The 72,089-nt window shown below is 31.6% G+C and overlaps 1 protein-coding gene across 3 annotated transcripts; it reads left to right on the forward strand.

Annotated features, from left to right (window-relative positions):
- Window positions 1–1,232: 1,232 nt before the first annotated feature.
- Window positions 1,233–41,016, forward strand: LOC139491241 (sex peptide receptor-like). Of its 3 annotated transcripts, none has more exons than XM_071278784.1 (2): window positions 1,233–1,353; window positions 37,207–41,016. In XM_071278784.1, exon 2 carries the CDS (start codon window positions 37,250–37,252, stop codon window positions 38,492–38,494), a length of 1,245 nt encoding a protein of 414 aa, XP_071134885.1. In that variant the 5' UTR covers window positions 1,233–1,353; window positions 37,207–37,249; the 3' UTR covers window positions 38,495–41,016. The 3 variants fall into 3 exon arrangements, with proteins under 3 accessions (XP_071134885.1, XP_071134868.1, XP_071134877.1); XM_071278767.1 differs by lacking the exon at window positions 1,233–1,353 and adding an exon at window positions 20,412–20,548; XM_071278776.1 differs by lacking the exon at window positions 1,233–1,353 and adding an exon at window positions 30,288–30,411.
- The last annotated feature ends 31,073 nt before the right edge of the window (window positions 41,017–72,089 follow it).

Raw genomic sequence — 72,089 nt, forward strand, 5'->3', positions numbered from 1 at the left:
TGTGGACACTTTTGCTCAAGATTAATGGACACATTCATCATGCTTTTTGAAAGTTTCATTGGCTTATAGACCATTGTACTAGGGAAAATATAAATAATAAAAAATAAAAATAAATTTTCAATTTATACAAATAATTTAACTCTGAAATCCTTATGTGTGAATATTCTATGCATATGTATTTTGACAATAAATAATTTTTTCCTCTAAAACTAAGGTCATTGTCTTTTCTCAGTGAACTGTTATCAGATGTGAAACCACAACCTCAACTGTTTGGCAATTAAATCTGTCACAAGTTGATAAAATACTGTAGCTGTTACAGATCATACAAATTCAGTCCGGACTGAAGATTTTCGGGGTTTAACAATACCAAGCACGAACTGAATGTTCAACAATTTCAAAGAGTATCTTTATCTAGTATGAAATAAGAAACGTATCATGACCCTTGGTGAAACGCAAAAAAGGTCAATGAATTTTAAAATAAAAAAAGAGAAAAACAATAGAAATAAATTAAAGAAGGATAGTGATGTGATGATCTGCTGTCATGCATGTTCATTCAATGGCAATTCATATCATGTCAATGAATACCATTTGTTTTTATAAACCCAGATTAAAGAAATGCTTTTTAACTGTTAACGGTTTTAATATATAGAATTATATCATGGATTGATCCATAGTATACAAGCAATCAAAATAGATCAGTGCAATACCATCTAAATTATTTGTTTAATTAAGAAACTAAAAATAAAAGTTGATTTCAAATTTAGAAACACATCAACTTTTCTCAATTATACAATCTCTTAATAAATCAGCATCCCTACGTTAAGTTATTAAGAATACATCAATTTTGGTAGGAAAATATGTAATTTTCATTACTTGATAATAAAGGAAGATTGTGATATGATGATACCTTAATTATGATGTTAAGATATGTGAAACCCTTTAAATTTCTTCGTATCCTCCAAACTATTCAGTATTTGAATGAAAAATAACACAAGTTTATTGTTTCATAATCTTCTATCCAGCCCATCTAATTGTCTAATCTTGTAAGTTATTGGCAATGTAATTGCATCATTCTTCCATCAATTTATCATCAGCCACAAACAAGTAAGTCAACGCGAGAAACAAAATCAGCAATTGAAAGAACTCTTAGCCATCAATTAATCAGCTGTTTTGAAAACATTTCAAATCTGCAACTATGATTGATAGTAAACAGCTCCACTTTAACTTATCTACAGAGTGTTGGTAGACTGGCAGGCGAAAGGCAGTGATAACACGACAAATCTGTTTCTTGAAAATACAAGAAATACACAGCTTTTAGAGGTTATTAAAAAGGTACAACATACATTACGTAATGTAAGTAAAATTCTTATTATTTATTCTGTGGTAAAATATATTCATTTTTCTTTTAAGCATGCTTTGCTAGGGCAATAATGACAGGCAGTGACACCTTTTTTTCTATTGAAAAATTGAGTAAACCACCGTTATTCAAGATACTATTTCAAAATATTGACATAGTAGATTTCATTCAACAGGTTAGAAATCGATCATGTTGAATGGTCAACAGTTTTATGCACAGATTAAGACCACAATTAAGAAAATAAATTGATAATTTTTATGGAAAACTTTTTACAAGAGTCTTTCCTTTTATGCTGTTTCATAACCTCTTAAGACATCTGGTCTCGTTTACTTACATCGATATCTCATTAAATGAAAATGGAAAACATTCATCATGCTTTAATATAATATAATTTTTATGATCAAATCGCTGAAAGATAGATCCATCCATCCGGGTTAATGCCTTCAAGTTTTATCTAATACGTATACCTCTCATTGTCCTGAATTGTACATGTGTTACTGACCAGTCATCAGAATAGTGAAATTAATATCCAAAGTAAACCATAGCAATACCGGTGACCATATGGTTATTTTATATCATTAAAACGGAAATTTATGTAATAACAACATATATGTATAGAGTAGAAATAAGGATTTGGTGACTTTTAGAAGGAGTTTCGCCGGTTTTATGTACTTTCTACAAAAATGTTCACCTATTTTGAAAGAATTCTATCAGTAAAATTACAGATGATAAAAGAGATAAATGCATTATTTTTTCGATTTTCTAATATAGCTCAACGAGCAAATTGTAAGCAAATTTGTAGCAATATCTGTGACATAGCTCATTTACTGTTTTTTTTACCTTCCAATAAAGTTGTAAAGTATCAACATTTTAGAACTTGATCTTTGACACCATATAATTGTCAATTGACACTGTGTCCGGACAGCACCGATACAAATCCAAATCTATAAATAAAGACAAATACACATTGCGTATACACATTTTCTACCTTTGAAAATGCCTTTTAATTACCAAGTCAGAAATATGACAGTCGTTGTCCTTTCGTTTGATGTGTTTATCATTTGATTTTGCCATTTGAATTTTCCTCGGAGTTGAGTATTTTTGTGATTTTACTGTGTACTTTATCTATGTGTCTATGCTATACTGGTCAGCTTTGTACTTTCGTTTAATTTCAATGTTTTCTGGAAAAGTCGATATCATCCCAAATTTGTACCACTTCAGTAACTGTTTATCCCGATACAAATGATTAAATGTGAAATTTTTAAAATACGTTTGAGCGGATATATAGAATACTCCAATATATTATTAAACGACTGTAGAGACATGTTTGGTACTGAAATATATATTTATTTGACAATGAACAGGGGAGGATGATAACATTGTGACCAAATTGCTCCCTGGGAACTTATTTTTGCCATTGAACTTCATATCCATTGATGATCTGATACTAATTTTATTAATGCATTATGTACTTTGTTGTAGTTAATAATCAATTAATTCCAGATTTAGGTTATTTTTGGTTTGTCGTCTAATAAATTCCAGATTTAGGTTATTTTTGGTTTGTCGTCTAATTAATTCCAGATTTAGGTTATTTTTGGTTTGTCGTCTAATTATTTATGCCTTTTTCGGTGAATCAGATGATCAACCCAATTTACAAAGTCCTAATTAAACTTATTTCATATCAAAATAGATCATTATATATATAAGTCACAGTTATTAGTATGATTTATATTTAAAATCACCTGCTCCCAGTTAGAATCAGATGTAAAGGAAGAATATTCCAGGGAGAAAAAAAGACAAATGATGTCGCTTCCTTGTTTATAGATTTAGTTTTATCAAATAATTGTTATCGATTCTTTATACAAGAATGGAAAACAACAAACTGTAGACGAAGAAGACTTCTGTATGCAGTTCTTATTATCAATTTATTTTTCATTAAATTTGACACCAAAATATTCATGACTGTAATTGTTTCGTGCTTCAGAAAATTCTGGATGTCAAACCAACATTTATAAATAAATATCATGATTGTATTGATATTTGAAAGAACTTTTTGATCATACTATAAGGTATGTTTGTTATCCATTATATATCAACATTAACAGTGTTATCTTTTATATATCCGACTGATTAACTCCGTCAACAATGCAGAAATATTCATGACTTTTTCATCTATAGTCGAGTTTTGCAGTAAATGTGCAATGATCTCTGAAAGATGTCGACTAAACAAGGAATCACTGAACTCCAAACAATGCCGTGTGATGATCATTAGTTGTTAACATAATGTTTACAAAAGTATGTTTATAAGTAAAGACAAATCGTGCTATCTTAAAAACTTCTGCATCTTACGTTTTACAACTGACATCCTCATGATGCTTAAATGTTTATTTATGGCACCCTCAACGGAGTTTGGGTGACATATTGTTATTCTACGTTTCTTTTTTTTCTTATTATTATTTTTCTTCCACACATTTTTGTCCGCGCGAGTTCTTGGAATCCAATGGACCTATGTTGATGGTACTCTACTACAATGAGGACCCATATATAAAGTTGTGCACCTTAGTAAAAAAAAATGGCCGCCGTTTTCATGGAAACTATAGAAATATGAAAAAATAAGTTTTTGGTTTTGGTGAATTATTACGATATGCTTCAACTTAGAATCATTATATTTTAATACAATGTAGGTGCCCACTATAAACTGGTTTTGGTATGATTTTGGCAATCATTGAAACTACTATGTTGCAATGGAAACGACACCAAAAATTTCAAAAATTATCAAAGTGCTTCAAATTTAATGAAACTCCATAGTAACGATGAGCAACTCTTGTAGATGTGAAATTTGGCGTTGGAATTTAGAAAATTTCTGCCGTTACCATGGAAACAATGCAAAAATTCTACAAAAAACTTAAAGGTTTGATGCATTTTCTTTAGAGTATTTCACCAAAGTCAATTAAACTGTATTGATATATAACATGACATGTGGTAATGAGATGTCTGCTTTTAGAATTTTTGAATTATCTACTGTAACCATGGAAGTTACAATGGAACAATGCAAAAAGGTCAAAATTCTACAAAAACTTAAAGGTTTGGTGCATTTTCTTTAAGAGTATTTCACCAAAGTCAATGAAACTGTATTGATATATAACATGACATGTGGCAATGAGATGTCTGCTTTTAGAATTTTTGAATTATCTACTGTAACCATGGAAACAGCAAAAATGTGCAAAATTTCGAAATAATCAAAATGCTGCACACTGGATAAAACTTTACAGAAATGGTAACTGACATGGGCAAAGTTGCATTTTGAAGTTGGAATTTTCAAAATGGCCGCCGTAACCATGGAAACAGCAAAAATGTCCAAAATTTCAAAATGCTCCAAACTTAATGAAAATGATGATTCGCATGTGTAGAAGCATTCTTTGACTTCGAAATTTTCTAAAAAGCTGCCGGTCGCCTGGCAATGGGGCAAGGGTGCCATCCGCTATTGCTTGCAATGGCAAATCTAGTTTCTATTATTATCGAATTTTATGCGATGCGGAGTTTTATCCACAGACAGTCGGAATGTATAAGGGAATCAATTGTGCTCGTCTACCATCCAGCCTGGTCTCTTATTCATTCCCATTAAAAATATTCTGATGAAGTTGTTAAATAGCATTGCAATTATTGTATACTGTAATACTGTCACATAGTGTTGTCATTTTACCAATATTTTTTTATACATTTTCATATAAGCAGGAGGTTTTGCTAGTCATACAACCAGGTTCAAACCCATTTTTTTTTAATGTTTATCATTTAGACCGGAATATTGCAGTTGATATCAAATAGTTCGTTTCTATGCGTTTGTTTTTGTTGCACTTCAGTGTTTCTGTTGTTCCTTTGTTTTCCTCTTATAGTAGATGTGTCTCATTTGGTTTTAGTTTGTAACCCGGATTTGTTTTCTCTCAATCGATTTATGTTTAAATACCGGTATACTACTGTTGCATTTTATTTATACCATTATTAGATTCCAGAAATTGTGAAGATAGGTTGAGAACTTTACAACAAAAAATTATGGTTTTTGATTTCTCAATGTGAGGACTCAACTCTTATGTTATCAATGAACCGAGCGTAAGCGAGGTGTAAAATGCTGACAAAATAAATGCCTATCCATGATGAATTGAGCATTTGAGATCATTACATGATAGAACTATTACATAGGAAAATTAAACTTGTTTTCTTCAAGGTGTACATATAAATGGTAAATGATTTGGAAATCATCTTTTATACATATTTACGTACACCAATGCAATTTTGTAAACTGTTATGGCAATTCTGTAATATATTGCCAAGTTGTCGTAGCAATATTCACATCCTTAAAAGAAATACAAAATGAGACTGGTTACAGATTTTTTTTCCGGATCTCGATCTCGACTATTTTCAGGTTTCTTGTGTACAAGAATAATGTCGATTGAGAATAACATGCTTCTCTGATATGTTGGGGAATACTTTAAAATAATTAAAATGGGTCAAAAGAAATTAGACAAATATGTAAATGCAAGCAACTTGTGTATATAGTTGAATCACCTAAGTACAATTAAACTTGAAAGATTATAAAATAATGGGGTTTATTAACGTGACAAATAATACTTTCTATACGCCTTCTAAACGCGCCAGTAGGGTCTAAAAGCATTTTGTAATAAATAATTTATTTTGAGACAAATTGCATATTGCAATTAAGTTATCGGTAGGGAAAACAGTAGTTCATCTAAGTTAACGTACGAAAAAAAAAACATATTAAGTGTACCGAGACTTGATTTTACTGTTTGACCTAGTTCTTAGTCGTAGTTTTATTGTTTTGTTTTCGAGCGACAGTTTACAAATATTTACTCATACCCGTACTAACAATATTCCATTCTGTTGAGCTTTATATGCCTTTTTTATGTGAAAGGTTTAGGTAGCTATAAAACCAGGTTTAGTCCACCATTTTTTACATAAGGAAATGTTATACCAAGTCCGACTTATTAGATATGTTTGCCATTCGTTGATGTGTTTGGAGCTTTTTATTTTGTCACTTAATAAATTGCTTTCCTTTTTGAATATTCTTTGAAGTTCGGTATTTTCGCTATGTATATAGTGTGTAGTATGTTGTCAAAGTATCTATAATGGCAACACTGTACTTTTTGTAGATACATTCTTATATACTTCGGACTGTCTAATGGCAATTATTGCCTTCATCTTCAGAACGAAAACAAACAATACAACACATTATAAATATGTAATTAGAAGTGTAACTTAACATGGTTAAAAAAGAGATTGTGTTAATTTTGACTTCTGTGACTTGTAAGTTACATACGTACCCTCACTGTCTATATAACCATGTCTGAATTATCTCAGTCAGCCTTTGGATATACTTTATATATGCAAAATAAACATAAGAATATACAAACGATTCGCAGGATATTGAGGATAGTTAGTAACTATTACTCTCGTTACTTTTGTATCTGACTGACCAGGTGAATAATATTTAAATCCTCATCATACTAAAAATTATTTGCTTTTCCGATAAAGTAAGAAAAAAACATATTCTATACAAAGTTTAACATAGTTCCCCATGGGATTCATACCACATATATATTATTTTCATATCTGAAGAAAGTTTGATTCAGCACGTCGATTTAGTTTTATTCAGCATACGTTTAGGAATGGCACATCGCGTGCTTGAATCACTCTTTTAATGCAAATGTGTTATTCTGGACAATTAGTACACTACCATTGGGATTTTAGGCTTCAATAACATGTAGAAAACGTCATTGCTTTTAATAAATTAAGGACGATTGACGCACTTTGAGATATAAAGTTTTCACGCACAATACTTTTCTTACACTTCGATAATGATATATCTTGTCATTTGTATCGTTAAATATTATTTTTACTGCATAAATATTTCACAGTCAGAAAAAAATCATGTCTCTAAGGGCGAAGAAGTGTTGCATAATTTGTGTATAATCGCTAAGGGTAGGAGGTCCATTTGGAAAAATACTTAACAGACCAAAAATAACCACAGCCTGATCGTTAAAGATCATTAATTAGTCTACGATTCTATGTTTCCTTGAAGTTTCTATAAGCTATCTGTCAGTGTAACCTAGAACTTAATATGATTTAGCTTTTAATAATCTTACAATAACTTAACGATATGAAGGACCATATCATATTTATCGTCTTATAAATCGCATGACAAAAATCATTTAGATGATTTAGATCATACCAGTATTAGAATAATTATCGGTTATATTTTTACAGGAAATTTCCTTCAATTTTTGTACAGGTTAAGGTATATAGTTTTTAAAAGTATTATTCAAAATGAAAATTGAATATAAAACTAAAGAGTAAACATGATACTTCTTGGGGAAATATTCCAGATTAAAAAGATGAAAGTTTTATGAAAGTTTTATACAAAGAATTATAATACATGACTTATGTCTAGATATGGTTAACCTGCACATCTGAAAATTTGATAAATAAAGTGATTACGGTTTAAACATGGGTTGTCTAAAAAAGAAAATTTATATACTATTACATTAAACATTGGTAATCCATTCTGAAAAAAAAGCGCCACTGAAGTGTGTGACTTGCAGTATCTAAAACTGTTAAATATTCAACGAGCATTGGATCACAATTAAAAAAAAACTCTCATCCAAACTTTTTTTAGTTAAAAAATGTACACTATACTTTAAAAAGCTGCATATGTGTTCTATGTTAAAACTCATTATATAAACAGAATAAACAAATCAGAAGCTTTGATAAATTATATAAAGATCACTGAGTAACATAGTATTGTTAAGTAATACAAACTAAGGCAACATGTGATTCAGACATTTCATAGTGTTGAAAACCACAATGACTTATTCCCTTGGTTTTTACTAGTCATAACCACAATGGCTTGTTTCCTTGGTTTTAACAGTCATTAACGCCTGCAAACGATATATTGTGAAGTTTTTGGCACTACTGTATCAATATAAACAATTTGTACAAAACATGAGTGAATCTTCTTTTGAAATAACTAAAGATCAATAAAACATTTCACAAGTTTTATAGAATGAAATTCAAAACAGTGTGGCTGTGACCATTGATTGACACATTAAATTCATCCATTGACTGGGACAATTTACATGAACGTTTGTCTGTAACGACCACTGTTCACGACGTACCTACGATAGACATTTAAACTGTGGGGTCACCAAAGGTTTCTTAACGCCTTTAATTATAAAATAATTCGAAAAATTAATCAGGACTAACCTTTACGTTTTGATTTATATAATTGATATAAATCAAAACATCGTGTTATTTCTGATTAAGTTTTCGAATTACTTTATTAAGGTGTTGAGAACCTTTAGTGACCCCATAGTTTAAGTGTCTTTAAAAAGTACATAGTGAGCAGTGGTCGTTACATACAAACGTTCACCTAAATTGTCCCAGTCAATGGATGAATTTAATGTGTCAATCAATGGCCACAGCCACACTGTTTGGAATTTCATTATAAATTATAGTTCTATATTTTATTTTTTCATTAAAATTTCAATTTTGTCTTAATTATATTAAATGCAATATATATGGCACACATATTTTAAAATTTATCTGTGACAACAGGTAATTATATTCTGCTAAACAAAGTGTGGTTATTTGGTGATCGGAATGCCCGTCCTGACCAATTTACTCTATGTCAAAGAATTGATTTAAATATAACTTTCACATAATATTGTGTACATCTCATATTTTAATTTTTTTTGTCAAAATTTCTATGGTTACTTTCCCATATGCTAACACATACTTAACGACTTCATATAATAGGGAGTGAAACATTCCCTATCCAAAACTCATCCTAAACCCGTGAATAAATTTCAATCAAACTTTCATGACATAATGCTATTGTGCACCACTTATTTTACTTTTTGATTAGAATGATTTCTGGGAGTTCCCATATGACAACATTAAATTTGCACTTCTCTCCTACTAAACCTGTTGTAAAATTTCGATCCAAATTCCAGTGATTCACCCCATGAGACAATACCAAAGTGCCTATCCTATTTAATTTTGCCATTGCTGTATTTAAGGGGTTATTGTCATATAAAAGGGTAAAATAAGAAAAAAATACCGAACTCTGAGGAAAATTTAAAATGGAAAGACCATAATCAAGTGGCAAAATCAAAAGCCTAAACACAACAAACGAATGGATAACAACTGTCATATTCCTGACTTGGTTCAGGCATTTTCTAATGAATAAATTGGTAGATCAAACCTGGTTTTATAGCTATCTAAACACATTATCACACTCATGCTGATATGATATTTTGCACTACTTTTATTGTGTTTGATCCAACTCTTTAAAACCCTAATATAATTTCTTGATTTTCTTTTTCACCGTTGTAACCATGAAATTCAATAGTGTATCTGTTTTGTTTGTATCTCAATTAATTTTGGGGTTTTCCTTACCAAAGCAAATACTTGGCAAGGAGCGAGTATTGGCAAGGAACCGGATAAACTTACTCACTATGTTCTCTCACTGAATAATTCAAATTTGGTGACTGTGTTGATCGCATCTATTCCATTGAACTTGAGATAAAGGACACAGCAGACCCAGATAAATCTGCCTCTTATCGTGACTTACATCTAGCACTCAACAATGAAGGTCGGTTGAAAACAAAATTTTATGACAAAAGTGATGATTTCAGCTACCCAATTTTGAACTTTCCATTTCTATGTAGCAACATTCAAGCAGCGCCCGGATATTGAGTATATATCTCCCAGTTGATATGATATTATTGGGCTTGTATTTCCTATCAAGATTTTCTTGATAGAGAGTTGCTGCTCACAAGGAAGATATTCTGGCATTGATTGTTTGTTAACTGAAAACGGAAAATTACATAAATAAATCAGAGCCGTTAGCTTATAAACCTATAGATGTATAAGTATTTGATGTACATCCATGATATTATCTTTTATCTTTAAATAGTTTGAAAGTTTAGTTATTTGGTTAAAAAAATGAATTCGATTTGGCAACAAGCCAAGTCTATGTAAGCTCTCTACACCATAATGATTTAAAAGGGGATCTCTGAAGATTTTAACCGTATCATTTTATTTTTAGATAAATCGTTATTTGCAAAAATAACATAATGGTGTGTATCAAAACTTTATCTATCTTAAAATTTTTTTAATACCCCCGTAGTAGCGGAGGGGCATGAAGTTTTACCCTTGTCCGTATGCAAGTACGTCCATACGTTCAAAAACTGGTTTCCATTCTTTGACTTTTAACATGCCTCAACTAAATTTTATGGAACTTATATATACCACAAGACTTATAACAATTAAACACAGATCAAGTTTGACTTTTGGTTGCGTCAATTTTATCGTTCTACAGTTATGCTCCTTTTACAAAATTGAAAAATTGCTGAATTGTTCGTTTCCGTTCTCTAACTTTTGTTTACCTCAACCAACATGATATGAAACTTATACATAATGATTATAACCACAAAAAACAGATCCTGTTTGTATCATGGTGGCGTCACTTATACCATTGTAGAGTTATGCCCCTTTTCAGTTGGAAAAATGTCTGAATTTTAAGTTTATGCATGCCCAATTACTTTAGTTCGTCTCGACCAAATGATATGGAACTTATACACAATGCTTAGTACCACAAAGCACACATTTCAAATTTTGGTGGCGTCACTGTTCCATTTAAGAGTTATTCCCCTTTACAAATGGAAAAAAATGCTGAATTTTTCGTTTCAGTTCTCTTAACTTGCACCAACCAAATGTTAAACAATTTATAAACGATGCTTATTACCACCAAATTCAAATCAAGTACAATTTTGAGTAACTTCGCTGTTACAGTTCTTGAGATATGTCCCTTTATAATGTTTTATGAAAGCGTGGGCATCATTTGTGTCAAATGGACAAATTCTCCATTTACATTAATTTTTGTTTAAATTTCTTCTTCAGTTTTGTTTTACAGGTTTCTAAGTGGCTTTTTCTTTGTTTTGGAGTAGTGCTTCGGTAATTAATTGTTACACTTTTGATCCTACACATGTTTCCACTTGAGGAACTATATGTCAGCGTAAACTTATAAACAATAATAGTTATGTGATGTTAATTACTCAGTATATTATTACTGCTTGACTTTGCCACGAAATATGTTAGTTTAACACATTCTCTTAACTATAATGACATACACATTTGTCTCCAATTGCTTTTTAACTACATACATTGTAGTATATATAATATATATATACAGCCCTTCATGGGAAATATACATTAAACAGTTATGTCATTTGAATTAATTTCATAAACCGACTTTTGTTCAAAGATGTTGAAAAGCATTAATGTTGCTTTGACTTTAAGGCTGTGCAAATCTGGGGACCTTTATGTGGATGTCTAAAGTTGTAGCTTAGTGTTCTATGCTATGGTGTTTCTGTCAGTTCTTTGATAGCATTTATTACAATTCATTCATAAGCTCTTGGCATGGTATATGCACTTATCTTGATATTGCTTATTAAGACCATAAACTCTAGATGCATGGTTCTCTTTCTTTAAATAGTTGTTCGATTTTTATTTCTTTGACATATACCCTACATCTAATCTTGTCTTTAAACGACATTTAATTCTATTTCCTATAAAAGACAACATCATCCCATGAAAAAAATCCGAAACTGTTTGCAATATGCACGTCTGGATATAAATACATTGGCGTAGTGTTACAAAGTGAATGTTTTGTTCTCCCGTCGATTAATCACCATGTTAAAAGGTCACGCAAAGTTTAATTCGCTTCAGATAATCAGGCGAACTTTTGTACATGCTGACTTTTATTGTTCCGTTAACAACGATTTATTTACATCAAACACAAATATAAAGACGATATGAGTTTGCAACAGAATTGTCTGACTATACATATCCCAATTTTAATCTTAATGCACGGCACTAGAGTTATTTCACTTTGATATCATGTTAGATAATGCACAGGCAATTTCATTCGAATGCATTAAATTCTCAACAATAATTAAAAAAAAACAACCTCTCAGACGTAACAGAACTACTTTTAAAAGTGCATTAACCAAGTACTGTACTTGTGTCTCCGACTAATGTAGAGCGAAAGAATTGCTGGTCATTTGTATATTTCAGATGACTGATATTCGCTTTTTCCTTAAAAATGATAATTTTATATATGCTGAAAATGAGGACTTCGTTTATTTGAATGAATACTCGTTAATGTTATGCTATCTTTTTATATACTAAAGTACTTATATTCTAGAGGTATGCCCTTTACATATGGAAAAAAAGGCACGAGTTTCCGTTTACGTTCTCTAACTTTAGGTTGCCTCAACCAAAGTGTATAAAACTTATACACCATGCTTATTACAACAAAAACACAGATCTAATGTGAATTTTGTTGGCGTTACTTGTATCGTTCTAGATTTATGCCCCATTACAAATGGGGAAAATTGCTAAAATTTTCGTTTCTGTTTTCTAACTTAATTTTGTCTGAATCAAATGTTATGAAACTTATGCACAATGCTTATTACCACATCACACAGTTTCAGTTTGAATTTTGGTGAGGTCACATTATATCCTTAATTTTTGTTTGTTTGTTTAAAACTTAATCGACACATGCATCACGTTTGTCCGCGACCCTGCACGTTAGACTGGTAACGTATATTTTTGGAGTGATATCGGAGACCTGCCAGACCCTTCAACAGTCACAAAATTTAATATCCTTATTCTTCCTTCTTTTTTAATTAAATTCCAACTTATTATTAAAAGTTCCGGGTGTCATCCGCTACGTACGGTATGAAGCTTAATGTCAAGACGATAATATATGTTTTGCAATAATAAGTTACCCGATCGTTTTAGATATATTTTTTCTTATTTGAAGGCTATTCGTTGCATGCTTGAATGTCAACCCTCAATAAAAGAGGTATCCTAAATTTCAGAATTCAAAGTTCAATAAATGTAGGTAAACTTGATCTGGGATTCTAAGTCAGTTTGCACCTAAAGAAAATAGGGATCGGATTACCTCAATTTGTTTTTGCCGACACATAATTTTCGTGACATTTTGATAAATCACGCGCATTATGACAGCCCTTCAATTGTAACAAATAAGACTGATGAATCAAAGACCGATTACAGATTTAAGTTTCTTAATTGGTATCAACAGAATAAGGATATGTGTCATCAAGGAGAGTGACGTTCACTCGCACATGCTCAGCACATAACCCTTTTATGAGGGACATGTATGCATGTCGGGCATATTTTGCTATATACCCTTTTAGGAAATCAAACGAAAACAGGTTATATAAGAAAAGAATATATATATATAACAATGATATTTCAAACTATTGTCTTAGACCATAGATGTAATTGCATCTAGTATACTTAGACTAAAAGCCTCAGTTAATATAAAAGAGCAGTACTCTTGCAAAATCACTTCAAATGAACTGGATAGATGCTATTATAGACAATTGACTGCTATATTTCTACGGATTTAAAAACAGGTACATTCAAACTTTCTTGTGAGACAGATTGGCAGAAAAAGTTACAATAAAATATCGTGCTTTGTCTTGTATATCTGTACACTCGATCCACATCATTTGTAATTACTACTATTAATCATATATCAGATGCTAATAAGTTTTTAAATTTCTTATCCTGACTTTTTGTAGTCTCCGTGTTACTCAACATCTTTCCGGAAAGAACCTTTATTTAACAAACCGAATTATTGTCAATTAAGCTTATGATAGTTAATTGGTTCATTTACCTGGCTAAGTAAACTTGGACCACGCGTTGTGTGTACGTCTATTTTCTGGGAGGATTCCGGTATTTATGGTCGGTGGGTTCTGTAACTGCTGACTGTCAAATGATTTTGGGATATCTTGTTAGACACCCTTTTTCTAAATCATGGATATGGTCGTTTTGTAACATTATAAAGAATTTCATGCTTCATTATATTGTGCATGCATGAAGGAGCTAATTAACGAATAAGATTTTTTTGTATTAAATATATATTATATACTTAGAAGTAAAGTCAATAAATGTTATGTGTAATGCAATCAACGACAATCGTTCTGTATCAGCCATCAGCGATACTATCGATTTCATCCAGTCACGATTGCACCGGATTTATCAAACTCTGCAGGAAACAAAAACATATGCTCTGTTTCAATATCACACACCGTATCAAATCTCAACCAATATAATAATCACTCGAACATAGCTCTTGTGATTATATATCGGCGTTTCTGGTCATTACGAGTGTGTTATTCATAAATTTAACTTGTATTCTATGATAACATTGAGTTATAATCCTCCCTTATTTGTTATTATTCACAGATCAAATTTGATTAGGGGTCCACGGTGGCCAAGTGGTCTAAGTATTTACTACTGTCATCACTAGCCAGTCAACACTGAGGTTGTGAGTTCGAACCCCGCTCGTGCGGGCGCACTCGATTCCAATCTTAATTATCAGTTTTCCTATCAAAGGTCGATGGTTTTCTACGGGCATTCTGGCTTCCTCCAACAACAAAACCTAGCCGCCACGAAATAGCCAAAAAGTGGCGATAAAACACAGAAAATCAAATCAACCAAAATTGATTAAGCAGTCATCAACAAGGACATATTTTTCAGAATCTTAAAATAGGTCATTGTTTTCATAAAGTAAAGACAAACGACGAATCCACGAAAAATAACATGATAAACTTAAACTTATAATTTGGACAAAATAACCCCCATCTAATACCGAGGTGTACTCCTGTTTCAGTAGTGTTTACGTAGACAATCATTTGCAGGACATTAAGTACATGTATATTGTTTATAGAAAACAGAATATTTATGACGATTTTACTGACATTTTGTATTATAGAAATAGTCGTGTATTGATGGTTGAATGTTGCCTTCCAGACGTCTTTTGTTAGTTATGTCGTTTGATTGCTGTCTAATTGACGTATGTATGTATCCAGCATCTCTTTTTATTGTTATTCATTCATCTAAGAATAATTCAATTTCTGTGTTATGGAATGTTTTTGACATGCAAGATGGTCCTTTCTCTGCTACAACAAGGGAAATTATTTAATCACACAATTGAGAATTTGTTTTATAACATATCTACATTAGGAGTCAATATATTCTACTGTTCTCGTGACATTCATTGACTGGTTCTTGATAACGTTAAATCAAAAACTAATGCAATTGAACTCGAAGTTGCTTAGTAAGACGTCAATAGGTGCCACTTCTAGCTATTTGCATCGAAGTACAAGACAGAGGCATCAACAAATATAACTGCTTCAGAAGGTATACATGTAAGTTTTCAGTGATATAACCCGAATAATTCAGTTCTTCTCCTTAAATGACTCTCGCAGTCATCGTTCAGCAGCAGAAAATATCGACAGATCTATTCAGGATTAAGAGTGATATACATTTTTTTAAATAGACATGGCGTCAATGTGGTGAACGCACACAAAGAAAATACGTATTTACTGTACAGCTTGAAATCTTAAATAAATATTTTGAAGATGTAATATATTTTCTATGAAAATAAATACAAAGCCAAAAACATACTGGCCAAATATAACATTATTTGTGATGTTTTGTGCAAACAATCTTCAGTCTATTTTTACATTGAATGTTAGTTTTGCAAATATCGAGATTAGATCGTGCACATGTTGTACTATAATCTACAGAAAACATATTAATCTCCTGTAACTGATAACAAGTGTTTTTTATAAAACATTTATATAGAAAAAACATTCACGAAACTCGATTGAAATCATTAAAAATGAATTTAAGGAATACATATGGTCAGGCTTTCTACAAAATCGCCAATTTTGTTTAAATTAAATTAACTGAAAATAAAGTTTTGACTCTTCGTTCGGTACATTCATCTCTTACAACTTCATAAGATTTTAATAATCATATTGAAAATCACGTATTTTGATCTGAAGCAATACTAGTAATACAATGTACCACAAATGTATATGTACAATAACGCTCAGACGGAAACAGTTCGATCTTTAGTTCGAGATAATAAAAAGCAAATTTTACTAGTTTTTATTGTTAAAAGATGCGCCGAAATTTTAGTATAATTCAAAATTGGTATTTTATATTTGACATTAAGAGTAAACTTTTAGCGATAAAAAAGAAAGTAAATGGAATTGGACAATTATGAATGCCAAGACCACATCTTTTACAAGATAGGAAATCAAAGTTTATTATATTTTAAACATATGTGCCTTATGTCTATGGTTGGATTAACTACTATTTCGATATAATAGATTGTTGTGTAAAATTCTCCCAGGTTTATATTTAAAAAAGATGTACATTTTTAAAGAACAAGTTTTGTAATATTAAAAGGGCAAATAGAGACATATGTATATTAACCGACAATTATGACATAGGAAATTCTACACAGCCGCTTAAATGTAGTCTTAATGTTTTGTTTCATTATAAATCGGTCATATAGATTGTGTTGAGTCAGTAAATCGTACAGTGCAACATATTTATATTTTTCTATTTTATAATAATAAAATTGAAAGTCAATAGACGAGTGTGGTTATATTGTTAGAAAGGTGTGGCTATCTGTCACTTATATCCAAACCCAGATCCAACCATATTTTTTTATTTTCCAATTCGTGATTTTGTTGTTGTAGATGGCTGTAGAAATAACACATTTGTTTAACAAAAGATATTTCAATATTGCTATTATAAAAAAGCTGTGTCTGAGAATTTTCTATTTGTAGCAGCTAAGAGGCAATAGAATGCTTACACAACAATCATTGATATAAATAAACAGTAAATTGAAAATTGTATTAAATTTACAATTTTAATGATAACATTATTATTTCTACCGCTTCCAGCAGTCATATTTGATGAGGTTATTATCATCAACTACTTTAAAATAGTGATAACAAATAAAATTTCCTTTGAAATTGTATTGCAATTGTTCTTACTACAAAAACATTTGGTTATATTTGCTGTTTTAATAGAACATTTAAAAAAGTTAACATTAGAGGGAATACTAATACAGTCAAATTGAATTCGCCGTGGTATGATGCTTTTCCTGGTATATGCAAAGATGGCATAAATTGCGCAAAAATACGGAATTCCTGTGTGCAAATTGCTGGCATTCACATTAAGCAAAGACAATGTATTGTACATTTCAGTTGTTAGTTTTATACCCTGAAAAAGCAATTGCAACCAAAGGATTCCACCTCTTGTTTTAAAGTAACTTTTAAAATAATAAAAGGACTCTACAGGTATGTAGTTTAAAGATTAAAATAAAATTTCAAAATAGATTGATAAGAAAATACGTGAAATATCCTTAATATTTGTTGAAATAAGATAATTTGGCCAGTGAAAAAAATCTTAATAGAGTACATGAAAACAGATATCGTTAAGCTGTATGGATGATGATAATAAATTAGGCGTACTATATGATCTTTGACACTTCAGCAATTTTTAGAAAATTGACACGACGAAAAAATGTAATGCCGATTAGAAGTATTAAGTTTCAAAGTGCATTTTCTCATACAAGAAGTACAAGCATTTTATATTTTTAAATTTGCGTCTTTGAGTTAACAAGCCATAAGGTTTTGCAGGCACCCAACCCTCATCCCTTAACCTGGAACAGTCGTATAACAGCACAACATAAGAACATACTATACAAATCAATTGAAAAGAGCTTCGTCCGTTAACACACACTGAGCTTCCAAAAAGCTGTGACTGTTTTGGATCATGTATCGTCATGTGTAGTTGATTTTTCACTACTGTCATTTTAATCTGACAATAATTTATAGTTATGAGACTTTTTTTTAAAGTTTTATTTTTTTAGAAATGTAAAATACTAGTATAATAGTCATTACATAATGGCTTTCATGTTTGGTTGAACCATTTTTATGTGTTTGACCATTATGTGTCGTGATTCTGATATTTACTATTTTGCGAAAGTTATGGGACTTTGACAATAATAATTATAATAAATTTGTTTAACACAACGACATATTTTGTACAACTTCTATGAAAATATGAGCACAAAAAGCTTCCTATATTGGAAGGATTGTTTGTCAACATGCAATTCTTGTGGTATAGTTTTAAAACCATTTGGAATTTTTATCACAATAATATTGATTTCAACTTCCCGATTGTCAACTTTCCATTTCTATGTAGCAACATTTCGGCATCGCCTGCATACGGAGTATACAGTTGATCCGACATTCGAGAAAGTTATTATTCAGAGGGAAGCTATATTAGAACAGGTGGGGAAGTTGGAATAATTCCTTCGAAAATCAAACGAACGCCATCACGAGTTTGAACATTATGGAAAATCTTTTTCACAGAAGAGTACGTATATACATATTACAATCGTCGATATAAAAATCCCATCCTTCTTTTCCCCAATTTTGACCTACCGAATTAGACTTACCACCAGGTTTCTACACACTTACCAACAACACGACGTGTGTCATAGGTAGAAGAGTATCTGCACATGAGATAACTCCAGATTGTTTGTGAGGATCTTGTTGGTCAATCTTTATTTGTCTATGTTGCGTTTTGTATACTCTAGTTAGTTTTTATGTCTTTTTCTTTATTTTTGCCATGACTTTGTCAGTTTATTTTCGTCTTTTGAGGTTGAATGTCACCCTGGTATCTTTTGCCTCTCTTTTTGATTTGACAATTTCTGCTTGAGTTATATACTTATACCTGGTTTTTTGTAGCAGGCTCACACCTTTTGACTATTATATGCAAATCGGCGGAGGACAATTCACAACAGAACAATATTGTTTCTTTGTTTCGTTTTTATTTGTCTAACAACCTATCTAGATGGGGTCCATAAATAACTTTAGGGGTACTAGTATGCTTGCCCTTCCTGGGTAACTGAGATCGCCCCTGGTATTTGGTACGGTTCGTGTTGCTCAGTCTTTGATTTTCTTTATAGTGTTTTTCGTCGTTTTTCGTTTTATATCATGGCGTTGTCAGGATGTTTTTAACGTCTGAATGTGTATATAACTTTGGTACATTTTGCTTCTCTTTCACATATCCTTTGATAACCTTTTCTTTTGTTGAATTTTGCATGTTGTTGTGTTGCTGTGTATACCCCTTGCCGGATTGTAATCATTTGAAGTGTCTCGGGAATACGGATTTTTTGATAAATGTAATTGTCTGTTTTCCTTATCAATTTAGACAAAATGTACATTTTGGTCCAGTCAAGGTATTTTGTTTTCATTTGTTAGAGCAGTGGTTTTCAATTATATTAGAAAGCGTTTGGTCGATTTCTAATTTCCTGTATCAATATGAAAAACTGCATCTTGGACACAATACGGTATTTTTTTTTATTAATCATGCGATGTGTGTCTCGCTATAACTTAACTTTTAAAATTGCAAAAACATTTAGTTTAGTGACAGGAAATGAATGCGCATTTTGGGAGTTTTAAAGAATGATTCAAAGATCCAAATTAATTGTTAAGTTAAGATCATAAATGACACTGACACTGAATGAAATGAAGTTTGATAGAAAATTATCTCCTGATGTCAAATTGCTATAACTGTACTGTACCCTCGCCAAAATCGATTTAATAATTTTTATCACAGGAAGTATAAACTATAATTAGATTTATAATTTTGAAAAAAGGAAGCGTTTTTTTGTCTGTTTTGTAACAGAAGCCGATAGATTTACGCTTCCATCTATTAGCCTTAAAGACGTTAAAAGCTAAGGGATGTTACGGAACCTGTTCGTGTAAATTCGACATGTTCTTTTAATTTGAGATAACATTGGTTTCACAGCGTACTTTTAAAGTGTAGACGTTTATAAATACAAGTTCCATGTAAATCTATGTGATTAACACTCTGCACACACAGAGTGCAACACCTGCATGCTATATGTATATCTACTTTTTAACTTGATAACGAATTATGCACTTCATTTCACGTAGTAAAGGAGTCGAGTTTAAATCTAAACTTAGTTACGGAAATACAATACTTTAATTCACCAAAGGATGGTAATAGACAGATGCGGATCAAATGAATGATGGATAGCATACGAATGTTTTACTATGAGTTTTAGATGAAACATTGTACAATTATTTTATTTGAACACGCAAAAGGACAAAACTGATTATATATTTGACATTTCAATTTGGACTTATACAGATTAGGTTTTACCAGCCATTGTCAAGCGTAAGTACATATTCTAAACAGATTTATTTTTCAATTTTAATTATCTAAATATTTGACACTGTTGTTTTTTCTATAGTGCTGGCTTTGCTTTATGCCCACGTGGTTATGGTAGTATTAAGGAAAGTAACATAACAATTTGTTTGCCTACACGGACAGAGAATTTATTTACTAGTAAGAGTTAAAGGATCTGCGTTGAAAAATAGTAGCTAGGAAGACAACCATCTTCGTAAACTTTGATGAAATTAAATAAGTCCAGTAAAACAGGGGAGAATCCCTCAAAAATTTTCATTATAGAATAATGCGCAGCCAAAATATATTCGCAATCTTTAAGGGAGATTATGAATCTTTATTGAAATCTGCAGCATGATTTGTTTATATGGAAAAACATTTCTAACCCTATCCCTCAGCCCTATCCAACGGAAACCACCATTCATCCGCCCGACTGACATTGCCATACGGCTTACGTACATAAAATTGAGAATGGAAATGGGGAATGTGTCAAAGAGACAACAACCCGACCAAATAAAAAACAACAGCAGAGGGTCACCAACAGGTCTTCAATGTAGCGAGAGAAATTCCCGCACCCGGAGGCGTCCTTCAGCTGGCCCCTAAACAAATATATACTAGTCCAGTGATAATGAACGCCATACTAATTTCCAAATTGTACACAAGAAACTTAAAATAATACAAGATTAACAAAGGCCAGAGGCTCCTGACTTGGGACAGGCGCAAAAATGCGGCGGGGTTAAACATGTTTGTGAGATCTCAACCCTCCCCCTATACCTCTAACCAATGTAGAAAAGTAAATATACATATACAAACTAAGATATATTAGTTGTGTACGTAACAACATGATAAAGGTTCAATTTACGAAAGCACCGGGTTGTAAAAAAATAAATTTGGAGTTCACTGTGTATATGCCCCAGTTTAAATATTGGGTAAAACAGTATACACTTCCCGTAAATATAATTGGGAAGTTCCTAGATCATTTCATTAGATTCGTTTCAAAAGGGAATTGAGAATTTATAAAAATAAACAGGAAAAGCGAAATTGTGACATTCTAACAAGTGGTATAGTTTCTATGGTAATAAAATTCTTAAAACAGAGAACTCACAACCACCAATCTCCTACGCCTTATTTTATTTGATACAGCTATATATTATTTATCTCAGTAGGTATAATTTGCACAAGTATAAAAAACAAATATTAACAGTAAAATCAAAAGAAATTTTTAGGTTTCCATAATTGAATTAAGTTCGTGTAAATACAATGTATGCGAGGATTGCGACTAAGATGCACAAGATAAAATTGTATGAGTGACGTTAAAAAATAAATAAAAGTCGACAGAATTACAAGTTGTTTTGTTCAAGTCAATGACACACATCTTAACATAGGGCGAAAGATACCAGAGGGACATTCAAACTCATAGATAGAAAATAAGCTGACAAGGCGATGGCTTACATTTTTAAAAACGAAAAATTACAAACAGACAAATAAAAGTACACAAAACACAACACAGAAAACTTAAAAACTAAGCAACACGACCCCCGCCAAAAACTGGACGTGTTCTCATTAAATACATAAGTACCCTTCAGATGATATGATATGTTTGATTGTTAGTCGTTTGACGTCCAGTGGCAGATAGTTCAGGGATGTTCATGACGACGATATGATTTGAACGGAGATCACATAGGAACCATACCGTGAACATTTACCAAACGACATCTAGAGGCCAACATGCGGTCTTCGTGTAATTATTGAGGCGTAAACGCGGAGACCAATTAAAAATTAGTGTGGATAAGATGTCTTTTGGTTCTTATATATTTACTAACATGCAACAATCAGGTATTTACCAGTTCATTCAACTAATTTCGTTCTGTTTTGTTTTGAATATTTTGACGTTTTTTTTTTATTATTGTATCGGTGTCACGTCCAGTCATGCACCCTGCGCTCACTGGGACTTAAAAATAACTATTAAACACAATGTATTTTTTGGCCCAAAAAAGGGAATCTTTAAGAACCGATTTAAATTCAAGAATTACAGCTGTGTGATTGTTTTAAATGACTTAATGAGTAAACCCAATGGATAATGAGTAAACCCAATGGATAACCAGATTGTAAATGAAAAAAAGCAATACGCGGATGAGTCTCGAGCTATTATAGTTATATGTTTTGAATTAAAGAAGATTGTTCACTACTGTTCTTATTGCAAAACTTATCAAACTAATAGATAAGACCGGGATAAGACCTGGTGTACAGAATGATTTCCGTAAGGGATACTGTCCAAGATAGTATGATGGTCATGTGAATGCGTTACTAGCTCTACAATGAATATTCTAATGCAACAACGTTTGTAACGTTCATTTTGATTGGATAACGTCACTTTCTTACATGGCATCAATTGACAATTGATGCTATGGGACGTACGCGCAAGCGCAGACGGCATTTGACAGATTTTAAATACATGTTTTATCGTTGTTTTCTGTCAGTTTCTTTAGAATGGAGATAACAATATTGTATTTTAAGCTCCGACGGCATCAATTTGGGATTTGATGGTCGCAAATACCCGTTTACTGTCTCCGCTAACGCGTCGCCAGTAAACTTAATTTGCGACCATCAAATCCCCAATTGATGCCGTCGGAGCTTGAAATACAATACAGTTATCTCCTAATTAGAGTCCAGGAACATATTTGTTTTGCGGTTTTGAACGCTTTGTCTCTCTTTGGAGGGTGGAACTACGACGAATATGATATAGATAGAATAACTTTATACCGCCGTTTTTGATTGTAAAATAGCAGTGCAGTATCGGTCTAGGTCTTTGCTTAAATCTGAAATACAATGAATATTAATTGATTTATTGTATTATTTATACTGTTTTAACTAAAATTAAAACATCACTGTTTGACAAGGTATAAGATATTTCTCATATGAGGGGATCCACCTTAAATATACCCTTGGAAAGTTGGTCATAATTATAAATCATCAGTTTACAAAACTTTTTTGAAATGATAAGTCTTTTCTACCTCAGGAATAGATAACCTTAATAGTTGTATTTGGCAAAAAAATTTAAAGGAATTTTTGGACCTCAATTGTCAATATTGGAAACGTAACAAAAACAAAGATTGTAATTTTTTCAGAGAAAAATACTTTCTTCCTCCCTTATTTATATGTGATTTTGAGCATAGAAATAACATTCAAAATTAAAGTTCTGTTAAATCGTTATGGGCCGATCTTATACTTCAAATTTTATGCGAAATGTGGGATCTGAAAAAATATTTTTTCAAGATTTGTGGCATAAGTGAGTGGTTAGCTGCAAAGAATAACACGAAAATATATGAGGTTATCATGGCAATTGAAGTGCCATAATTCTTATCTATACAATGGATTTATTTTAAAACTGCAATGACTATAGCTTATGTGAAATATGTATATGATATTCAAATAACTGGATACATAATAAAAATCCACTGTTACGTACTGTGTATAATTATATATTTTGCAGATTATGCTGCTGTTATGCATTTGTCAGCTGCTGATCTCTTCCTTAAAAACTATGAAACTGTAAAGTGAATCTAAATTATAATTAAGTTTCTTCTTAAGTTTTCTAAAGATAGCAACAGGAATTTAAAAAATCGCATTTTACTCAAATTGTTAAGAAAGGCAATCTAGTACATGTTTTCAATGTCAAAATATTTAACAGTAAAAAAATATGAAAATAGAAATCAAAATACACGCCTTAATATATTTGAATTAATAAAACTGGAGGAACCCCCCTCTCACTTCTCGTCAGAAAGTGGTGTTCGACATATCTAAAAGGTTGTATGAAGCCGAATACAGGTCAATATCTTATTGTAAAAAGGGGTGTTCATTTAATTTCCATATTTCCCTTTTTGTTATTTTTCCGTACGTTGCTTCCTCTCTTCCCCAGATCCCACCTTCGAACACCCAATGTCGAACATTCTCACTTTTGCTACCCGCTATATCCAACATTACCAATTTATCACAAATTCCCACATTTGCTACCCGCTATATCCAACATTACCAATTTATCCCAAATTCCCACTTTTTTACCCCGTATATCCCTCATTCCCATCTTTTTTTTTATCTAGAATATATTGGTTGACAATGACAATCATAGCATATATTGTTCCTTTATGGGAATTTCTTGAATCATCCAAAACAAATTGAATTCTATTTGAAGGAAACGATCACTTTCCAATGGTAATCATCTGTAAAAAAGCAATTTAGTTATACTAAATGTCAATAAAAATTATTAGATAAAAAGGATTTGAACCGTATTATATAGTGTATTAATAACCTACCACGTTTGTTGACTCTAACGGTTTTATTGTGGGAATGATAAAAAGGAAGACTATCTTCAAATTTTCCTGATTTTTATTAAAGCACTTTTTCAATTCTAGAAAAATCAGCAATTGAACAATTTAATCACATTCAGTAGGAAAAACGGTGAAAAAAACGAATAAGCAGGATGACTTCCAGTAAAAGTTAAGATAAAATGTATATGTGAAATAATATGATAATGGCTTGCTGAGAACAAAAAGATTCATATGATTGAGACAACTACCCACCATACAGAGACCCAAAGACGAAGATATTGCCAACTATTGGTCACCACACGGCCTTGAACAATGAGCAAAATCCTTACCCCATAGCAATCTACAAAAGACCCCGTCACAACAAAAAAGTAAAACAATTCAAATAAAAAATCAATGGCCTGATTTGTGTACAAAACAACAAACAAAAAACATATATGATAAACAGTAACCACCGACAACCAACAACAGGCTTTTGACTATGGAAAAACGTTGAATTTCTACCGTTACTTTGACCTTAGTCCCCGCAAAACCTTGAAAGGGACAGCATATGACTTTAATCATGTCTTTAGTACAAAGTTTTCCATGACGAAGTTGTTGATCGAAAATTTTGATAGTGACAACAGTGCTTTATCTGAGAAAACTGTATGTTCATGTAAATTGAGAAACATGTTTTTTAATCATGTAGAGATGCTATCTTAAAATTTCACAAATATATATTAACGTTTGCACATTAAATGATAATTTGAACAAAAACGCCCAAGTGAAAATTATATTCATCATACATTTACATTACAAAATAATTTTTGTATTCTCTTTTAGAATTTATATTGTTATGGTTTTGATTAAAAAAATATGTAAAAGAGGAAGTTTGTTTTCTCATGTATCATAAATAAGAAAAACATGAACATTTAAAAAAAAATCTGTTTCCATACATATAGCAATATATACTTTAAATCATACACTCAACCGTCTATATAAAAAAGAAGATGTGGTATGATTGCCAATAAGACAACTGTCCACAAGAGACCAAAATGACACAGACATTAACAACTATAGGTCACCGTACGGCCTTCAACAATGAGCAAAGCTCATAACGCATAGTCAGCTATAAAAGGCCCCGATATGACAATGTAAAACAATTCAAACGAGAAAACTAACGGCCTTATTTGTATAAAAAAAATGAACGAAAAACAAATATGTAACACATAAACAAACGACAACCACTGAATTACAGGCTCCTGACTTCGGATAGGCACATACATAAATAATGTGGCGGGGTTAAACATGTTAGAGGAATCCCAACCCTCCCCCTAACCTGGGACAGTGGTATAACAGTACAGTATGTCTTTTTCTTGGCATGCAGTTTTGAAAAGTGCTGAGCTTACGTAAAGTTCAGGCGTAAGAATTTGAATTACTATGAGAAAAGTAAATTATTATAGTTTGTTTATTTCGGTATGTACTGATTAAAAGTTATTTTGACACCACAATTATATACATTATTCGTTTATGTTATCTGTTTGAAATATACCGACAGAAACACATTGTATATCATAAGTTATTAATGGAAATTCTGAAAATCAAAAGACGGTTTGTAAGTATTCCTTAGAAAACGAAAACAGACACCCAATTTATAGGAGTGACCTTACAGATGTTTACATGTACATCCACATCATTTGGACTATAGTAATGACTCATTGTCAAACCTAGACAATTACCCCCCCACCCCCACCCCCCAAAAAAATCCCACCTTATTATACTTATTTCAATATTACTATACAACGTACTTGGGCGGTCAGAACATGAAGTATGAACTTTGTCTGTAACTTAGATAGTCCTTACCTCACTGATAATTTAGTATTCTCATAAAAAGAATTAGTATAAGTCAGTCTTTTTTGAAATTTGATGTCAGTTACACCAGAAGTCAGTTAGAAATAAATCTTCTTCACCTAACAACTTCTTGAACTGAGGGGGTCAGACCCATGTCAGACAAGCTCGTGATTGTGTTTTATACATAAATTTATAATTGAACTTTTAAAATATGTTCTATTATATTGTATTGTTTCTCTAATTCTTCGTGAATTTATCCCTTTCTGCACTCATTGTATAAAAAAAATTTAATCAACGTGTGGTTCGTTTGATCTCAGTTCATCATTGGTCAAAATCCGATTTCCTCTGAATTTCCTATTGTGTCGGCATGAAAAAAGGCGACCATGTCTGATGACGTCACATATAAAGAACATATCTTTTTGCAGATCGTTCGTAAAGAAGGAATAAGTTTGCCTGCATATTGTTTGAAAATCATTAGAGAAACAGATTCCACCAACAAATCTCGTGTAATACGATATTTATCCACTCTCGACAGTTATATTTTAAATATTTAAAACGCTCGGCGAGCCTCGCGTTTTAAATTTGAAAATTTAACTGTCTCGAGTGGATAAATATCGTATCACACTCGATGCAGTGGTAAAATCTCTATATATCATTTTATTGCATTGTATTTAAAATGAATATTTGTTTGTTTGTATTGCTTGACCTTTATGGGTGTAATTTTGCAATAAAGATTATTATTATAAAGTTTAGATATAATCCCTTTTACCATGGAATTACAGGGAACCTAAACATTGGGCAAGACGAGTGGTAATAAACTTACTGAAAAAAATTACCAACAAAAAATAATTGGAAAACGGGAAGCTTGGCCATTAAAGATCCTCTTGTATTCCATTATTAAAACTTGGGGTTAACTGGGAAAAATTGATAAAAAAATCACTCCAAACTGTAGATACATGTATAGGCATATCTCATTTCGAACATCGCCCCACATAGAAGTAAGGCAATGCGATCAAACATGAAAGTTCTTAATAATGAAATCATATATTCTTCGTCATTCGTCTGAAGACCTTTCCCTGAAAATTCAAGTGTACCATTTTGTGAGCATAACGAAATCAGGTCCCTGTTATGTATTGGCTTACTTAACTATACAAAAATAGTCAAAACATCTTTTCATCTCTTTTTGGTATGTATTCTACAACTAATCTGTCTATCATTTTAAACAGTGTCTTGACAACAACTATTTAAAAGAACTTATTATGTTAACATGTTCATTAAAACATATTGTTTTCGTATTCGAAGTATTTTGTTTTTTCCTTTTCCTTATTTAGTCTGGTTATTTAAATAAATAGTAAAACAATCACATATAGTGAATAATACAATAATGTGTATTTACAAGTATAAAATCCAAATAAACGGAGAGTTACCAAATAACACAAATAAACAACAAACAATACAAATATGTAACATTTACAAAAAAAAAATCCAAAATCTGACACGCTTCGTTTAAGTGTCTAAGTAACTATTTTTAATTTATACTAATATAAATTATTTAGACTTCCTTCCTTTTTGTTTCCACAAGTTTTTCAATTGCATACATATACACCAAAATAAATATATGTTTCCGGCCTTCCTTATTTACAAATTCCAAGTATCCCCACTACCTACATTTTGTATAACCGAGGAAGGAAGAACTCAAACTTTTAAGCAATTATTTTATATCGTGTAACTATTTTAGTCACACTATAGTTAAATTTTTGATAATGAATTTCCTATACTTTTGTTTAAATGATAACAGATAAGGATTCTATATTATTAGCTTGCAGAGCTAATACGGAAATTATGAAGGATTTGGTCATTTGTCCAACAAGAGACTTTCACAATAGACATGACTCCAATATATCTATTGTATTTGTTGTAGAAACTTGTTTTTATACGACCGCAAAAATTGAAATTTTTTGGTCGTATTTTGGTATGACATTGGCGTCATCGTCGTCGTCGTCCGAAGACATTTGGTTTTCGCACTATAACTTTAGTATAAGTTAATAGAAATCTATAAAATTTAAACACAAGGTTTATGACCATAAAAGGAAGGTTGGGATTGATTTTGGGAGTTTTGGTCTCAACAGTTTAGGAATTAAGGCCAAAAAAAGGTCCCAAATAAGCATTTTACTTTGTTTTTGCACAATAACTTTATAATAAGTACATTAAATAGAAATCTATGAAATTTAAACACAAGGTTTATGACCACAAAAGGAAGATTGGGATTGATTTTGGGAGTTTTGGTCCCAACAGTGTAGGAATTAGGGGCCAAAAGGGTCCAAATTAAACTTTGTTTGATTTCATCAAAAAATGAATTATTGGGGTTCTTTGATATGCCAAATCTAACCGTGTATTTAGATTCTTATGTTTTAGTCCTGTTTTCAAATTGGTCTACATTAAGGTCCAAAGGGTCCAAAATTAAACTTAGTTTGATTTTAGCAAAAATTGAATTCTGGGGGTTCTTTGATATGCTGAATCTAAACATGTACTTAGATTTTTGATTATGGGCCCGGTTATCAAATTGGTCCACATTGAGGTCTAAAGGGTCTAAAATTGAACATTATTTGATTCATCAAAAATTGAACTCTTGGGGTTCTATGATATGCTGAATCTAACCATGTATTTAGATTTTGGATATTGGACCATAATGGGTGAATTTCCAATTTAAATTTTTAAGTGTTTAAGTTTAAGCTCTTAGACCACATCCATTCTGTGTCAGAAACCTATGTTGTGTCAACTATTTAATCACAAAATTCAAATTCAGAGCTGTATCAAGCTTAAATGTTGTGTCCATACTTGCCCCAACTGTTCAGGGTTCAACCTGCGGAGCATCTGGTTCTTTTCGTTGTTTTGGGGGCTGTTGTAGGTGACATGCTTCTATTGAGTCTGTTCTCCTTTCCACAATTAATAATATATATGGTTGTCTACTCTTTTCCCTGTATGTGTAAATATTGTAGCCAGATAAAAACTTTTCCTCCAATAATGTTTCAAGTCCTAGCCCAGAAAAAAACATATTTTTAAATGGGAAAAACATGGGAAGAACAAAAATGTTTTAATACAGTATTCCATGTCTTCAATAACATTACACAGTTGATTGTTTACTATCTTAGATAGTATCAGATAAGTTACATGTTTGGTATAGTGTTGTTTTTCAATTAGTTTGAATGTCTTAAATATAAAGCTAATGACGTAACACTCCAAATCAGTTTTAAAATTGTATGTTTTGGATTTTTGTTGAATAACAAATACAGGAGTAAAAACAATTATGAGAATTATTGATAAAATTATCTAATACCATCCACGTAATACAATTTTTTTAAATGCATTAACATTCCTGTTAGTTTTTTGAATGCATTTTGCAGATTGCAAACATCCATGCTACAGAAATTGAATTCTTATCTTTCGTTCTTATAGAAAGATATTTTTGGGTACTTTTGTGTTGTATGTTACTACAATAGGTCAAATGATAACTTTTAAAGTGATAAAGATTTTTTGTACATCTCTGAATTCGCCTACTCATTTTCAAAGACTACGGTAAATTGGCAAAACAATCATTCGTATTTCTCTAACCACAGAATAAAGACATTCATTCGTGTTTCTCTATCCACGGAATAAAGACATTAGTTTGGATTTGCAACGTTTAAAACTTTAAGCAAGGTAAGGTGCACACAAAGGATTTTCTTCATCTCATTTAACCTCAAAATTACATGGTGTGTGGATATAGTTAAATTGTTTGAAAGGGGAGCCAATTATTGAAACTCAATACACTATTTAACAATTTCATTCTCTTTACACATGTTTTTATCATTTATCTAGAATGGAGGGATGATTTACACAGTCACAATAATATTAGTCATTTGTGAATTAAAAGTAACGAAATAAATAGAATACACATGAATAGTAACAACTTCTTATGCCCAAATAGCAAACAACATATTATTATTATCAAATTATTGTGTCGGTTATGACTTTTTGGAAAAAATAAACCGAAATTGTAAATTTTGTTTTTTTAGTAGATTATTGCACACGATAGATGAAATATAGTTTTTTTTTGTCCAAATAAGTTGTAATTTATTTTAACATGTTTAACGTGAATCAGGATAAAGTTTAAACCAATTAAGAAAATAAGATATCAGATTAAACAAAAGTATCCACATGCGGTATTTTTTCTTCCAAAGTTTACTATGAAACGTCGTGTATTACCGTTTGCTCAAGGTCCGGTCAATTAATTTTCTTTACCGATTTTTTAGGCTGTAAAGTTTTATTTTCATACTTCATATAGAGATAGAACACCTTACGATGTCAATATTATTGTGATCATTGCTGTCAACTGAGTCGTATTGAACCATTGGTCCAGTACACTGTAAAGCTATGATAGTTAAATTTTCTCGAAATACACTCTTAATACAAAGTTTGGGATACATGATATATAATTCTTGAACATTTGTTACATTTATGTTTCTTTTCTCAGCATCAGACACTGTGAGGTTTGTTAGAACTCTAAAGCTCACAATCCTGAAGCATCGCCCCTTGGTACCTGTTGCAGCATCTTTTGCTATGTGTGTATGCCTCCCTGGACCTAATTTGGAAAATAAAATATCTTCAAATCTTGTAAGCGCACCCCAATCCTGCTTATACCACCAATGTATAATTACAATTTTGAATAGAAACAGAACTGTCAAAGACTTAATATAAATATTATTTTTTATCAGAACTTAATATGAATTTTTATATAAGTATTAAAACTTACGATCCTACAACCTGTCGACACTTATATATTGCAATATGTCATATTTTTTCTTCGACTGTATATATGACATCTTGACACTAAATTCATTGGATGTACATGTACTTTTTTGATAGTTTGCCTTATTGTATCCATTGTCATCGTTATTATGCATAAAAACAAGACAATTTAGAAAACTTTTCGAATTGTTCTCAAAAAATATTTCTGTGTGTTTCAAGATTTATATTGTAAAAATATACACACTGCAACTTAGTTGAGTGAAAACACAACGCCCGATCATTTAAAAAACTGGTCAAGAACATTTTGTTTTGCTCTCTAGAATTATATTTAATCATGCTCGTAGTGCTCACAGTCGCATAACAGGATTCAGAATAAACGTATGCTTACAATCATCTGGGAGAGCGGAATTTACAAATGATTTGTATTACAAACTTCACTATATTTGACCTAAAAACCCATTCCATTAGTTTATAGAATTGTTCTTGACACTTCATTACTATTCCACTGTACCTTTCAGCTTGCATTGCGTCTCACTATTTAAATAACCATACACTGTTCGTGACCAAACGACATCTGTTACTAATAAATTCAAGGTCTTCGACCTGTCTCCTATATTCATTGTGTTACAAAGACAGCGTACATGCATGAGTTGCGTATATATTTAGTGAATAGTGTTGTGGGATATACATTGTGTCTTCTTTTTTTTATTATTATCTGAACAACAGTTAAATGGAGAGTTAAAATTATCAGCAATTTGTCACTTGAAGTCGACACTTTGTAATTAAGATCTTATTTATTTGTCTCACATTAGAGCTTTGGACAATCAAATGCTCTTTATTATTTATTAGGAGAAATTCAGCTTCCGTATATTATAGCATTGTACCTAGGATATGCCTTGTAGGAAGGAGATTGATAAAATGAAAAACCATCAGTAAAGTTATTGTCCTGTTAACAGATAGATCGAACAGGGCTACCACTTTATCAGTTATATGTGTACTACAATGTGTTGACTACATATACTATTACAGTAAATTGATTTCTATAAAGGTTAGATACCATCAAATGTTTGTTCGCGTAATGTCATTTGTATTTGATTATGTAATGACATTTCATAGTAATTGACCGATCCCGTTGATTGCATTCGAGTACAAGTACATGTATTGATAACATGCATGTTAAATATATATATCAAATATGGCCTTTGTATTGATGAAAACCCTCCATATTCTTTGAAATAGAAAAAATATAAATTTTTAATCATAAAGATTTTAAGGTGTAATTGCATCAAACTAATTTTGAAACGTGAAATTGTTGCAAGTTTTGTTAATCCAAAATGGATTTTTACATATATCCATATTGGTCAATCAATTTTTCCGAAATTAAGTTCAAGGGGGTGGGGGAGGGTCAGTGTTTAAAAACTATGTGAATTTAATTTTTTATCCTACATTGAACATTTGATGTCGTCCCTAAAAACTGTCCAAATTTTAAAGATACGACCGCTTCTGTCAGAAACTGTTCTAAAAGGTGTCAGGAGAACTGTTCTACGAATTGTTCGTTAACAGAAATCTTGACAGCTAGTTTCTAACTGATTTAAAACTGATCCCAACGGTAAATCTGTTTATGTTTCCAAAGTCTGCTCCTCTGTATTTTACTGTAAGTTTGTTTGTGTTTCCAAAGTCTATTCCTTTGTATTTTATTGCAAGTCTGTTTAAGTTTCCAAAGTCTACTCCAGATGTATTTTTCGAACCAATATAATCGTTACGGCATCAGGTGTTCCAGTCAGACTGCCAATCCTAACAGTATAATATAAGAAATTATGATTTATAATTCTGTGAGAAATAAAATTTGATTGACTGCATATGAGACAATAGCTCAATAATGCATGATGGTTTGATAAAGACGGCATTCAAATTATATTGTAAGTAAATATAATTAACTAAGCATACAAATCAAAGAGTTGTCTATGAATCATTCTTTTTTGAAAAAGGTTATTGACGACGTTAGTATATAATATATAAAAAAAAACTAGTACATGTACTAAAAAGTATAGTGCCAGATTATTTAGGTATATGAACACAAAATTCTATTTTTTAGGAGATGTACTGTATCTTATTTCGAATACTTTCTATAATTAACCGAGAGCTCTCTGAGTAACCAAACTATACCATTTCACTAGTCTGTTATTACTAGGTTGTGAGCTTGAATCCGATACGTGGTTCGACGACTCAAATCTTCCGACTACCTCCCTCTTTTAAAACGTACTGAATGTGACGTTAAACACCAATTAATCAATAAAAGTTAGTATTAATGGCTTATGGACTTTGTGTGATTGAGAGAACGGCAAATGGACACTCCATGCAGTGATCGTTTTTTCACCAATATATATCTAAGTTTGTTGAAATTGTTTGAAATATTGTAATGAAAATCTCGTTTAATTTTAAAGAAAAAAAATAATAGTTATTATTAGCTGTTGTTTTTCTCTTCCGAGTTTATGCATTCCGAAACGAAACAAAAAAGGCAGAAGTATATAGTACCCAGTTTGATGGTCTATTCGACCTCACCTTATAAAGGAGTAGGTCCGGTAAGGACCGATTTTGGCCTCAAATTTCAGGTTCATCTGACGAAAGATTTTGACCACTTTTTAAACACTTAAGTGTCTATTTTATTTGAATTAATTAGTTTATGTGAAAGATTTTAACAGATTTAGTCATTAAAAACGATCCGATTCAAGCTCAAATATGAAAAATCTACGTAATATGCCGAAAAATGTCACTTTTCAGATGGTTTTTGGTAAAAATGAAAGTGGCCGCATCCGTGTTCATCCTCAACCTTTATATATGTTATGTTATATTATAAAATACAACTTACATTTCAATATTAAGGATGAACACGAATGCGGCCACTTTCGTTTTACACGAAAACCGTCTAAAATTTAACTAAAATGCTAGAATTATGAGGATTTCAGTAATTTAGCATGACTTAATGGTGCTAGTACCGGATATATGTGCATTGTATTGTCAAAAACAGCCCATATTTATGTAGCAGAAGCATTCTACTGTCCAATAAATAACTAAAGGTTTACATTTTAACTATTTTGTAAAACTGCTATATTTTGGGGCCAAAAAGGGGTCTTACTGAACCTACTCCTTTGTAATTTTATTTTTTACATTATTTTTCATTCAACTAAGATCTTACTCATCATATGTAAAAAACAATAATAATATTACTTTGCATCCTTAATACTTCTTCTATAAATGCATAACAAAATTTATTTTCAGTGTTATGGAAATAACCATTTAAGATCCACTTGTCTATTAATATATATATGGCATCCTTAATACTCCCTACTATAAATGCATGACAAAATTTATTTTCAGTGTTATGGAAATAACCATTTAAGAGCCACTTGTCTATTAATATATATATATTGCATCCTTAATACTCCCTACTATAAATGCATGACAAAATTTATTTTCAGTGTTATGGAAATAACCATTTAAGAGCCACTTGTCTATTAATATATATATATTGCATCCTTAATACTCCCTACTATAAATGCATGACAAAATTTATTTTCAGTGTTATGGAAATAACCATTTAGGAGCCACTTGTCTATTAATATATATATATTGCGTCCTTAATACTTCCTACTATAAATGCATGTCAAAATTTATTTTCAGTGTTATGGAAATAACCATTTAAGAGCCACTTGTCTATTAATATATATATATATATATATATATTAATACTGACTTTTATATAACGATGACATTGGTCTGATTTAAGTCCGAATTTAAACAAAAAGTTGTAGAGCTACAATTCAAATTGTCTTAGATATGTATATCATTGAAATTATAGCAGTTCAAAAAACGAAACGATTTACTGGTTAATTTAGGCTACTTTGGAAGGGTTCACTTCTTAGAAACACCTCATACAGTATATATATATAATGAAAAGTTCGTGATATCCTATATGTACCAAAACACGACACAATCTAACACTGATTAGGTAAATATTTAAAATCTATATTTATCCTTTTTTGTAGGACGTATTGAATAAGAAAAATACTACATGTAGTAAAATCATAGGTTGGTCACCTTTACAATTGTTGTTTGCAGCAAAACCGCTTACTGATAAAAGGGGTTGCTGATTTATTATTTCAAATTGCTTTATAGATTAACTTTTAAAAATCTGATAATATTATACCAATCTAACCGTAGCTGGTGTAGCCTTCTTTTGGGTTAATCTTTGTTAACAATGTGCAAAACCTTTAATGAAGAAAGCTAAAGTGGTGTATATAAATAAGCAGCTATATAACCAAAATAGGACAAACAAATAATTATGTATCTTCGCATCGTGTCTCCGAATTACCTACTGAAGCACTAGTTGTTGACTGTTCCTGGATAACAATACAACGTAGGGTTTCTCGTCTACTGATTGTAACATAATGTCCAATCTAAACAATTTGTTAACGTGTTGAAATTTCGGTATAATTGTATTTTCAAATGATGGTGATTGTAATTTTCAAGATGTGTCATAAAAGTCATAGATGATTAATTGATTGATGACGGCTTGACATTAATCTAGCAGAAAACATGCATCTCACTTAAGACTATCAAAGTTTAGCATTTAAGAAAAACAATGGAAAATATTCCTGTCGAAATAGCTTTCTTTTGAGATAGAGTGAATGATATAGATGATATGTCTATCCAAAACTCTTTCGTAAAAAAACCGACTCAGGCTAATAGAACGAAATTTTTATTTATGTATACATGCAGCCACGTCTTGTCAGAACTTGGACGTAAAATGTTGTGCTCTTTGTATGTTAAGGCCCTTGCATAAACTGTTTCAGAAGAACAATTGTGATTCATTAGAAAATATATGCCCCTGCCACACATATTCATTTTATCTGTTAATCAAAATTTAATCGATCAACTAATCCACAATTATGACCATGGACTGATATAATAGGTTAATATTATTAATTCGTATATTTTAACAAATTTGATTCGTTTAGGGATAGTCACATGTTAAACTATATTTTCGAAGGTAGAGAGAAAACGGCGGATAGCAAAACGCATATTGACCTGCAAAGAGCATATTGCACGGTTATTTTTAATTTATCTAAAAACCAATATACTTTTTGACGTCATGTAATGAATTTCAGGATATTGTTTAACGTTTGGAACACATGATATCTGTGATCGATTATTTGACGAAAAAAATCTTCAAATACATACGATGTCTAAAAAAAAAAAGTAAATGAAATAACAACTAATATGTTGTTATTGTCAAGGAGACAATGTAATATCTATAAAATTCCAACAAACCTAAATGACGATTTTTATACAAATATGGTCAGAAATTAATAATATAACAAATATAGCCTTTGTATGAGGTCAATACAGGATATATCGACCCAAAAAGTATATCGACCTCGGACTTCGTCCTCAGTCAATATACTTCTTTGAGGTCAATATATCCTTGTATCGACCTCATACAAAGGCTATATTTGTATAATGTAGCTTTTTGAACCTGTATTTCTGGCAGCATAGTTATTGATATTCAACTGAGGGTGAAAACGTTAAAATATGTATGACTTTTGAAATTGTAGAATTTTTCAGTAAAGTTATAATTTATATATACTATACTAAATAATATTTCCTATGACTGATCTTAAAATGAGATTTTTTTTGATATTTCAGACTGGTCATTAAAGAATGAATTAAAGACTGGAACCTGAAAACAATGAATTTCAGCGAAGATTACGGATTTATCAATGCGACTCCCTATAATCCATGCTATGTCATCATTAACTCCACCCATGTCTACGATATATGTGGAGAGCAACCGATACGTCCGTGTACACTCGGGAATGAATCGAAGATATACAGCAACTCAACATTACCGGAATACAATAACAGTGTAGTAATCCGGACATTATTTCTCGTAATACTGGTCCCTGCTATTTTGGGTATCATCTTAACCATTATTGTGCTAAGCCGGAAACACATGTGCACATCTACAAATTGTTATCTCATATCACTATCAGTGGCAGATTTGGGCTTTCTTATTTTACTGTCTACAAAATGGCTAGAAACGGAAGTTTCGGACTATTTAACTTTCGATATTTATTATAGATATGCGCAAATTTTTATCGATACATTCCTAATGGCTTCCATTTGGATTACTGTGATGCTTGCAATAGAACGATACATAGCTATATGCCACTCACTTAGAGCTAATGTTATATGTACAGTAAGACGAGCCGTAATAATCAATGCAGCTGTCTTCTTTATTTCATTTGCATGCAGAATTCCGAATTTCTTCGAATACAGTATAAAAACGGGCTGGTCTGAATATGAATGCATAGACAAAAAGTATATTGATTGGACTCGACTTGGCAAAAACACTAACTACAAAATAGTATATGCTTGGGTGTTTGACTGCATCTTGTGTGCTACAGTTCCATTTTTGGCACTGGTGTATTTGAATATGAGACTGATTCTGGAAATTAGAAAATCTACTCATTACCTTATGGATACATTAGGAAACGACTGTAACCTTTCTAATGTACTAGGAAGAGAACAAAGGCGTGTAACTCTCATGTTGATCAGTATAGTCATAGTGTTCTTTATTTGTCAAGCACCATACGTCAGTATTTCAGCTTACCAGAGTATCAAACGTTACAGCATGGCAGGTTTAACCTTCCATGCCATCAACACGGGCCGTGATATAACTATATTTTTGTTAGCATTCAAATCTGCGCTTAACTTTATTCTTTATTGTTGGTTCAGTGAGAAGTTTTGGGATACGTTCAAGAAAGAACTGTGCAGGAAAGTGTGTATCTTTTTTAAACGGAATCGAGATATGTTCAGCAGCAGGACTAACTCTGATACTCATCATAACTCAACTCACAACAAATCGTTACGTAAAAGTTCGGCTCCTGCAGTTAAAGAGGTATCTGTGCAAATGAGAGATGTTCACTCTTAGATTTGGTTAATGTAGCATCTATAGGACTCGTGAACACTTTTAAAATAGTTTTAGATGCATTTGGTACGGATTTAAAGATAAAATATGCATTCATTGTCATATGTAAAATTCGACGCAGTCTTCGCCAATTGAAGTTATGTTCAAATTTTATTGGTTGTTTTTAATAACAAACATTTTTTTCCCTATATTCACCTTAACGTAAACACTCGTCAAAGAAAGTGGTTCATTTCTATTACGATTAATTTTACAATAATTTCACTTTTATATGATTTGTCTTACTCATCAAGCGTAAGTCGCGATATATAGGCATTCTGATGAAGAAGAAATATTTGCCTGATGACAAAATGGCGGAGTCACATTTTTATTTGTAGCAAATTGAATTTATTTGTCATTAACATTTAGCTTTTACATTACAGATCTTATTAATTTACCACTAGAAAACAATTTACAATACAGCTATATGTCATTAGATTTCACTAAGATTTGGGGTAAATGATATCTGAACTGTTATTTTAGTTGTCTAAAAGTCGTACAAAAACGAATATGATATGTTAGGTCGTAGAAAATAAAAATGGCATACCACACATATACAAAAACTTGCTACATTTTAAAAAAATATGTTTTTTTTTATATATATAAATATTGGACAGAGGTTTACATTTTCCCGACGCAAAAAGATGAGCTTAATTTTACATGTATGCAACATGGTACATTTTGTATTTATGCATAGTAGAACGCAGTCATGTTTTTAAAATTACACTGGTTGGTCAATTAAAAGTGTTCTAATTTTATGAATATTTTTTTCTCGAAAAATTATTAAGTGCACTACTTTCAAGGATGTGCTATATTTCTTCCCACGAGCACTAACCCTTTTCTTATTGTGTATGGCCTGAAATTCGTTACTATAAACTAAACAAAAAGACTTTCATCAACCTTAAATTTTAAATAGTTTGTGATCAGACTAAATGATGTGCGACGCATATTAAAAAATATTAATACATTCAAAATTAATGTAACCCTTTCGTGGGGTCTGCTTTGTTAGAGTTCGGTATTTTTATTATTTTACAGTTTACACACCCAATTAAACACATGTATCAAGTTAACTTCAACATTTTCGAAAGGGTATATTTTATAGACTTATGCGAATGGGATTAGATCTAGACCATTCGTTTCCCTAAATTTGTATAAACAAGACGTACTTTCCTTCTATTGTGTGTTTAAGTTTCTACCTTGATTTGAAATTTTGTGAACAGATACACATATCATTTCATGTGTGAATGTTTTGGTCGACCATTGTATTAACACTGAATTTTTTTTTTTACATATGGTCGAGTCAAATAATCAAGATTTTGTCATTTTACTGAATTCGAGTAAACTGTCATTTATTTTATATTATGTGTCGGGTAAAAAAAAAAGTTTGTGGGCGAACCACCCTCTTCTTTACCTTGGGACAAAGATGTTACAGCACAATATTTGAACGTAATATAAAAAAAAATCAGTTTAACAGGGCTTAACTCATCAAATCGATACAAAGCACATAATAACTAGCAAAATCCCTAAAGATACAACAGTAACAGAAAGCTAGTTCAGAGTTAATAACAACTAATAAAAAAATCTAAGACTAAACACATCCAATATCCCATAGATTCCTTAAAGAAATTATTTGCATATGTAAGGTCGCTGAATTTTCTGAATGTTATAAATTGTTCACAGGATTTTAATGTAGAAATATGGCTGGGATTTATTTCCATCAGTGTATTTGTATTTTGCGACAACTTTTTGATGTAAATACCATCATAATAGATCAAACATAATTTGATATGCATGTTTCTAGCATAACCTTTATCAAGTATATTCCATTGTTGATGTAATTTTCCTCAGAAGACCAAAAATATGAAATACAAATACACAGCCAAAATCAGTTGAAGGCAACTGACATGAACGTGATGAACCTTAAGTTTTCTTGATTATGTTACATTTTGTAATCCGTTCTTCGTTAAAAATTATGTCATGTTAATCAATAAGCAGCAAAACATGAACTATAGTTATTTCTTTTGTCTATTCACAATTATTTCAGTGCCAATTGCCAATTAAAAGCAAACTACAAGTCTCTGTATGTGGTAACCATAACTTTAAATAATCCCAAATGTTAATTCATAATAATGTCATTAACTTATATCATCATTAAAATAAATATTACAATTGACAATCAAATTACACAATCAGTATTTGTGAATTCATTACAATGTAATGTCTGATAAATAGCAACTTTAGTTGTTGAAATGAGGAATATATCGACAATTGACATTTGAATATGTTGTATTCTATACGTGATGTAGAAGTATATACACTGTATAGGTTTAGTACGAAGTGATAGATTTTACTGCCAATGTACATATCTGCAAATATTATGGCAAATTGTATACTCTGCTCTACTTATATGTATACAGATATTATATATATTTATATGATTATTGTTAATTAATCTTGTTGTACATGAATAAAACCATACCAAAATAAAATATCTTTATTTGCACGTTCTTGACTTTTCTGATTAAATAGCAATTATTTTATACATCGATATAAAAATAGACCAAAATACACGACTGCCCCAGGTTAGGAGAGAGCTGAGCACTTACAACAGAATTGAGAATGGAAAAAGGGAATGTGTTAAAGAACCAACAACCCAGCTAAAGAGCCACTAAACAATAATAGTTTCTATAATTCAGCGAAATGAACGTCACACTAAACTCATTTAACCCTGCTTGATTCTTTATGTGTCCGTCCCAAGTCAGTAGCATGACACTTGGTTTTACATTTTAGTGGCAGTGCCTTTAATAGCAGAATAAACCACATTATACGCTTTGTTCATTGTTGAAGGTCGTACGGTGATCTATAGTTGCGTAAATCCATTTCTTTTGTATTCTTGTCAATTTTGTAGCGGTAATACATGTGATTATTTATATAAAGCTAGAGGTTTTAAGAGCCCATCTTCAATGTTGCAATATTGCTTGATTCTACAAGAACAAAATTTGAGAAGCAATGAAATGAAGAGCACATCATTACCAGCGACAATAACAAGTAGTTAGACAAATGTTACGTTATCTAATTAACCGGGTGTTGCTTGAAATTGGTTGGGCCTATATTATTACCTTTTATTCATATAATGCAAGTCTTTATAATTAATTTTGTTTTGCACAACATTTTTTAAACTGAGTAATTTACAAGTTCATCAAACAACTTTATAAAATACTAATGATGTATTCTTTGTTATACTTCCTGCTACAGCTATTTTGCTTTTGCAATACTGATAAAAAGTAAAATAACAGAATTACAGAACTCCGAGGAAAAATCAAAACGGAAAGTCCCTAATCAAATGACAAAATCAAAAGCTTAAACACATCAATCGAATTGGTTACAATACAACTTTTATATTAATGACTTGGTACAGGCATTTTAATATTTAGGAAATGGTGGATAAAACCTGGTTTTATTGCTAGCTAAACCTCTCACTTGAATGACATTCGCATAAAATATCATTGTCTTGACAACACCGTGTTGTCTAAACAAACAGACATATAATAGATAAAAAGTATAAAGACAAATATTATTAGCAAAAACGAAAGATAAGAATACAAAACTAAACTATTATAGCAAAATAAGACAAAACAGTAAAAGTAATACTTTGCCAAGACAATTAAAAGAACACTAAAACACGCAATTAAGATAACAATCATCGTCAGTATCTATAATCTAAACTTTAGGATCATCATAGCCACTTTGATCTTCTTGTATTTGACAAGTGTCTGAAGGAACTTTTACTCATATGAAAATAAAAAGAGGTCTACAAGGACAGGCACACAGTAAGTCCCCTTAGGAATAATATTTTCTTTAAAGAGTCTACTTCTAAATTCATCAAATGTTAGAAACTCCAGCATACTGATCACGTGTTCTACTGTGTAAAATGTTTAAGCTTTCTGCTCACTTTTAACACAATCTGCCGTATGGTATCCCAAAAGTTATCAATGTATAGCGTTTGCTACCATTGTGGATATTTATTTTAAAAGATTTTTCAGTTTCACACGGGAATGGTGAAAATCAACGGTGTTGAAAACATTTCAATCCGGTTGTCTTTGATGAGATTATTTGATAGAACTAATATACGAAAAAGATCAAGATTCAAAATCATCCGAAAGTTCTTTAGAGTTTTTTAAAATCCACATATGGTTAAGACCACAACAGTAATAAAAAGGTTTTCTCTTATAGTTGGTGTGTTCCCCCTGTTTGTAACCAATATCTGTTTTCTCTCAATCGATTGATGACTTTTGAACAACAGTATACTTCTGTTGCCTTTATTCATAGTATTTTGGAGACCGTATTTAATTGCGGACAGAATTTGTGTCAATTTGTCGTTTGAGAAACCGAATCGAAATTGGATGATGGATGTGTACTGGTTGTTAGTTAAATCTAAAATGTATGATATTTGCATTAGTTCGTATGGTCTTTGAACAATAACATCAACGGTACCAATTGTTCTGCACCAGATGCGCATTTCGACAAAACATGTCTCTTCAGTGATGCTCGTTGCCAAAATATTTGAAATCCAAAGTTTATATAAAAGAGGAAGAGCTATAATCCAAAAGGTTCAAAAAGTATAGCCAAATCCGTGAAAGGAATCAGAGCTTTGCATGAGGGATATACATTCCTTAATTTATAATAATTTCTAGCAATTTGTAACATTGTAACAGCAAATTTTAATAACACAAACAATCCGTATTTTCATGCAAGTACCGAAGTACTGGCTACTGGGCTGGTGATACCCTCGGGGACTAACAGTCCACCAGCAGAGGCATCGACCCAGTGGTAGTAATAACATCAACGGTACCAATTTTTCTGCACCAGATGCGCATTTCGACAAAACATGTCTCTTCAGTGATGCTCGTTTCCAAAATATTTGAAATCCAAAGTTTATATAAAAGAGGAAGAGCTATAATCCAAAAGGTTCAAAAAGTATAGCCAAATTCGTGAAAGGAATCAGAGCTTTGCATGAGGGATATACATTCCTTAATTTATAATAATTTCTAGCAATTTGTAACATTGTAACAGCAAATTTTAATAACACAAACAATCCGTATTTTCATGCAAGTACCGAAGTACTGGCTACTGGGCTGGTGATACCCCGGGGACTAACAGTCCACCAGCAGAGGCATCGACCCAGTGGTAGTAATAACATCAACGGTACCAATTTTTCTGCACCAGATGCGCATTTCGACAAAACATGTCTCTTCAGTGATGCTCGTTGCCAAAATATTTGAAATCCAAAGTTTATATAAAAGAGGAAGAGCTATAATCCAAAAGGTTCAAAAAGTATAGCCAAATCCGTGAAAGGAAGCAGAGCTTTGCATGAGGGATATACATTCCTTAATTTATAATAATTTCTAGCAATTTGTAACATTGTAACAACAAATTTTAATAACACAAACAATCCGTATTTTCATGCAAGTACCGAAGTACTGGCTACTGGGCTGGTGATACCCTCGGGGACTAACAGTCCACCAGCAGAGGCATCGACCCAGTGGTAGTAATAACATCAACGGTACCAATTTTTCTGCACCAGATGCGCATTTCGACAAAACATGTCTCTTCAGTGATGCTCGTTGCCAAAATATTTGAAATCCAAAGTTTATATAAAAGAGGAAGAGCAATAATCCAAAAGGTTCAAAAAGTATAGCCAAATCCGTGAAAGGAATCAGAGCTTTGCATGAGGGATATACATTCCTTAATTTATAATAATTTCTAGCAATTTGTAACATTGTAACAGCAAATTTTAATAACACAAACAATCCGTATTTTCATGCAAGTACCGAAGTACTGGCTACTGGGCTGGTGATACCCTCGGGGACTAACAGTCCACCAGCAGAGGCATCGACCCAGTGGTAGTAATAACATCAACGGTACCAATTTTTCTGCACCAGATGCGCATTTCGACAAAACATGTCTCTTCAGTGATGCTCGTTGCCAAAATATTTGAAATCCAAAGTTTATATAAAAGAGGAAGAGCTATAATCCAAGCTGTCATTAACTGCGAGTTATCTCAGATTTGTACTTTTTTGTTGATAAGATGTACAAGTACCAATCTACGCCCACTCTCTGTGTTTGTTATGTAATCATCATAATTTAAAAGAAAATGATTTGTTGTGGAATCATGAATCGTACTATATACATGTATTTATCGCAAAAAAAACACCCTTGCATATAACCCTTGAAGCGGTTGATAGGAACAGAGCTTTTCTAACAAATATCAGTATGATATTGTAATAATTCCTTACTACTAAACAAACACTTTAATATTATAATCCAGCTTAAACACATGAATTGGGAAAGTCAAAAGATAACAGTACACCTAAATTCAAATTAAAAAAAACAACGTATAAATCAATAGAAGCTTAATAGCACTAGTACCCCGTTTGTATTGCTACTTACCAGTATTATTACCATCTTAATTCAAATATATTAAATGATTATTACAATGGACTGATAAATAAACTTAACTTTTTTTGGGGCATTTTCACTCTCTTAATTAATCCGGAAAATCAGTTTGGTCGTTGGATAGACAAAACTGTTGCAATTTCAATGACATTTGGTTAGTGGTTAAGTTTGCAATTTTGAAATGTTCGTTATCAAGTTTATAATTATTTATGTGCAAGGCAAATGTTATTGATTAAAAGAAACCTGCGAAAACGGGTGTTGATCGTAGCCTAGGAGTATAGTTTAATGTGTTTTCTCATATATAGTTGGTAACTCCTGTTACATTTTAAAGCGATTCGCCTTTCATCCTCGGTAACGTCTAACAGAAATTCAGAACAAACAAATCTGGACGTATTTAGGATCGCCTATAGTCTCCATTTTACACCGGCACAATTTATAAGAGTAGGGTAGATCAATCATAATAATAATAAAAAAAACATAGCACACTCACTTGTCAGGCCATACAATTTGAAAAAGGAGGTGAATCGAAAGATACCAGATGGAATTTCGCACTCATAAGTCTAAAATAAATTGACAACGTAATGGCTAACTAAGAAAAGGATCAACAGACAAACAATAGTACACAAAACACAACAGAAACCTCACCAAAAACTTAGGGTGATCTCAGGTGCTCCGGAAAGGTAGGAAATCCTGCACCACACGTGGCATCCGTCGTGTTGCTCATGTTAGTACAACCCCGATAATAAGTGTTATTCGGTATCCCACATTAGGGAAAAGAGGATTGGATTGTAGTTACGACATTTGGAATATATTTGCTATCATCTGAAACGGATATTCTACATAACGGTCAACATACTCGTGATGTCGTTCATAAAAACTTAAGAAGGAATGATGTCAACTACACCACTTGAAACTCTTGTTTAATAGCTTCCCTTTGCTTGTGAGCAGCAACCCTCAGTCAAGATTATCTTGATTATTTTTTTGGAAGTTTTTTTGTTTTGTTTTCATCGCTTGTTTTGTCCATCTACGAGTTTTATTCTTTTTGATTTTGATGTTGACTTATTTTCAATCTAGGTAGACAATAGGCGATTTAAAAGTTGAAATATATGTAGTGAATATATGTAATGTCTAATTATGAAGATTTTAAAGTGATCGAAATCACTTTTATAATTTGAACAATTATGAATTTCGATTTCGATGTCATTTCGATCATCACCGAAGTTGCAACACGCGTTCAAAAAAGACTGGTATCTATAATGAGTTTATTTTATTCACCTCATGTCTCCTTTTAAGCGAAATAATGGGAATGAGAAAAGCTAACGAATGTTTAACACGCCTTCCCATGCATTTTAGGTTAAGTGTACTTAGAATCTCATATCTAAATTGTGGCGTAGGCTATAAGTAGTTGATTCGACAAAATCAGTGTTATATGATAATAATTAGATGAAAATTAGAGTAATAATTGTTGATTACATAACAAAATAGAAATAATCATAAAATGATTATTTGCTTCTATATCGGGGTCAACTCGCGTCAGTGCATGTCTATTACGTAATGTGCATTATTTTGAATGACTATTACATTAGGTCTGATATTTTTACAATGTTAACCTCTCGAATCAATATCAAAATGATGTTTTCAGCGAAAGTACTTTAAGATGATGTACTATCAAACTACGATTTGGCAATCATTAAATTTTGATTTAAAGCTTCAGAGAACACGCAAAATCACATCAATTGAATATTTGCATATAAATAAAAGGCCATTAGGGTTATTTATCTGTGAGATTAAAAACTCAAAATCAAAAATTTCCCAAGAATAGAATTTCAAAGATAACACAAGGGACTTTTTAAGAATATTACACAAATGTATAATTAAGATGAAAAACAGAAATGTTTGAAGAATACAATGTAATTATCTTGATTATGATAGAAATTTAAATGTAAAAAACACATTCATATGTTTCTTCTGAAATACAAGAATAGGATTTCAGATTTGATGAAAAAGTACTAAACAATTGTTTCGTAGTCAACACAGGAACTTTGTAGGTAGTAGGGTAGAAGAAACGGCAACAATGTGCATCAAAACAAGAACTTGGCAGGCAACACTATTGCTGATACGTCAATACAGTGTATCAACACATGACTTTTATCGCAAAACGGCAATAAAAACGTCAAAGGGACAGTCAAACCGATAGATCGAAAAATAAACTCACAACACCAAGGCTAAATAAAAAAGAAATGACAAACAGACAAATAATAGTACACAAATTCACAACATAGAAAACTAAAGACTAATCAACACGAACCCTACCGAAAACTGGAAGGATAAACATATCCTGCTCCACATGTTGCACCCGTCGTAGAAATATAACTGCCAAGATCTAGGTAAAACCTGTTCGAAACTGTTTGGGGAAACTTAAGAAATACCGACATAGCTAGATTTTAAAATCAATTATCTAATTACTAACACAATCCTATATTGATAAAATTGTAATTGTTAAATCATACATCAAAAACCATAATTACAAACTTGATTTTGAACAATATAAAAATAAATGGAAATTATCTGTGACGTCACTTTTGTAGCGTTATCATCGTGTGACAATGCAGGGGTTTCTGTGTGTTGTTTTATGTACTGTCCTAGGCTTTTTATTTTATTATGTGGTTAGTCCCCACTTTGGTGTTGACACGAACATTAGTTATATAGTCATTTTTATAAATTTACTGTTTGCAAGGGTACGAATTATTCTAAATACTACGGATGCCTTTGTACCAGGTATAGATAAAATTAGCCGTGTTTAGCACAACTTTTGGGAATCGTGGGTTATCGGTGCTCCCCAACTTTGGACTTTTGTTTTACTTACATTACTTTTTTAATCTGGGCGTAGCTGGTGGGTCTTATGAAGACGAATCGAGTGTATGGTGTATTAGATTGCAGGTCTGGTACCTTTGATTTCAATTAATATGTCGAAATGTCCTCAGGAAAATTTATTTGTGTAGTTCTCTGTCAATAATGTTCTTGAATTTATTTGTACTGTTGTCATTTAATGTTATCATTTTAGTGTTATATTTAACAATGTCATAAAAGCGAGCGGTTTGGCTAGCCGCAAACTCAGGATCAACTAACTTTTTATAATATTAAAATGTCCTGTACCAAGTCAGGAAAATGGCAGTTGTTATCTTATAGTTCGTTTCTGTGTGTGTTGCATTGTCGTTTTGGTTTTTTGTTGCACTTCAGTCTTTCTGTTTTTCGTTGTTTTCCTCTTAAAGTTGATGTGTTTATCTCATTTTTAGTTTGTAACCCGGATTTGTTTTCTAACAAACGATTTATGACTTTCGAACATCGGTATACTACTGTTGCCTTTATTTAAGGTAAAATTTTAAGATTGTGTTCTAGGTTTGAACTGTCTAAAACTGATCTAGATGAGGATTGTTTGGCCATTAGAAACTGTCGTATAAACCGTTTTAGATACTCAGTCTAAATGAGTCTGATAGGTTATTCCAATCACGGTTCCTAGTAGATCCAATCCTAACTTTACATCAACAGGGAAATCTAGAAAAAGTTTCTCGTCAAATTTGTGATACAAAAGCCCGAAATATATTTAGGACAAATCTTATAATTAGGAACACATCTTTAAATACTGATGGATTCCGTCCTTGGTTAAGGCTGCGAAGTCTTTGATTCAAATTAAAATTAAATAATATGAAGGGATCTTTGAATGTACGTGCTAATCGATATATAAAGACCAAATTACTTCTTAACACCTGCCCTACATGACAAAAATGATGGAGCCCCTCTCCAAAAATCGCAAAATAACACTATCATAACGGATCGAACTACAGAGTTATAGTTAAACTGCCTATTATATGGTGGCTATCATATATGGATTATAGAAAAATAAAAATAAATCGACATACAAAGTATTTAGAATTTTTGCTTTTCTATACTTTACCCACGTATTTCCTATTCTAATCTAAAAGAAATTAAAAAAAATTGACCTTGCTTTCTTTCCAAAAAAAATTGATAACATAAATACAAAATTTTGTTTTTAAGGAGTGAAATTCATGTTTCGAAAAAAAAACCCACTCGGATTCGAACAAAAATCTCTGAATCTGCTTGATTTCTGGATTGATAACATAATGTTTACGTTTGGAGGACCTGTTTTGAAAAAAAAAACAATCGGCGCAGCGATACCATGAGAAATAACTGTATTCCTGTCCTTGTCGAATTATTCCTTTATTTGTATGAAACAGAATTCAATATAAAAATTGTGTAGTCTCACTTAAAAGTTTGCAGACAATTTATTCGATCGAACTTTAAATAAAGTGTACAACAGACACTGTTAGTTCTGACTCATATCTTGATTTTCATCTCAATTGACCATGAGGGTCGTTTAAGAACAAAACATTACGATAAGAAAGATGACTTCAGCTTCCAAATTGCGAACTTTCCATTTCTATGTAGCAAAAATCGAGCAGCGCCTGCAAATGGGGAAGTATTTCAATGTTGCAACGACATTCCAGAGCTTGAATTTCTTGGATAGATGGTTGCTTCTTACAATAAAGCTATTAAACCTATAGCCCCAGGTGGTGAAGTTTAATTCGTTCCTTCGAAAATTCTACGGACATCATCAAGAGTTGTTTGACCTATATGAAATATTTGTTTCACATAGACGACAGATATGTTCCAATAGTTGTAAACACAATACCGTCCTTGTTTTTAGAAAACGACCTAGATTTATCCCTGTGATTGTACTAAAATGAGCAACAAGACGAGTGCCACACGTGGAGAAGGATCTTGTTATCCTTCACGGGGACTTGAGATTACACCTGTTGTTTTGTTGGGCTCGTGTTAATCAGTGATCATTAGTTGTCTATGTTGTGTTTCGTTTACTGTTGTTTGTATTTTTCTAATTTTTTTGTCCTGACATTTTCAGATCGATCTCGACTTGTGACTTTGACTATCTCATTGATATCTTCCGGCTCTCTTGTTCTTTTCTAAGTCTTGCGTACAAAATAACATGCCTAGTTGCTTTTTTATAAACCGTACTGTATGCAGTCTGCACAACAAGATCGGTAAGTGTCTCTCATCCCATTAAAATATATTTTTGGGGTAAAACATGTTAAATAACCAAATCATTAATGCTCTTAAATCGAACTATGATCTATGATCATGATCTATTTTAACGTCCTTTAAAAAGTTGGGTAAGTGATTAAAACAATCTGATGCTTTTATTATCTTTTTCCGAAAAACAAGTTGTGTCTTGGCGTTTGCATTTTCAGAACTTTGTAACAGGAAATTTCATTGGTAATTTAATATAGTGTCCCCACAAAAAGTTCAAAATATTTAAAGGGTGACTGTTTTACTGGATTTTTTTCCAGCATTTATTACACGTTATACATTATAATTTCGAAATTCTAAATGTTCTTGGCATATTGCCACATGAAAGTTTTGTTTTTTGTCTAGACTATGTATGAATTTTCAACATTTTATCAAATAATCTCCTTTCAAAATCATTAACGATAGAAATGAGATCTTAAATAGAAGAAACAACACACTTCTGTTTTGTCACTGTTATCAATAGAAACCATACTCTTAGTGAACTGTTATCTTATCAACAGAGGGTGGTAGCAGTCATGTGGTAAAATAACCCTGAAAAAGTTCTACGTGAGTTACATCATAACTTAGATAACACAATATCAGTTTGAAGAATTTGTACATATCAACAGACATTAAACAGTCGTTTTAAACTATTTTATGAATTACATTTTTGATAAATCTGAAAAAATGACAATAGTCTTATTTTCATCAGCGATGAAAAACGCATAAAAACATCCAAGTTGATGTACAGAGGGATTTATTTATCTTCTTTGAATGCCACAGCATATCTGTTCTCAGTATCTGTCATTGATAAATTGATGCGGTAAGACTGCACTTATTTCAATTAATAAACTAGAAAAAGTTCAGATGCGACATTACCGTAGATTCGTATTTTGCTTACTAAGCATAATGTTTGGCAAGAAAATTTCCAATAGGATAGCTATTATACGGGTTTGCTAATACAAGTTTTGGGCATGCGGGCTAATTAAGTCATTTTCAAAGTTGACTTGTATGATGTAGGACTACATTTAGTAAATGGAGATCATGCATCAATACTGTGGTTATTACAAGCGTGGGAGATGTATCAAAAGTCAAATGCCATATTCATAAATATAATTTATAATCAGCATGTTACACGGCGTATGTTCCTGTGATTGATTGATTGATTGGTGTTTAGCACCATTGTACTATTCCATGGCAGTTAGCTTTTATTTTTCCAGTGAGATATGCTTTACAAATTCAATTATTGCAAGTTCTTCAAAGTAAACAAGGACCCATATATTAAACAACCTATTTGAAAACAAAACAATTTGCTTTGCAACAGTCCACTTATGAAAAGACCTCGACAGAGATGGATTTCTTAAATGTCCAGACTATTCTCCAAACACCAGACATTCTATCCGTATGGTTTTCCCAATTTTACAGTCTAGAACCAATAACGATACAGTATTTCACGTGCAGCAATGGTAATTGTTTATCGGTGTATAAAAATATGACGTATAGTTCAATCTTCTTCAGTCAAATATAACCTGACCTGATCCAGAAACGTACTTCGGACTCTATAAATTAAAACAATTCTCATCATTTTGACTCTCTTTGTCCGGACTCGAAATAATTATCCTTCTAATGAAATCAAGCTTTTCAGATGAAAATTGATTGATAATTTATTATTGCTTTATAATTATAATTTACCAAATGTTTCTATGCATGAGGTTTACATGTAAGTCATACAATTACTTATTGTTTATGAGTGTATTTGCATATTAATCAGATGGTTGATTCTTAAATCGAAATAAAGCATATTTAAACTGACACGTGCCAAGGAGTTTGACAATCTGAAGATGATTATAGAAATGAAATATATTCCGTATAAAAATAAATTACGCGTTAAAGATTAATTTGCAGACAGGTCATATCTTTTTATCCCTATTACCTAATTATGATATTCCATTCGATAATAAAATTTATGACAAAATGTTATGTAATGCAATGTAAGGTAAATGTAATGCCAAAACTTAACCATTTTAATTTGTGTTGTCCTCGCCAACTGGAACGCCTTCTAATCTTGATTGTCATCGTACTGCATTCCGTCTTCAGGTGATATATAGCGGAAGGTGTTCCATCCAGAAGGAAAAACATGTTTCATTGAAAGTAGACGACAATATAACGACAAAATTTTACAAAAAAGGATCTAATTAATTTTGTTCAACTGGCGTTATTCAATGATGTTCGAACACACCCGAAACATATACTACATACACTGTAAAAATTGGGTTTAAATCCTAAATGAATTTCTAAGCACATCTTTTTTGCTTTTTTCATGTTTAGGTCTAAACGTGTCTTAGTACAATGTGTTTAGGATTATGTTTAGAATCGTGTTTAGCTTAGAAATAAGTGTTTTATTTCTAAACACTTTAATAATTTTTATACACATTAAAAGTGTTTAAATTCAAGTCATGTTAAGATATTATGTGCGTACAGAGAAATGTGTTTAGAAGTTGAACACAATCCTAAACACGTTAAGAACTAAACATGTTATACAAGTTTTTAATTTCTAAGCACAAATCAGATGTGGATACTTAAAAATGCCAAAGATCTTTTAGAGTACATACAATCTAACTCTCTTTCATCTTGTAACAGTATTAAAACATTTGACTTTTCTACTCTTTACACAAGTATTCCACATTCCAAACTAAAAGACAAATTGAAAGAGTTGGTATTACTTTGCTTCATAAAAAAGAATGGCCAACGTAGATACAAGTAACTTGTCTTAGGGAGGGATAAATCATACTTTGTAAAGAATCACTCTGATTCAAACAAAAAATTCTCTGAAACCGATATTATCAAGATGCTTGATTTCTTGATTGACAACATATTTGTAACGTTCGGAGGACGTGTTTTTCAACAGACTGTCGGCATCCCAATGGGAACAAACTGTGCCCCTCTACTTGCCGACTTGTTTCTTTATTATTATGAGGATGACTTCACGCAGGAACTTCTTAGAAAGAAAGATAAGATTTATTTGAATTCATCCCTTCGTAAATTTTACGGACGCTATCACGAGTTGGTTGACCGTTATGGAATAACCGTTTCACAAATGATATCGGATATGTTCCTTCCGTCGTAACTACAATCCCCTTCCCTTTCATGAATGTGACCTACCGAATTAGGTAGCAATACACAGTTAGGAGTTTAGTTTCGCATTTTGGCCCCTGTGGATTTTTCAAATAGGAAAGTTATTGTGAAATAAAATTCATTTTTAGACAGCTGAGTGCTAATTTAGCCTTCAAAGGTGGTTTATAAGTGCATCAAGATTATATTTTACATGTTTTATGGGCTGTTTTCTGTTTGACAATCCGTATTTTCTAAGCTAGACCGGCCATCGGTCCAGAAATTAATGTAATGTTTACAAACACCTTTTTTCTACACGAAGTTTTTGACGCAATTTTACAAAGAAATGAGATGAAAGACATATGATTTTCCTTGGATTTGCTGAATGATATATGTACACAGTTTCAGAAAAGGTATTACTTCAAGCGATTGAAATTCTACTTTTAGCCAAATTTTGGGGAAATATGTGACATCTTTTCCCCCCTTTTTGCAATATTTTATAACAAATAAATGCAGATTGTTGCCATGGATACACCCAAAAGAAATTATATTTTACCATTTTATATACTGGATATAAAATCTACGGAAGATTCTGATTACATACATATGCCTATATATGACACAAACAGTAAGCTTGATATTGCAAGAAAGCAATGAAAAGGGGATGGTAAAATTTATAAGGGCAAATTTTAATATTTTTTCCTAACTGTTTATTGCTACCTTAGACTATTTACCGGATTTGTAATCACATAAGCAACACGACGGGTGCCACATGTGGAGCAGGATATGCTTACCCTTCCGGAGCACCTGAGATCACCCCTAGTTTTTGGTGGGGTTCTTGTTGTTTATTCTTTAGTTTTCTATGTTGTGTCATGTGTACTATTGTTTTTCTGTTTGTCTTTTTCATTTTTAGCCATGGCGTTGTCAGTTTGTTTTAGATTTATGAGTTTGACTGTCCCTTTGGTATCTTTCGTCCCTCTTTTACTTTGTATGATAACACATATTCTCAGCCCTTTACTATTTTCGTGATCGATGAAAAAAAAACGAATAGTAAAAGAAAAACTTACAAGGGAAAATGTACATATTGAAGAAGTAACACATAAAACTATAATTAAACTAATAAAATAAACCAAAAGTTCGACCTGTTTTGATATCATTAGATAGCCAGGGAACAAATGGAACATGGTTTACGATATTGTCTATCGTATCATTTCGAACAATGACAGTGATAGTGTTCGCCGCGTGAGCGGTGTGAGTACTCATCCTGCTGATAAGTTCGTATGATAACGTTTAATCAAGATTACTTATACAAAAATTTGTATGTTTAATGACTTTTATAATCCACTAGTGGTGAATATTTCGTGCCCAACCAATTAGACAGTAGAGAAGAACTAATATGCTTACATGGAATATCATTGATGCAGTCATTTTCTTGTGCATGTACTGTTTATAAAATGTTCGAAAAATTAATTTTTTCTAACCCTTGTTAAAAATGGCATCATCATTCTTGAACACCTTGGAACTATGGTTTTCAATGCCTTTCAACTGCGTTAAATTGTATGGCTTCTGTGTTAACGATTTTCATAAGTTAACTAGGTCAATGTCGATGCTGATGGACGTTTCGTCATTGAGATGATATCTCTCACAATAGTCCCTATTGCTGTCCTGACATGTATAATCATTGATACGGACCATTTCTATGAAAATTTAGAGTTTATATGTTTCAATCATTCGAAACAATAAGAAATTTCTAACATGTACTTCTTGGCATGGATGGCTTTAATCAGAATTTGGCATTTTTTGCATTATAAGATTTGATTGCTTTTCAACGTCATAGATAATTCTATTGATTTGTGCGCTACTTGTGTAGAAAGTAAATAAACAAAATACCGAACTCAAAGGCAAAATTAGAAATATGCAAAATCAAAAGCTTAAACACATCAAACGAATTGGAAACAATAATAGTGTACAAAACTCATATATTGCGTTATAAATTATAAGCCTGGATTTTTCAATTATTATTATTGACGTAGCCCATTTTTTAAAAGAGGGTGGCCCTGGACAGTCGTGTTGAAAATATATTTTTTTTATGTCATTGCTCTTTAAATTCAGTTGACTTATGACGCACTGATGAGTTTTTTGTTGGCGAAAAGCTCTTCTTAATTTCTAAGTTGTAAGCCAACCACTTTTTTCAAACACAAAAATACCAACAAACCTCCCAATATATAATTAATCATAATTTGAACATAAAATGTTCGTGACTTATGAGTATTTTTTCATTATAGATTTTTAGTGAAAAAAGTCGCTGGTATTTACGTTTATTTTGTTTAGCCCGAAACTGGTATGATTAGGGAGGAACTGTCATGCTGAAAAGCGAGATGCGACAAAATCATTGATATACAATGTAGCACATTCAGATAAACCTCCAAAAGGCAGTACTTAATGTCGCACGAGGATCAGCTGAAGTCTATTTTGGATTATAATATCTCAGCAGCGATTTAATATTACAAAATATAAAACCAAATATAGCAAAACTTTATAACACAAGCTGTTTAAATCAATGTTTACATCGTCTTGACAAGACGTGAACAAGGTATATGACAAGACAACAGGAAGAATATAGAGTTTAAACAAGTCACACTTACCAAACAGATAACTCGTCATAATAAAATGCCTTAATGTTAACCAGTTGGATGGTGTTTAAGTAAATTCACAAAAATACTGAACTTAGAGGAAAATCAATTCGGAAAGTCCATAATCATATGTCAAAATCTAATAACAAAATGCAGTAAAGGAGTAGGTCCGGTAAGGGCCAATTTTGGCCCCAAATTTTAGTTTCATCTAACGAGATATTTAGAACACTTTTTAAACACTTAAGTGTCTATTTCAATTGATTCGATTAATTTATGTAAAAGATTTTAACTGATTCAGTCATTAAAAACGCTCCGATTGAAGCTTAAATATGAAAAATCTATCAAATATGCCAAAAAACGTCACTTTTCAGATGGTTTTCGTCAAAAATGAAAGTGGCCGCATCCGTGTTCATCCTCAACCTTTATATATGTTATGTATTATCATCAAATACAACTTACATTTCAATATTATGAATGAACACGAATACGGCCACTTTCATTTAAGACGGAAACCGTCTAAAATTTAACTAAAATGCTATAATTGTGAAGATTTCAGTAATTAAGCATGACTTTATGATGCTAGTACACGATATATGTACATTGTATTGTCAAAAACAGCACATATTTATGTAGCAGAAGCATTCTACTTTCCAAAAAATAGCTAAAAGATTACATTTTCACAATTTTGCAAAACTACCTAATTTTGGGGCCAAAAAGGGGTCTTACTGAACCTACTCCTTTCAGACACCCCATTATATATTATAAAAGGAAATTGTATTAACCAGCGAATTTTTTCCCCATAAATATTGCTAAACTATATAAACCTAACCGAGATATAATATGTAGTTTTTAAAGGTGCACTTTTTATGACATTAGCCCAACAGAAAACTATTAACATTTGTTCATGTATCTGTTTACTGTAGCCTTAACAAAAAACTTATAATAGAATGCTGTGATTGTCAAGCCTTGTTAACTGCAATGTGTTAACTTAAATACGAGACAAAACTACCGATAAAGTACATCAGAATCTTCATCTGCACGACTGTGGGTAAACAGAAGCAAATGTACAATCGGTAAGGTTCACGTCAGATCAATACGATCCACATGAACATTTGTATTGAATTCGGTAATATTGTGCAATAAAGGTATTTATATATTCGCCCAAATTAACTCCATTCATTCCACTCTTCTTCTTAACACATAGAAAAGGGTAAACAGCTACTGTTTTATTTTTATAACGTGAAGAATGAAAATCATCATTGTATAAATTGACAGACTGGCAAAGAAAAATGAATAAATAAAAAGAGTCTCCGAAACCTGTTCGAGAGAAAGAAGTAAGAAATTGTTTTAGAAAAACAACTATTCTATGTTAGAGCTGCAAGAATCTGTTCTTGAGTAGAGCTATTATTCAAAATGGTTTTAGCGTAGAACAGCTTCTGTCAGAAATTGGTCTAATGGTGTCATGGAAATTTTTGTTTTATATATTTCTAAAACATTTCTGACAGTTCATAATATATCATAAGAGAGCTCAGATACATCCTGGACTTTACAACGAAAGCCAATTTAGAAACAGTCTTACTATCGAACGGATGTGGCATATATGTACAATGACCACTTGTTGAATTCGCTCTTAACAGAGTGACTACCAGGGTCAAATATACTAGTATTTGGCATTTGTAGACCAAAAAGGACTGGTTTTAAAAATAGTCAGTATGCATTTAATTGTATCTTATCTCGTTTACATTTCTTGGAATATAATTGGTTAAAAGTAACCGCGTTGAGACCGTGTATATTTCATATTAGGTTAGTAGAAGGGGCTTATTTCAAATACATGGTTAGTAGTGATGGTACGTTCCTATACCATCCTATAACAACAACACGTCTGGTGTTGTTGGTAAATCTGAATGGTTTCAACAGACAATAAATTGACCAAGAACGATTTAAATAAATTTATAACACACAAATGGATGTAGGTTATTAATACTATTAAAGTATTTAAAACTTAATCATTTTGAAAGCCACTAGGTAATATACCACATGTTAAGATAGTCGGTAAGATAAATTCGTTACACAGTGTGCTAATGACCTAAAACGATATAGATGGATCAGTAAATTCCAAAATGAGACTCGAGCTTCGCTCTTATTCTATTAGGAATTTATTAACCCCATGTATATCGTATTAGAGCACACTGTGTCACTAGTCGTATTTTACCGTGATTTCACTGCCTGTTATTTTATGGACCTTTTTGGGATGATTGTTAGTCATACTATCCCGTTTTTTTGTCAGAGTCTGCTTCTAGTACAAATCCTCTCTGAACAATTGCGTTTACATTAAAATAGTAGACAATTTGGAAGAGCATGATACAATTCTAAATATTTATTAATTTGACGAAAAACAGTATATAATCTTCTGCTTTCACAACGAGGTTTCATCTTCAAACGAATTCATTGAGTTTTTTTGAATTGTTCAGTTTTTTGTTTCCGTCCTGAAATCATTTCACAATGTTATTCATTATCTATAACATATTTTTCTGCATAATCAGCAAATCTTTCCAACCCCCAACCCTGCTGAGAAACGATAAAAATACTTCATTCAATTTAAGAAATATGATAATATTCTGTTGGTATTAACAACTGTCAGGTTCTGATTTACCACATGGTCAGGTTTTAATTTATTTATGCCCTCTCGAAATAAAACAGAATTAAAAGGCTTATTTGTCACAATAAGAAGGGAATTTCTTATTGTTGTTTAATTGTATATTTCCCATTAATTAGAAATGAAAGTATTTTGTGGTGTATTTTTACTGCAAACCTGCAAAGTCTATAACAATTTGGCTTTCTCGATGACAATTACTAACTTTATTACGTTGCTTTGAATGTTAAGATGTTCTAAAAATAGTCATTTTAAATGTATAAACTTGTCCCTTATTGAGAACGCTTATTTTTGTAACAATTTCTACTCGTTGAACCTAATGATTAATTTTTTTTTAAGAATTTTAGAAGACTTCAACTTTTCTTTTTATCTTGTGAATAATGGGGGAATTTTAAAATGGTGCGAAGTGTTTTTGTAAGTGTTTTTGAGTGAGAACTTGACTTAAGTTGGATCGTTGTAATTTTATTTTGGGGCGACGTTTACTAAATTTAAATATTTTTACGTATTTTTATTATATTAAATGATAATATTTCTATGCAAATAATAGAGTAAGAAGATGTGACCTTCGGATTTATAAGAATTCGTACAAGATATAATATTGTATTAGTAAGTCTACGAGAAGCCATATTTAATACCTAATAGAATAACCAAATAAAACATTTAAGAATGACGATCACATATCTTGCAACCGTGTAAAAGAATCAACATATAATAGCACTTTGTTTTCAATTGGAAACGAAATTTGAAATAAATAAGCGATATTTTCTTAGAAATCTTGCAAATTACCAAATGTTTTGTCCAATAAACATAACAATAGATTTGCAAACATCATGTGCTGTTGGTAACCATTAGGGTTTCATAATATGATGTATCTAATAAATTATTAAAAAAACTGTTTCGAACATTCAAATATTATTACATGGTAGCTGAAACTGGAATTATTTTTTTCTTTTCCAACTACGATGTGCTCCTTGACAGTAAACTGATTAGATATCTTAAAACTGAAATTGAGTACATAATATTCGGGATACTAGGTTTCATATAACGAAATTGATCGGTTCACTTTGTGATAATCATGCTACAAAAAGATGACTGTTGCATGCATAAGATTCTGATACTTGAAGAATAGATTTTCATAAATATATAGAAAGTGAATACATTATTTTATGTGACTCTTCATTTACGCATCCAAATATTTGAACCATGAGCATTAAAATTTTGCTTTAGTACTACGGAGGAACTTTGATTATCTCAATCTTTATCCGCAGTAGTAAGTCTTACCTCTACTTATTTCATTCTGATGATGCCTATACAAAAATAGAAGGAAAATAAAAAAAAAAAATTGTTCAGAGAACAATTGAAGGTCTTTCCACCAAAAACCATGTATTTAAATATGAAAGTAGTAACATTAGGTTTAAAATGTCGTTTCAATCATCAAATGGTAGCTTATTGTACGCTGATTCCAAATTAAAATATATGATTTCTATACAATATTTTTTTAAATAAGGGAGATAATTTGTTACTTCCGGTTGGAAAATTGTTACTTCCGATACTGCTTGAATATTTACACTGATTCTCAAAATATCTGGTTTTATATACGTTTATTTTAATAAAGTACAAAAGATAGCTACATGTAGTTCCGGTTTACACAAGGTCACTTCCAGTTGTTTTTTTCAAGGTTAAATGGTTTGAAACCTATTGCAAAAAGTCCCATGGCTTGATCATGTATATATATGAGGTAAAAGAAAAGTTCAAAATCTAAAACATCAAATTAAGCTATGACCTTGAGATCAGTTTCAAAGTCATAAAAAAAGGACCTCAAATCAAAAGACCATAGGGCTTATTTATGTTTGGTTAATAAGTTATATTACCATACGCGTATTTTTAAATACAAGAGTGGAGAAAACTACCTTTTACGTTCAATGTACCCTTGCAATCAAAATTTACGTGTTACGACATGTCGCAACTAACAATTTAGTAAAAATAATTTGTCGATAATTTATACTGTTTTAGGAAATAAGTGAAAATAAGCAAAAATCAAAATTAGAATATGACCTTTACCTTTGACCTTGACCTCATTTTCATTTTTTTGGACCAAGGACCTGAAATCTAAAAATCTTAGGTCTCTATCACTTATGGTTTACAAGATAGAAATGCATATCACTTATATCAAATGCATAAGGGGAAATAACTCTCATATGGAGTTTTCATATTGCTTCGGTCAAAATAGAACAAATCATGAGAAGGATATAACGAGCAATTTGATAAACTAAATTTGTCGCTTTCTTTTATGGTTACGGAGGAGATGCAGTCACAAGGAAAACAGTGTTTGGGGAGATAACTCCTACAAAGAAACTTGTTCCGCTTAGAACGGGTGAAAATAAAAAACGCATAAACTGTATGATACTATATAAGAATTATCTTAGCGACACATTTCGAAATAAAAATGTTACGTAAGAACAAACTTTGGTGGAAGAAAATAATAATAATATAATCAGAACAAATACAATAGGTCTATCCACAGAAAAGTGGAAAGACCTAATAAAACAGTCCCCTTAAAAAAACTGAACAAAGAGCAATCCAAACAAAAATAAGAAATGAACAGACAAATTGAAAGCAAACCGTAATTATGTATATTGGAATACACTTTCTATCATGTATTCCAATCTATCAAGGACCATAAGTCCTGAAAGTTAAAGAGTAAAATCCTCAATATCGAACTTATTATAAGCCTGGTACCTATGATAACTATTTGTCATTTTTATAAATTGACTGTTTGCAAAAGTAGGAATTATTCGAATTGCTAAGTATTTTCTTATCCCAGGCATAGATTACCTTACTAGCCGTATTTGGCACAGCTTTTAGGAATTTTGGATCCTAAATGCTTTTCAACTTTGTACTTGTTTCCCTTTCTAACTATTTTGATCTGAGCGTCACTAATGAGTCTAAAGTAGACGAAACGCGCGTCTGGAGTATCAAACTATATGCCTGGTACCTTTGATAAAATTTAAAACCACTGGGTCGATGCCACTGCTGGTGGACGTTTCGTCCCCGTCGGTATCACCATCCCAGCACAATCAGCACTTCGATGTTGACATAAATATCATTTATATGGTCATTTTTGATAAATAAAATGTTTGCAAAAGTATGAATAATTCGAAATAGTAAGGAAGCCGTATTTGCCACAACTTTTTTGAATTGTGGTTACTCAATGCTCTTCAACTTTATACTTGTTAAGCCTTAATTTCTATCTTTTTGATAAATGAGCATCATCGATGAGTCTTATGTAAATGAAACGCTCGTCTTGCGTATCAAATTATATGCCTGGTACCTTTGATAACTATTAACAACTTTTTTGTCTCCAAGTACTGCATATCAAATTTTTAAGAGCATGAATTCAACAGTGTACGTGTTATTGCACGGTAACTGTTGGTATTCGTCCGCTTGCCATACTGCTTCAAACTGAAACCCGGTTTAAATTATTTGATTTAATCCTGATGTTTATCTGTTGTCCTTTTAACGTAAACTACATTTTCTTGTTTCACTTTGTTTATTCTAATGCTTTGCTTTTGTTTTACGAGTATTTTGTGAGTTCTTCAATGTCTTTTTCGTTAAAACTTAATTTACCTCTGTCAGCATTTCTTTCATATCTACAAAATATCTTTTAGTAATAGTCTATTAACATCAGTAGTGTTTAGGTCTTTGTGGTTCATTTTCCTACTGCAGGAAATGCGTTTGATAAACTGCAGCTAGTCCTGACATTAATACAATTGACTAGACATTATTAAAACATGAGGGAATCGAGCTAGGATATGTTTTTACCATCTCGATTAATGAAAATGTTTATAAAATCAGTTTGTCTTGATGACGACCGAGTTATGGGTTAAAAGGAAATATCACAAAATTCTGAACTCCGAGGAAAATTCAAAACGGAAAGTCCCTTATCAAACGGCAAAATCAAATGATAAAGCACATTAAACGAAGAGACATAAAGTGTCATATTCCTGACTTGGTACAGGCATTTTTAAATGTAGAAAATTGTGGACTGAACCTGGTTTCATATCGCTAAACCTCTCACTTGTATGACAGTCGCATCAAATTCCATTATATTTACAACGTGAAGGGTTGAAATATTGGAAGTCCTGTGACTAAATGGCAAGGTTCACATCAACTCTAGTGAAGAGTCGCGTGTTTGACGTCACATAGACAGAGATATAAAATAATTTTGTCGTTCATTTTCAAAATTATAATTACACATAGGAAATGGTGGTATACAGGGTTGATAAATCAAAAGTTCAGAAAAAAACCCGAGATTAAAGATAATCCAGAAGTTCTTTAGAATTTAAAGAATCCATATATGGTTAGTACCATTAAGCGAGTAAACAGTTCCCATCAACTCTAGTGTAGAGTCTCGTGTTTGACGTCACACAGACAGAGATATAAAGTAATGTTGTCGTTTAAAGTATTTTCAAAATTATTATAATAGAACAATAACATAATGGCATTATAATAGAACAATAACATAATGGCATTATAATAGAACAATAACATAATGGCATTATAATAGAACAATAACATAATGGCATTATAATAGAACAATAACATAATGGCGGGATCTTTAAAAGTTCAGAGCCACGTCATATATACCAAAGAAACCCAAAAAGTACAAAACACAATAGCAAAAATGAAAGATAAAACAAACAATTCATTGACGGAATGTATAAGTACCGAGCCACTTCAAATGGATATCACAGAAAACAGACCATACAGTAAAAGTAATATTATTAATAGAACAAAGACAAATAAAAGAACAATATAACAAGGAAGATTGTCACTGAAACACATATTTACTCCTCTTAAAAATAATGTGTCAGTCCTATTACAAAGTTTGAAGTTCGGTTGTGCTCGCTTCTACCTTTTTTATTTGTAATTCTGTTTTTCATTTAAATAAATGTAATATATAAAACAAAACAAACAAAAAAACGCCGTGCATTGTTTCGGTTTTTTTTAATTTATCAATTATTACAAGAGTTGGGACATTGACTATACTCAATACTGTGAATTTAAATATATAGTTTAAGTTTAGTTTAGTTTCAGTTCACTAGTTGGGGTAAGACAAGGGGATGTTCTAAGTCCAAACTTATTTAAGCTTTTCATTAACGATCTGCCTCCAAAATTTGAGACAAGTCCAGATGCTGCTAATATCAATGGGCGTAGAATTGATATTATTATGTACGCTGATCACATTATTGTATTATCAAACACTAAAAAAGGTTTACAAAACCGACTTGATATATTGCATACTTATTGTATTGACTGGTGTCTAGATGTAAACTTGTATAAAACAAAAGTTTTAATTTTTAACAAGCCTGGAAAATTTTTAAAGAAATCATTTTATTTAGATAAAGAGGCTATAGAATGTGTTAATAAATGCAAATATTTAGGGATAGTCTTTACTTCTAGTGGTCTTTTTCAACAGGGAAAAGAAGAGCTATTCAAAAAATCTTTAAAGGCAAAATTTAAATTACAAAAATCCATGTCAGCTTGTAATCCAAGTATTGATACTGCAATTCATTTATATGATCACACAATAAAACCAATTTTATTATATTGTAGTGAAATTTGGGGTTCATTTAAAATTAACTCTGCTGCTTGCAAGAAAAAAAGTGATTATCTATTTGAATTAATCTACATAAATGATTATTTGGAAAAATCACATTTCAGATATTTAAAGTATATTCTTGGTGTAAATAAGAAAGCCTCAAATTTAGCAGTGTTATCAGAGGTTGCAAGATTTCCTCTTTATTTTTCTGTCATTATATCTATGGTAAAATATGTACACAGGCTTAACAAGTTGGACACAGGGTTACTTCATGATGCTTATGTTTGTAATAAAATTTTAGATGCAGAAAACATTAATTGTTGGTATTCATCTATAAAATATGTACTTCAATCACTTGATATACAAAATTTAGATACAAAGCTCAATAAATTAATTAAATTTGTAAAATGTAAACTTTGTAATAGTTTCAAAACATTTTGGTTGGTCAAAAGATCTGAAACCTTATCACAAGGTAATAGTAAATTAAAAAAATTATTTCAACCTCAAGACTGACTTTGTAAAGGGGCTTATTTATCAATTAAAGATTTTAGTATAAGAAGAGCTATATGTAAAATGAGAATAAGTGCTCATGATCTTAAAATTGAGAAAGATAGATATAATAAAAAATACATAGAGAGAACTCAACGTCTATGTCATCACTGCTTATCACATGGATCAAATTCTATTGAAGATGAGACCCATTTTACAGTAAATTGTCCATTATAATGATGAACAGAGGAAATTATTATTTGATAAAGTTATAACTTTTTGTACTAATTTTAAAGAACTACCTAATGATAAGAAATATTTCTGGCTGTTCACAAATGAGCATTTACCAACTCTCATGTGCCTAGGAAATAACATTATTAAAGGGTTAGAAATAAGATCCAGATGTAAACAAAATATATGAAGTAATTTAGTATTTTATTGTTATAAGATTTAATATAATAGTTATATAAAACACATGTTGTGTTAGGCTCTGATCCTGTTCATAACGTTAAAGTATGTATTAGTTTTCTGTTTTGCTTTTTCCAATCATATTGTGTTGTGCCCTTTATGGGTTCTTGATTAGATTTATAGTCGTTGGCGGCTTACATTTTGCGCTGAAAAGTAAACAATGTGGACAAAGAGCGATAACTTTAGTTTGTAATTATGAAAATAACCATTTACAATTTGTGTATGATTAAAATACTAATTGGTCAAAATTAACACAAATAGACCTAAGCATGAACAATTGTCCCTCATATTGTCTGTAAGTTGTTAAGTGTTTTCTTTAGATAATTTCTGAAAATCAGTCTCATTTATGGCAACTTGTGCTTTAAATCAAACATGCAGTGCATTCATTTGTTTTTAATTGACAATTCTAACACCCCATAAAAAGTCTTGAAAACATTTTAGTGTTGATGTTGTGATTGTTATAGCAAGCCAGCTAATGAATAAAGACTCCGCTGATAAATTTTCCGATATATCGATTAACTCGCTGCATGTTCGTGTATGTGTATAATAATTTGTAACTGTTGTCGATAATGCTTAGGAGTGCTGCTTAAATGGATCTTGGAGCCGTATGACCGTAATGTTAGTATCGCAACAGTCAAAATGAAAAAAACAGCAAGTATGAATTTATTCCTTCTGATATTTTAGGTGATTCGGTGGTTTTTCATTTTCCCGATGATTATCAACTGTCTATATCCTCAATTTCCTATATATAACAGTAATTCTAAAATCATGAATTTTTTACATGAATTCCACCATTCATATTGTATTAAATAAAAAAATAAATAATCTTTATTTCAAGACGATTTCAAGAGGATGATCCCATTAGTTTTAGTAAAACCAATCTTCCTGAGAGTCCTCAAAATAATAATAACATATTTATAAATACATAGAGTATTATAAAGTTATATTATACACAATATACAATTGTATTTAAATAATAATGAAAAAGCATATTGATTTGCACAATTGATGAAAAATTTGTAACATTTTGTTTTAAAAGATACAAGTGTATTACTCATTTTTATTTCATTTGGTAAACTGTTCCATATTTGAGAACCTGAATATGTAAATGTTTTCTGTAAAAAATTTGTTTTTGGTTTTGGAAGATTTAATAGTTTTTCATCAGCTGAACGTAAGTTATAATTTTGATTATCAGTAAAATGAAAAATTTCTTGTAAATAGTTAGGAACCATACCATTTAATGATTTAAATACAAGTATTGCCTTTTGGTATTGAATGCGTTTTCCACATTTAACCAGTGTAAACTATTTTAAACAATAAACTGGATGATGTCATTATGTCAGCTTCTACTATAACCTTAGCAGATTTCTTTTATATATAACTTATTAAGTTTATTTATTCCACTTTAACAACAACTTCCCTATATATTGCAACAATAATCAAATAATGGCAGAATATAAGCATTTAAATTATTATAGATTACACGTATATGCATAGGTAAATATTTTCTTATCTTTTGTAATAAATTGATTCTATTTGGTATAGTACATGACATTTTATCTATTTGCTGATTCCAATTTGGGTTTTTTGTCAATATATAAACCAAGATGTTTGAATTTATGAGCTGTCGGTTAAACATTCCTTTATTGCATAAAAGTACCAATTAAGATCAGAGCGACTATTTTAGAAAAATTATAAATTGTGTTTTTTTTTTAATTCTGGTTTTAGGTATTAACTGCATTTTCAAAACATGCATTTAAATTAAATGTTAGGAACATGTAAAGAATTTTAACGTGATATAAATTTATATAAAAGCAATTATTCATCTACGACCACGCCTAGAATTCAGATTCAGTCAGGAGCTTGTAGTTCAGTGGTTGTTGTTGGTGCCTATATGTCATATTTGTTTTTCGTAAATTGTTTTTTTTTATAAATAAGGCCGTCAGTTTTATCAAATGAATTGTTTCATATTTTACATGTCCACAGTGTGTGAACGGAACTGTACGGTTTTATAATAATTTGGTCATTCGGGAGACTGTCAAGCGGGGCTCCGACATTCGTAACAATAACAAGTTGCATGATGGAAAATTTGGTGAACTCAAGTGCTACTATAAAACGTTTCTGCTTCAAGTTTTGGTAATCAAAATATTCTATACGGATATATGAACCAATAAAATAATAAAAACAACATATGCATCCAAACGTTTCATTATAATGGTGGGGCTCCGAGTAAATCGATCAAAACTGTGACGGAGTAAATTATTATAACGCCGTACAGTTCCGTTGCCACACTGTGATGTCGGACCTTTTATATTCAACTGTACGGTATGGGTTTTATTCATTGATGAATGCCGTACGGGTCTCTATAATGGTTTACATCTACTTCATTTGAACTTTGTTGGATAGTTTTCTCATTGGCAATCATACCAAAGCTCCTTATTTTTTATATTGAAAGATAATTACATACTAGATAATCTTTTTCTTTTTTTAAGAAAGAAGATGCAAATTAAAGGGGGACCACAAGGACAGAACAGTGAAAGTAAACTAGAAATTTAAAAAAAACCACAATTATATGGGAAGCTTTAGATTGAGTAACCTATAATATATCAATAAAACCGGAGTGAAAGTCCAAGTGTACATGTATGAGTAGTAAGCACCTTATTTATCCAACGACGTTGGTCGCCATATAGCTCAGGACCAGTAAAACATCAGATTTTGAGTACCATCGACCACCAATAGAAGGGGAAGTAATGTTTGTAGCGACAAATAGATCAAAGCCGTGGTAATCTATGAAATTCCGATAATCTTGGATAAGAATAGTTTCTATTTGAAATTATGATTACCATTGCCCTTTGAAATTAAATCCTCTATAGATTGCAGAAGAAATGATTCACTTTGGTAACACTAAAAACCTTGTTCAACCAACTTTATTTGTGTTACATAATCACCAATTTGAAAAAGATAATTACTAAGCTATAATAAAATTAATGATATTCTATAATATATAACTGCATTTATATTTTCTTTAAGTGTCGCCCTGAGATTTAATGCAGAGACAATACGAGTAACCTTTCTTTCTTCATGTATAATAATTTCGAAAAGATCGATTGAAAAAGTACAACGTTCAACAAACTATAGTCTCGTTTGATTGCTTGTTGCTTACGTAACGTCCAGTGGCAAATATTTCAATGGTTATTATGACGAACACAAATTACTTTAAATAACAATTAAGAAGAAGGGCGGGATATTTTGATCACTTCTGGAAAAAAAAGAAATGTCGGAAAGGGGTAAAAATTTAGCTTAAAAAGCATCCAAAGAACACTCATAGAGCTGTTACAATGGCTCCTTAACGTACCCTCACAGAGCTGTTACAAACGGCTATTTAACGTACACTCAAAGAGCTGTTACAACGGCTCCTAAACGTACAATCATAGAGCTGTTACAACGGCTCCTTAACGTACCCTCACAGAGCTGTTACAAACGGCTATTTAACGTACACTCAAAGAGCTGTTACAACGGCTCCTAAACGTACACTCATAGAGCTGTTACAACGGCTCATTAACGTACCCTCACAGAGCTGTTACAAACGGCTATTTAACGTACACTCAAAGAGCTGTTACAACGGCTCCTAAACGTACACTCATCGAGCTATTACAACGGCTCCTTAACGTACACTCATAGAGCTGTTACAAACGGCTATTTAACGTACACTCAAGAGCTGTTACAACGGCTCCTAAACGTGCACTCATAGAGCTGTTACAACGGTTCTTTAACGTACACTCATATCTGTTAGAGTGATCCAAATATCCAACTCGAAGATTAGCACACAACGCTCCGCACTTATATGAGGATCTATTGCGAGTTCACAGAAGCGGTTGAAACTAAATATTACCTACAAGAATCCTAGTATACTGAAATTATACACTTGTTGTTCCGAGTTGATAGTACTTTAATGCACGGTGTAAACCCATTTTTCAGAAAGACAAATGAGTTTAATGCCTGATATTACTATATTATTTGACTAAATATGTCTTGGCGTTGAGTTTTAGATAATTTCGATAGAATTAAATTCATCTAATTGTTTATTTGTCACTATAATGGACCTAACACTTAACTCAAATCAGTCATAATTTTTTTGTCAGGAAATCCAATTAGATTTACTTTTTGTGTCAACTAATGAATTACAGCAAACACGAAATAGAATTATTGATACATGAAATAGAACCAAACAGATCTGGAGAAAACATGGAATTTGCCATAGAAATATTGTTTTCTTCTTCAAATCCTAAGGTAAACAAATTACTGCTATAAATTTGACAATAACTTTAATCTTGGTGTTTTCTGAACTATTTCCCTTCAAGACGAACAAAAGCACTAGACACTTGGCTGATGTGAACATACGTTGTTTTTATATTGTGCTGTTACACCACTGTCCCAAGTAAGGACAGGATTGAGCGCTCTAAAAATGTTTTACCCAGTTAAGGCGGTACTTAACACTACATGGAGATAACTCTGTAAAATAAGCTAAACGTTTTAATCACGTTGTAATGTTAAGGAAATATCAAGCTTATCAATAATCAAAATTAGTGTTTGTCAAACTGCTATGTATCCAACCATTTTTTTCTGAGTGATTGGTAAATTTGTTTTGAAATTTTTATAATTTTTTTCAAAGGATCAAAGTTAATTTTGTCAAAATTTTATGAAAATTAAACGAGCCAAATTAATTTTAGTCAAGGTGTCGGGTACCACCTTTTATATGTCTACATGTATATGCACCTTTCCCAATCGAGGATCCTGTAATTTAGTGGTTGTCGGGGGATCCTGTCTGGCATATCGTAAAATGTGTTGCCATAAATCAGGCCGTTGTTTTTTTGTTGTTTAAATTCTTTTACATTTTGTGATCGCAGGGCTACTACATAACATTATGGGTTTTACTCATTGCCGAAGGCCGTACGGTGAACTTTTAGTTAGATGCTTATATTTGGATAGGTGTTTCATAATATGAGTAATGACATACCACATCTACTTATGTATATACCTTAAAAAATCTACCTTAGTTTCTACTTCAGGTCAGACGTGGCTAAGTATGATAAAATTCATGCGGAATAAAACAGATGTGTTCTAATGTACTAAAAAGGATATTTGAGGGTCAAATAATTTAAATGCAATTAAAGTAATTATTTTGTACTAAATACTCTTTTAGATTTATTAGAATTCTGTAGTTACACTATTTAATTTATATGTGTGAAGTCGCATCGGGCCGTCTGCTCTGTAATTCGATCGTGTTTTTAAAACAATATTGATGAACTCAACGACCTTTATCAAACTGAGCTACCGACGTCACTTCGCGTCTTACACAAGTCTGTTATCTCTTCTGGTGAAACAACACCGTCAACTTGAAATAAATTTGATTTGCATCATTTAAGAGGCAAATGTAAGTAGTTATCAAAGTTACCAGGATTATAATTTAGTACGCAAGACGCTCGTTTCGACTACATAAGATTCATCAGTGACGCTTATATCAAAATATTTATAAATCCAAACAAGTACAAAGTTGAAGAGCATTGAGGATCCCAAATTCCAAAAAGTTGTGCCAAATACGGCTAAGGTAATCTATACCTGGAGTAAGAAAATCCTTAGTTTTTCGAACAATTCCATGTTTTGTAAACAGGAAATTTATACAAATGACCCAGTATTAATATTCATGTCAACACAGAAGTGTTGAGTGTTGACTACTGGGCTAGTGATACCCTCGGGAATGAAACGTCCGCCAGCAGTGGCATCGACCCAGTGGTGTTAATAGTTATCAAAGTTACCAGGATTATGATTTTATTAGTACGCCAGACGCGCGTTTCGTCTACATAAGACTCATCAGTGACGCTCATATTTATAAATCCAAACAAGTAAAAAGTTGAAGAGCATTGAGGATCCAAAATTCCAAAAAGTTGTGCCAAATACGGCTAAGGTAATCTATACCTGGTATAAGCAAACCCTTAGTTTTTCGAACAATTCAATGTTTTGTAAACAGGAAATTTATATAAATGACCACATTATTGATATTCATGTCAACACAGAAGTCAAGTGTTGACTACTGGGCTGGTGATATCCTCGGGGACGAAACGTCCACCAGCAGTAACATCGACCCAGTGGTGTAAATAGTTATCAAAGTAAGCATCGACTACTATAATTCGTCTGTGGTTTTAACGTCCTTCTTAATATTTTTTCTATGAGTTCACTTGACGGTTTGAACCAAATACTGTCTAAAAATTCGTGATTATTTCTTAATGTTTAATTGTATTTTCTCAAAAACTGTCTTAGAAATGGTTTTATTTGAAACTATCTTTTATGACAATACATTTCCGTTTTATATAAAATTTACAGGAGTAAACGAATGTGCATTTACTGTTTGAATCCTTTCAAATGAGAGACTTTAAAATTAAATGCAATCACAACGTTACTATGCCATTCCCCTATTGAACAGACTGAATATAGAACTCCGCAAATTTACAGATCTTACATTTTTTGGCTGTTATTCAGGCGAATTATATATACAGAATATGTTTTCAGCAAGTGGATCCAATGGATATAATTTGTCGTAGTGTTGTCACTGGTTCAGACGTACTTATGTTATTTATTTATTGTGTCACTGTATCGTTACTCGTAACGATCCAGCACCCTCGTTGGAAAGATCGTTGACTAATATTCAGACGTTATATATATATATATACTATTTATAAGAATAAAAAAAAAGAAGTTTGGTGACCCTAAAAAAGTATAAATCAATAAAATGGAAATTTCAATGTAAATACTCAAAAATGCACCATTTTTAAAAAGAATTCGTGAGACAGGATTTCGCCTTGGCATTGTCAGTTTCTCTTGAACTTACGAGTTTTGTTTTATCCTTTAATATCTTCCGCACTTTTTGTTCTGATGTCATCCACAAGCAGGTGCTGATTTAACATATGATTACAAAGGGGACAACAAACAATATTACTTATATATCTCACGCTACGCAATTTCTGCTTAGAAAAAAAATGTTTGACTATT

The sequence above is a fragment of the Mytilus edulis genome, chromosome 1 (genome assembly GCF_963676685.1).
Source record: "Mytilus edulis chromosome 1, xbMytEdul2.2, whole genome shotgun sequence".
In the NCBI taxonomy this organism is placed as follows: Eukaryota; Metazoa; Mollusca; class Bivalvia; order Mytilida; family Mytilidae; genus Mytilus; species Mytilus edulis.

Bases quoted from the DNA above. Each gene is read 5' to 3' on its own strand.
- LOC139491241 (XM_071278784.1), top strand. From the start codon at position 37,250: ATGAATTTCAGCGAAGATTACGGATTTATCAATGCGACTCCCTATAAT.